The 71,240-nt window shown below is 40.5% G+C and overlaps 5 protein-coding genes across 6 annotated transcripts in view; 3 read left to right on the top strand and 2 right to left on the bottom strand.

Annotated features, from left to right (window-relative positions):
• The first annotated feature begins 3,405 nt into the window (after positions 1–3,405).
• cdc23 (CDC23 (cell division cycle 23, yeast, homolog)) lies at positions 3,406–11,795 on the top strand. Its single transcript, XM_061740832.1, has 16 exons — positions 3,406–3,518; positions 3,856–3,928; positions 5,051–5,188; positions 5,295–5,337; positions 5,431–5,536; positions 5,628–5,760; positions 5,881–6,058; positions 6,221–6,318; positions 7,786–7,867; positions 8,071–8,224; positions 8,318–8,437; positions 8,549–8,624; positions 8,741–8,802; positions 8,934–9,012; positions 10,782–10,901; positions 10,980–11,795. Exons 1-16 carry the CDS (start codon positions 3,406–3,408, stop codon positions 11,130–11,132), a joined length of 1,728 nt encoding a protein of 575 aa, XP_061596816.1. The 3' UTR covers positions 11,133–11,795.
• A 1,240-nt stretch (positions 11,796–13,035) lies between these two features.
• On the bottom strand, positions 13,036–24,243 carry kif20a (kinesin family member 20A). Of its 2 annotated transcripts, none has more exons than XM_061739685.1 (19): positions 24,045–24,243; positions 23,203–23,379; positions 22,215–22,325; positions 21,950–22,069; positions 21,583–21,721; positions 21,312–21,487; positions 19,972–20,071; positions 18,872–19,084; positions 18,675–18,786; positions 18,494–18,568; positions 18,265–18,408; positions 17,989–18,157; positions 17,750–17,902; positions 16,506–16,645; positions 16,129–16,231; positions 15,761–15,950; positions 14,974–15,065; positions 14,733–14,870; positions 13,036–13,974 (listed from the first exon to the last, which is right to left on the bottom strand). In XM_061739685.1, the coding sequence occupies exons 2-19, from the start codon at positions 23,371–23,373 to the stop codon at positions 13,615–13,617; spliced, it is 2,706 nt and encodes a 901-aa protein (XP_061595669.1). In that variant the 5' UTR covers positions 23,374–23,379; positions 24,045–24,243; the 3' UTR covers positions 13,036–13,614. The 2 variants fall into 2 exon arrangements, with proteins under 2 accessions (XP_061595669.1, XP_061595670.1); XM_061739686.1 differs by lacking the exon at positions 13,036–13,974 and adding an exon at positions 13,982–14,128.
• Positions 24,244–25,379: 1,136 nt separating this feature from the next.
• On the bottom strand, positions 25,380–30,365 carry zgc:175280 (cationic amino acid transporter 2 family protein). The gene is made up of 11 exons (XM_061740833.1): positions 29,996–30,365; positions 29,039–29,194; positions 28,747–28,903; positions 28,516–28,649; positions 28,115–28,337; positions 27,900–28,036; positions 27,524–27,626; positions 26,442–26,575; positions 26,199–26,365; positions 25,851–25,959; positions 25,380–25,750 (listed from the first exon to the last, which is right to left on the bottom strand). The coding sequence occupies exons 1-11, from the start codon at positions 30,363–30,365 to the stop codon at positions 25,608–25,610; spliced, it is 1,833 nt and encodes a 610-aa protein (XP_061596817.1). The 3' UTR covers positions 25,380–25,607.
• An 8,607-nt stretch (positions 30,366–38,972) lies between these two features.
• Positions 38,973–46,085, top strand: casr (calcium-sensing receptor). Its single transcript, XM_061740834.1, has 6 exons — positions 38,973–39,166; positions 39,248–39,554; positions 40,370–41,209; positions 41,294–41,524; positions 44,738–44,861; positions 44,950–46,085. Exons 1-6 carry the CDS (start codon positions 38,973–38,975, stop codon positions 46,083–46,085), a joined length of 2,832 nt encoding a protein of 943 aa, XP_061596818.1.
• An 18,245-nt stretch (positions 46,086–64,330) lies between these two features.
• Positions 64,331–71,240, top strand: part of b4galt4 (UDP-Gal:betaGlcNAc beta 1,4- galactosyltransferase, polypeptide 4) — a 15,703-nt gene continuing 8,793 nt past the window's right edge. Inside the window, exons 1-3 of the mRNA XM_061739688.1 lie at positions 64,331–64,537; positions 68,245–68,774; positions 69,660–69,892. Coding sequence (XP_061595672.1) covers positions 68,516–68,774; positions 69,660–69,892 — 492 coding nt within the window. The 5' untranslated portion in view covers positions 64,331–64,537; positions 68,245–68,515. The remainder of the gene's footprint in view (positions 64,538–68,244; positions 68,775–69,659; positions 69,893–71,240) is intronic.

Genomic DNA, 71,240 nt, shown 5'->3' on the forward strand with positions numbered 1-71,240 from the left:
TATTATTATTATTATTATTATTATTATTATTATTATCATTATAAGAAATCAACCAGCCGGTTGTGGGCGTTTCTTCAGCTTTAGCGACTTCCCTAGGCTCTGACTTGACTCTAGACTGTTTCGATCCTATAGACCTCCCTGAGCTGACCTCACTCGTCAATAGAGCTAAGTCAACCACATGTATGTTAGACCCCATCCCGACTCCACTATTCAAAAATGTTTTTTCTCTTATTGGTGCGACAATACTGGACCAGATCAACCTATCCCTAAATTTAGGATATGTACCACAGGTTTTCAAAGTTGCAGTAATTAAACCTTTACTTAAAAAACCCTCTCTTGACCCAGACATATTAGCTAATTATAGACCAATTTCCAAACTTCTATTTGTATCTAAAATTCTGGAAAAGGTAGTTTCAAGCCAGTTATGTGACTATTTGTATAGAAATGATCTGTTTGAAGTCTTTCAGTCAGGGTTCAGAATGCATCATAGCACAGAGACAGCACTGGTTCGAGTCACGAATGACCTTCTTATGGCCTCAGATAAGGGATTAGTGTCCATACTGGTTCTACTGGACCTCAGATAAGGGATTAGTGTCCATACTGGTTCTACTGGACCTCAGATAAGGGATTAGTGTCCATACTGGTTCTACTGGACCTCAGATAAGGGATTAGTGTCCATACTTGTTCTACTGGACCTCAGTGCTGCTTTTAACACTGTAGATCATGGCATTTTACTGCACAGGTTAGAGCATGTTGTTGGGATTAAAGGGACAGCTCTACGTTGGTTTAAATCATATCTATCTGACAGATTTGTTCATGTACATGAGGTTTCTTCAGAACAGTCGAGGGTCTGTTATGGTGTTCCACAGGGTTCAGTGCTAGGGCCAATCTTGTTCAGTTTATACATGCAGCCATTGGGAAGTATAATCCAGAATCACGGCATACACTTTCATTGCTATGCTGATGATACGCAGCTCTATTTGTCTATGAAGCCGGATGAAACAGAACCGTTAGTTAAACTTCAGGCATGTCTTAGGGACATCAAGGACTGGATGTCCGGAAATTTTCTGCTTCTAAATTCAGATAAAACAGTGGTTATTATTCTTGGTCCAGAGCATCTTAGGCAGGGATTAGATGGTGATGCGATGGCTTCCAGTGCAACTGTGAGAAACCTTGGTGTTGTTTTTGATCAGGATTTGTTGTTTAAACCATATGTTAATCAGGTTTGTAAAATAGCATTTTTCCATCTCCGTAATATTGCAAAGATTAGGAAAATCCTCTCGCAGAGTGATGCAGAAAAACTAGTTCATGCGTTTGTATATTCTAGACTAGATTACTGTAATGTGTTATTAGCAGGATGTCCAAGTAATTTGCTGAATAGGCTCCAGCTGATCCAAAATGCAGCAGCGCGAGTGCTGACAGGAATCAGCAGGAGAGACCACGTCTCTCCAGTGTTAGCGTCGCTCCATTGGCTACCCGTAAAATTCAGAATCCAATTTAAAATTTTATTACTTGCGTATAAAACCCAAAACGGCTTAGCTCCGCATTATTTGCAAGACCTGATAGTGCCTTATGTTCCTGGCAGAGCTCTCCATTCTCGGAGTGCAGGTTTACTCGTAGTTCTTAGAGTATCCAAATGTAGATTTGGAGGGTGGGCGTTCTGCTATCAGGCAGCATTACTATGGAACCAACTTCCAATCTGGGTTAAGAAGGCTGACATCACCTCCACCTTTAAAACCAAACTTAAAACCTTTCTGTTTAGTAAAGCCTATAGTTAGTGTTTAGTAAACCTCTAGTTAGTGTTAGTAAATCTCTAGTTAGTGTAAACACTAGTGTGTTAGAGTCAGTAGTCATAGCTGCAGCTATAGAACAAGATTATAATAGTAAGTCTCAAACATAACTTTGTGGTAGATATGCTGCTATAGGCCTATGCTGCAGGGGGGCACCGACATGATCCACTGGCGGTGGCAACGCTTTTTTTTTGTTAGTTTGTCTCGGCGTTGCTGAAAAGTCAGCTGGAGCTGCTATGAAGTGACAGAGCTCCTGGTAGATCTGGTCGTTCCTTATCGCCCGTCTAGATCCCTTTTTAATTCTCTCCTCAGCACCAGGTTTATGAACATCTGCACCTCAGAGTTGGATCATGAAACAGACTTTTGTGCTGCCATTGCTGGTCGAATAAAATGAAGAAGCCACGAGTCGCTCTTTAGCTGATTTCCGCCTCTGGACTCAAACGTCTGACTCCAGTGGGATGACGTCAGATACAGCCGACTCAGCCGCTTAGAACCTCGGCAGAATAGATACAGAAAAAGTATCTACTCGGCACACCTCCACCCGCCTCGACCCCTAGTGGAGAAGCGCAAAACCGGGGCGAGGAGAGTCGGGCTGAGTAGGTACTAGTGTAAAAGCGCCATATGTATGCGTATGCACATACAAACACATACACGTCTATTACAACACAAGTTGTCTCTAGGCACTTTCCAGAGACCCAGAACATGACCCCCGAGCAATTATTACATAAACAATGGCAGGTGAAAACTCCCCTAGTGGGAGAAAAACCTGAAGCCAAACAGTGGCAAGAAAACTCCCCTTTAGGAGGGAAGAAACCTGGACCAGGACCTGGATCATAAGGGGACCCTCCTGCCGGAGGCCAGCTGGGCAGAGCAGGAAAAGAGAAAAGAGACAGAGAGAATGAAGAACAGAGAAAGGAGAGACAAAAACGTAATGGTTAGTTAGTGTACTACAGGGATGACTATATAAGCAGATGTGGACAGCAGATGCTGAGGTGGTCTGAGGGGGGGACGGGGGGGGATCCATACAGACAGGTGGAAGCATACAGCATACATACATACATACATACATGCATACATGAATGCATGCATGCATGCACGCACGCACGCACGCACGCACGCACGCACGCACGCACGCACGCACGCACGCACGCACGCACACACATTTGCATACATTTGCATACATTTGCATACATACATACATACATACATACATAGGCTACATACATACATACATACATACATACATACATACATACATACATACATACATACATACATACATACATACATACATACATACATACATACATACATACATACATACATACATACATACATACATACATACATACATACATACATACATACACACAAAAAGAGCTATAAGGAAATTATTAATGGTTAATGTTTATTCTTACAGTAACAATGGTTGATCTTATCATCACTGGTTATAGTGCCACCCATAGATATGTTTATGGTGCCACCAACATAAGATACTTATATTTTGGAAGGAAACAGGAAACGGAAGCTGCCGCTACCAATAGGCTGCTTTTATTTTGGAAGGAAACAGGAAGCGGAAGCTGCCGCTACCAATAGGCTGCTTGCTTTGTAAAATATGAAAATGGCGGCTCTGTGTAGTGAATTTGGGGACCTAGTACAAATCAAGAAGCAGCTAATATCAGTTATTTCCCTTTGTAAAGAAAGAGGACTTTTAAACAGCTCGAAGTGGTGAGACCAACAGCTATTAATGTGGCTTCAATGTACTCCTTTTTTTTTATTCCTCTGTGTCAGTAGATGAATGGAGGTTCCCTTCGTTAGCAGTCTTAGCGCTGCCGGTTAAAGTCTTGTTTTAACTGAATCTGTTTACTCATTACATTAAATACAATAGAACATGCAGCGTTACTGCCAAGATTTTTTAAACGTTATTCTCATATCATTATGCCATAACATTTTAGATCTGTAAACCTAGTTCTTGCGTTGAGATTCAGTATTTGTACCGTTATCCAGCATCAGCAACTGAATAGTGAATTATTTTTATTTTAATAATATTTCTGTGCCATTGCAGGGCTTCTGAGCTGGCATTTGCTTTGGCTCCTCTTCCCAAAGATGAGCTACCGCCAGCTGTTCCTGTCACAGAGGTTTGTATCGGGAATGTACAGGACTGTCTCAGAAAATTAGAATATTGTGATAAAGTTCTTTATTTACTCTAATGCAAAAATGTCATACATTCTGGATTCATTAAAAATCAACTGAAATATTGCAAGCCTTTGATTATTTTAATATTGCTGATTATGGCTTACAGTTTAAGATTAAGATTCCCAGAATATTCTAATTTTTTAAGATATGATATTTGAGTTTTCTTAAGCTGTAAGCCATGATCAGCAATATTAAAATAATAAAAGGCTTGCAATATTTTAGTTGATTTGTAATTAATCCAGAATGTATGACATTTTTGTTTTTATAATTGCATTACAGAAAATCACAATATTCTAATTTTCTGAGACAGTCCTGTATTTATTTTACTGGCACTTCAGTGCAGTCTGTCAGCAAATTGTGTGTTAGTTCAATTGTAGCTTTTCATTGAAGTTGTGATGTATTCAAATAAGGTGAAATATTGACATTGGTTGAATGTTGATTAATCGAACGGTGGACAAATTTGAGCTCAATGGTCCACTGCTAAATTAATAAGGGGTCAATTTACACAGACCCATTTTTTATTTTTATTTAGCTTCCACATACAGACAAAACTGTGCCTGCCCTGGCTGTGCATCACATTTTTATTTTACCCAAGTCCCCAATAGGCCTCCAATTCCTTTGTGTTTTTAAATAAAGGTACAGGAACACTAAAAAAAAAGTCAATAAATTGCAAATGGATTTACTTTGTAGGACTTCTTTTAAAAAGTAAAGAAGAAAAGAAAACCGTTATGTTATATTTACGTGTGTGTGTGTGTGTGTGTGTGTGTGTGTGTGTGTGTGTGTGTGTGTGTGTGTGTGTGTGTGTGTGTGTGTGTGTGTGTGTGTGTGTGTGTGTGTGTGTGTGTGTGTGTGTGTGTGTGTAAATGTACAAGTATATAAGTGGTTGCATATAGACAATGATGATAGGATTTGCAGAACTGCACCTATACTGCTCCAACTGAATCCTTTTTTTTTATAGACGAAAACATAGTTCCTGCAATGAAATGATTCACAATTTTAAAAATGAAATAATGTTATCAGAAAATGTAGTAATTCTCTATTTTTGTTGTCTGTACCACATATAGGAAGATGCACAAGACCTGGATGCACTTACACTGGCCAAATCCTATTTTGACCTAAAGGAGTACGACCGTGCTGCGTATTTTCTGAAAGGCTGCTGCAGTCAGAAGGCTTATTTCCTCTACATGTATTCTCGCTATCTGGTGAGATTTTGCAGTTATTTGGATTACCCTGACATTTTTTGACCTGCCTGCTTTGTAGGAAAGTATTTTGAATGTTACTCTTGTTTTTTTGTTTTGTTTTTTTTAGTCTGGTGAAAAAAAGAAGGATGATGAGACTGTGGACAGTCTGGGTGAGGACATATTTGTCTGCACCAATGAGAGAATTAAATAATTTTATTTTCCTTTGCCACTGAACCTTTCATTGTTTTTCTGTTCGGCTTCAGGTCCTCTGGAAAAGGGTCAGGTGCGCAATGAAGCTTTGCGAGAACTAAGGGTTGAGCTCAGTAAAAAGCACATAGCAGGAGAGCTGGATGGCTTCACTCTCTATCTGTAAAGGCTTTTCCTTCATAACTTATTTATTCCCAACATTATCTCAACAACATCTGTGTTTTAATTACTGTATGTGTATGTGATTAAACAGGTATGGGGTGGTTCTACGAAAGCTTGATCTGCTGAAGGAGGCAGTGGAAGTGTTTGTTAAGGCGATTCACACACTTCCTCTTCACTGGGGAGCGTGGCTGGAGCTCAGTAACCTGGTCACCAATATTGAAATGGTATCAACATTGGTGTCAACACATAGACACTGGAAGTTAATGGCACAATGTTATCCAAGCAGAGTGAATATTTGCTTAAAAAAGTGATTTCTCCCTTTGTGATCTGATCTACCTGTTCAGCTGAAGTTGCTGTCTCTGCCAGACTGCTGGATAAAAGACTTCTTCATGGCCCACATGTTCACAGAGCTGCAGATGATCAAAGAAGCCTTGCAGAAATACCAGAGCCTCATCGAAGCTGGCTTTTCTAAGAGCACCTACATCATTTCACAGATTGCTGTGGCTTACCACAACATCAGAGGTTTTTTACATTTTAAATGGGAATTATAAATACCAGAGAAGTCACCTGGGAGCACAATGAATCTTACAATGAATCTTAATCTGTTTATTTTTTTATTTTTTATTTTTTTTATTTATTTTTTTTTATTTTTTCTCCCCCTCTTCTCCCTTTCCTCCCCACCAGATATTGACCAAGCATTGGCTTTGTTCAACGAGCTGAGGGAACAGGATCCCTATCGCATTGACAACATGGACACGTTCTCTAACTTGCTATATGTCAAAGTAAGTTCACCCTTTGTCATGTCTTTCTCCACATTAGAAAAATGTTAAGTATCTAAGGTTATAATCAACAAGGGTGAAGTGTTCTACACAAATGGCATTTCTATACTAGTACCTACTCAGCCGGACTCGACTCGCTTTGCCCTCGTTTGATTTTAGACACCAAGATGAGAAGTAGGAGGTTGGAGTGAAGCTGCTGTGATTTATTTGATTGTGTGATCTAAACGAAGAAGACAACAACACTAAAGATGTAGAACCTGGAGGAGATGATATGCCGCTTTTGCACTAGGACTTACTTGGCCCGACTCGGCTCGGCGCGGCTTTACACGGCTCCACTCGTGTGTTTTCGCACTGCAAGGGGAGAAGTGGGGGGGGTTTGGGTGAAGCTGCTGTGTCGTACTCGATTGCGCCACACCTTTGTTTGTGTCGGCGCAGATGAGAAATCAGCTGGAGCCGGGAGCGGCTGAGAGTAAAACAGCCCGTCTACATCGCTTTTTTAATTTTTTCTCGACAGCTACCAGGTTTATGAGCATCTGCACCTCGGAGTTGGATCACCAAACAGACGTTTTGCGCTTTATAATAAAATCGCCGCGAGCCGCGGGTCGCTCTCTCTCTGACTCCCGCTTCCTGATTCAAACGTGTGGCGGCCCCGCCCCCGACCAATCAGTGGCGCGGAGGGTGGTGACGTCAGAAATAGTCCCTTCTCAGCCCGCAAAGAACCTAGCTGAAATGGTTACAGAAAAAAGTACCGACTTGGAGCGGCTCTACACGTCTCAGCCCTAGTGCGAAAGCGCAAAACGGGTAGAACCGAGCTGAGGTGGTACCAGTGCAAAAGCGGCATTAGATGTGCTGCTGAGTCTGTGGCTTGTGTTCGATATCAAGTTAAAAAATGAGAGTGAGAGAAGCTTCAAGCAGCAACGCTTTTTTTTTTTTTTTTTTGTTTGTTAGTTTGTCTTTGCGCTGCTGAAAAGTCAGCTGGAGCCGTGAGCAGCTATGAAGTGACAGAGCTCCTGGTGGATCTGGTCGTTCCTTATCGCCCGTCTAGATCCCTTTTTAATTCTCTCCTCAGCACCAGGTTTATGAACATCTGCACCTCAGAGTCTGATCACCAAACAGACTTTTGCGCCTGTTCATTGCCTGTTAAATAAAATGAAGAAGCCGCAAGTTGCTCTTTCGTTGATTTCCTCCTCCTGACTCAGACGTCTGACTCCAACCCCCCGACCAATCGGTGGCCTGTAGTGTGATGATGTCAGATACAGCCGACTCAGCAGCTTAGAACCTCGGCAGAATAGGTACAGAAAAAGTACCTACTCTGCACGCATCCACCCGCCTTGACCCCTAGTGGAGAAGCACAAAACCGGGGCGTGGCGTCAAGACACGCTGAGTAGGTACTAGTGTAAAAGCGCCAAAAGATACTCAATTTTGATTAGATCACTTTCTGTATTTATTCATTGCTTTGTGCTTTTGCAGAGTATGAAACCAGAATTGAGCTACCTGGCTCACAATCTGGTAGAGATCGACAAATACAGAGTGGAGACGTGCTGTGTTATTGGTAAGCGTCGAGCTAATCAGGCCAAAGCCACTGTTTATAGAAGTACAGGGTTTGTAGTAGATTTTAAGGTTTCCACTTATAGCCACAGTGTTTTTCGGTAAATTCTGTATCTTCTTCACTGAGATCCAGAGCCTTGAGATGTTCAAAACAATACCAAATCTTTTTTGCAACATGTACAACCTAGAAATCCCTCTATTCTGTAGGTAACTACTACAGTTTACGCTCTCAGCATGAGAAGGCAGCTCTTTACTTCCAGCGAGCCCTCAAACTGAACCCTCGATGTCTCGGTGCCTGGACCCTCATGGGCCACGAGTACATGGAAATGAAGAACACTTCAGCTGCCATCCAGGCATACCGGTCAGACCCCATTTCTCAATAAGCTGCTCACAATATGTAGCCTCATGCAGACGGAGTGTCACCTCCTTGTTTTGCTTTCTTTCCCCCCCTCAGGCATGCCATTGAAGTGAACAAACGCGACTATCGGGCTTGGTACGGCCTGGGTCAGACTTATGAGATCCTCAAGATGCCCTTTTACTGTTTATATTATTATCGAAAGGCTCACCAGCTCAGGTTTGGATTTTGGTTTAATGAAAGACAATTTAAATTTTAAATTGTTTTAATAAAGAACATTTTGGAAATCACATGTTCAACAGTCCTTAAATCTTTACTGCCACACCACAGACCGAATGATTCCCGCATGCTGGTGGCGCTGGGTGAAAGCTACGAGAAACTGTCACAGCAGCTCGAAGCCAAAAAGGTTCAACAGTCTTTCACCTCTCACAAAAACGGGATTTGAATACTTAATTCATATTTCCTGCTTGGATTTTCCTGTACATCAAGTTGTAATTTGTATTGTACTGCATTTTTATACAGTGTTACTGGAGAGCGTACTCTGTTGGAGATGTAGAAAAAATGGCTCTGCTCAAATTAGCAAAGTAAGTGTTTAACATCATGTGTTTTGTTAAAAGAATGAAATTAGACCTGTAATAAAGGTAGATTAGAGAATGATTAAAGCTGTGGTTTAAGCATCTGTTTTCTCTAAAAGTGAAATGTTTTCCATCCACAGGCTGCATGAACAACTGAACGAGTCTGATGATGCTGCCCAGTGTTACATGCTTTACATTCAAGACATTTTCTCCTGTGGGGTAAGAGCCTTTGTAAAGGGAACATGCGCTAACTTATAAGAACTTACACCCTTCACATCATTTCAAAATCTGTACAGGAGACATTAGTCATTTCAGTTGAAATAAATAGTTTATTGTTTATTGGATGGATCCCCATTAGCTGCTGCCTTGGCAACCACTAATCTTCCTGGGGTCCATAAAGTACATAAAATATTACGTAAATGATACAATCTAACACATAAATACATACAGTCATACATTCCTAAAATAACTACACTTATAATAAAAACAACAACAATAATACACGTACATGTACACACGCACACACATCAGTTATATATGCATAATATATTAACACTATAATTATACTAATACACTATAATAGCACCAATAATACCATACATTAGTAATATATTTTCAGTCACTGCTATCATTATAATAATTCTACTAATTTCAATATCAATAATACATTCCCAGTCATATGGTCTGCAGCTTTAGCTGAGCCTTAAGTCGTTTTTTAAAAGTGAATTTGTTTTGTGAGCGAGATATGTGAGGAGGTAGAGAGTTCCAGGACATTATTGAACGATGGATAACTGAGTGTTTGAGTAGATTAGTTCTGGGAGTTGGAGGTATCGGGCATCCAGAGCTGCATTTCTGGTGTCAGTTATGTCTGTCTCTAGTATTTAGTAATTGGTTGAAGAAATATTCAGGTATCTCATTGAATATGATGTTTCTAAAAAACATCAGGATGTTGTAGCTTAGTTTAACTTCAACTGTGAATCAGGAATGTCGGTTTGCAGATCCGCTATATTTGTACGTGTTGAGCAGTGAAGTGCCAGTGTAGCCGCTCTGTTTTGAACCAGTTGCAATTTATGTAATTCTTTTTTTGCTGCTGCAGACCATATAATGGAGCAGTATTGCAAATGACAGAAAACCAAGGACTGTATTACCTGACTGATCATAGAGGATGACGAATAAGTAGAGCACAGTTAAAATAAATAGTACTAGTTCAGCCTGAACTCTGGTTCTGTTTTGGAAAGAGAAGTTTTGTTCGGTATGAAGAAGTCAGGCTTGCTTGCATAGATGAAGACATGAATGCACTGTGTTTACATGCACTCAATAACCCTTTTAAAACCTGAATATTAGCAATAACCCGAATTTGCACGGCCATGTAAACACCAATAACCCCTTTTTGAATAACCCGAATTTGCTCATATTCCGGTTTTTAAAAACCCGAATATGACCCCTGGATTACTCCTTTTAAAACCTGAATATTCAGTCATGTAAACGCCAAACGGAATATCCTGATCAAACGGAACAGGAATTTGTTTTCTGCACATGCTCTGTTCACAAGGAATCCTGGTCTTTTGAGTCCAGGAAGTTCTTATAAACACGGAGAAACCAAGACCAGGAGGAGACTAATCACTTCATAAATGTAATGAAGGATATGAACATTTTGGCATTTGTAGACGGTAGAAAGTACCGGGATAGAAGATTTACAAGAAGGAGAGAGAAAAGTTGCGCGAAGCAGCATTTGTTTTCAATTTGGATACAGGAAGAAGAAGCGGAAATGACGGTAATTGCACCATCACGTTCTCCGCACGTCGCTGGTTTGATCGGGATATCCCGAATGATTAATTACCATGTATACAGGGATAACCCTGTTTGCTCACGCATGGAAACGGAATATTCCGAATGTTTCAGTAACCGGAATATTAGCAATAACCCGAATTTTGACTGCATGTAAACGTAGTCATGGTTGACAATCCAGTGCAACTTTGTCCTGTCAGGAGCAACTGGAACACGCTGAGGTGAGCACGGCTCTGCGCTACCTGGGTCAGTATTATTTCAAGAACAAGCTCTATGACGAAGCGTCACTTTGTGCTCAGCGCTGCTGCGACTACAACGATGTAAGTGTTCACGAACAACATTTACCGTTTTAACTTTGCTGATGTAAGTTGTACTGATTGGTGTTCATCCATCCTTAGGCTCGTGAGGAGGGGAAGGCTCTGCTGAGGCAGATCTCACAGGTCAGAGATCAGATCGAGACACCATCAGCAGATCTGTTCGCTCCGCTTTCAAACAACAACACTCCAGCCAGGAGGGTGTCTCCTCTCAATCTGATGTCCTTCACTCCCTGATATTGACAGACTATAAAATGGACACGTTGTGGGTTCTGTGACACAAAACTGCTGGCGGCTCTTGGTAAATGCTGCCAGAAGACATTGCTGCGTGGATTTATATGAAAATAAAGTGCATTTGTTTGTAAAAAAAAAAAAAAAAAAGTGCATCATGCTGAACTTTATTTTTCTAAATCTAGCTTGGATAATTCTCTGTCTGGTTACTTCCTGACGGTGGAAACAGCGTATGACAGCCATTTGAGAGGAGAAAAATGGGGGATAAATTCCAATAAAATGTAATGAGTTTTTAGTCAGAATTTCTCATTCTAATTTGTGACATAGTGACTGTTCAGTGGCATGATGAAATTGGTTTATGGTTGGATTTAAGAAAGAAATAACGCTTATTTTCAGCCCAGAATCAGCATCTGTATTTCAAAGCAACGGTACAGGAATGATTTATTCACATTTCAAACCACTTAACCTTGATGTACGGGACCCTGCTGTAGCAAAGGGATGGGGCGACTTGCTTACCGTACGAAGAATAACATCCTGAGCCCCCCCCTCCCTCAAGTTTGAGTTTATAAAATCAGCATTTTAAACCGTGCATTAGGGTTCCCAATCTTTCCCTGAAATTCTTTTCCAGGACATTTTAATTAAAGCTGCTCCTCTTCCCTGTGGTCTCTGAGCATGTCCCTCTGTTCCAATAAATGACTTTTATTGGAAATGAATGAGGTTAAATCTACATAAAGTCATGAATCTCTTAATTTCTTCTCCCATTTATCTGCACACATACACAGTATTTTAATACAACAGAATTCCTGAAGTTTTTTTTTTTCCACTTTCTATTGCCAGACAATAAAACTAGTGTGAAATACTGGATAAAGCGCAATCCATTGAAGATGACCTGAACTCTGCTGAAATCAGAGTAGCATCCAGCCAATTCAGCAATTATCTCAGAATTCTGAGAAAAAATTTTATACAAATAACCCTCAAACAGTGCTATATGATTTCAAGAACGGGGTTAGATGCCATTGCCATACCCCGTTCTTAGCAGCAGCAACCGAAGGCTACTCTACAGGACTGTCTCAGAAAATTTGAATATTGTGATAAAGTTCTTTATTTTTTGTAATGCAATTTAAAAAAAAAACGTCATACATTCTGGATTCATTACAAATCAACTGAAATATTGCAAGCCTTTTATTATTTTAATATTGCTGATTATGGTTTACAGTTTAAGATTCCCAGAATATTTAATTTTTTTTTAGATAGGATATTTGAGTTTTTTTTTGGCTGTAAGCCATGATCAGCAATATTAAAATAAAAGGCTTGCAATATTTCAGTTGAGTTGTAATGAATCCAGCATGTATGACATTTTTGTTTTTGTAATTGCATTACAGAAAATCACAATATTCTTATTTTCTGAGACAGTCCTGTATGCAGGTCACGTGACAGCTTCTCGCAGGTTGTAAGCAGATTTTTTTTTTTTTTTTTTCATTAAAACCTTTCTCGGAATTCAGAGATAATTATCTTGTTAATTCAGAAAAAGAGAGCAGTTTTTTTTTTCTCAAGTGAATGCAATAAGCTTCCTTATTTAAGCGTTTAGTCCATAACGGCGTCTGAAAAGTCCTTAAATTTAGCTGCAGTCAACTGGCAGCTCCGGGTTGGAGCACCGCTCTGAGCAGAAGAGATCTGATTGGCTGATAAGAGTCACGTGGGGCGCAGCCCTTATTGCTGCCCTGATCACGTGACAACAGATGCGCATACACACCACTTTTAAACCGTTCACATTCAAGGCAGGAGAGGATCATTTTCCAGGACACTTTTTTTCCTTCATTTTCCTGGTTTTCCAGAACACATGGAAACCCTGGTGCACCTCTTTTCCTTCAAATACCGTAGGTCCAATAAGCAAACATACATAACTTACTTGTATGAATAAAGTATTTTTAATACAAGAGTTTAGCTTAAGTGAAGGAACAAACCAAAAATGTGTCAGACACTGGACATGGAAATAGAAAGGACATCTTGTATTATTTACATGTACACATCAGACAAACCAAAAGCATGTTTTCCACTATGAATCCCAACTGTGTGTGATAATACACATATATATATATATATATATATATATATATATATATATATATAAATAATAAACTGAACTTTTTCAGCAAAAAGATTCACTATTGTGTGTGATTTGCTCTCTACTACAGTTTCAGTGATACTGGCGATTTCAGAAATTGTTATATTAAAGCACAAAGCCATCTGAAAGAATAAATGATTGATTCATACACATGCAGCAACAAATGAGCATCTGATTCACACACATGCAGCAACAAATGAGCATCTGTACTACAACTTTTAAAGCATCAACTGTTTTACTGGCATAAAGGCCATTTGGCATGACGGTGAGTTAACCGCAAGAAAAGTAAATATAAAAAGACATAAAAATATAAAGAAGTAGCCATAATTTTTTTCCATAACATTTACTAAAGCTCTGAGGAGCTCAGTACTTCCCCCTGAGCCTGCTGGGGGTGGAGGTGGGGATGGGGCTGCGAGGTGGAGACTGCTGTCGAGAACGCAGGATGCGTGAATAAGGCGTAAGGCTTAAATCTTCAGCGTTGTATTTATGCGTTGGGGTACGTGACGGGAACAAAGACTGGAAAAAGGGCCGTTTTTGAAGAGGCCGGTTTTCAGCATCGCTTGTGTTGGGAATGCAGCCCCTCTTTTTGCAAGAAGCTGGTGTGGTGGAGGCATTAACACTCGTAGGAGGCAGCTGGGAACAAGCTGCCAGGGGCTCTGCTTTCCGGCGCAGTTCTGCTTTGACCAGGATCAAGCTGCTCTGGAGCTCCATCAGGACCTGGTTCTGAGAAGAAGTCAGTTAAAAGGGTTAAACCAGCACACAGAGGGGAGGTGAAGGGTCAGGTAGGGAGTTTAGTGACAAAAAAATAAATAAATAAAAAGTGCACCATGCTCTAAGAGTCTAATGCAGTAAATCACCCAATACAGATGTTAGACACCTGAATTTAGTTATAGTTAATTTAGAAAGAGAACAAAGGGGGAGAGAGAGTAGTTTAAAATGAGAACTCATATATAATATATATATAACTTTTTAGTAAGTACTGATTGAATGATGAATGTGGAGACAAACAATCAGATACTTTCTTCTAATGCATTTTCCTCCAAACACTACAGGACTGTCTCAGAAAATTAGAATATTGTGATAAAGTTCTTTATTTTCTGTAATGCAATTAAAAAAACAAAAATGTCATACATTCTGGATTCATTACAAATCAACTGAAATATTGCAAGCCTTTTATTATTTTAATATTGCTGATCATGGCTTACAGTTTAAGATTAAGATTCCCAGAATATTCAAATTTTTTGAGATAGGATATTTGAGTTTTCTTAACTCCATGAAAACCATGATCAGCAATATTAAAATAATAAAAGGCTTGCAATATTTCAGTTGATTTGTAATGAATCCAGAATGTATGACATTTTTGTAATTGCATTACAGAAAATCACTATTCTAATTTTTCTGAGACAGTCTTGTAAGCACACTGTTGAGTAACAGAAAAGATCAGTTTACAAATGTACGCATCATTGGATATGTGGCTGTACCTGTTTGGCGAGAGTTTCATCTGCAGCCGTTAACACGTGCCGCAGTCTTTCCCCTCCTGTATTGCGACAACAGGCTCGTTCTCCCGACTGCAAATCCACACCCAGTTTCTGCAAGTCCAGACGCAGCTGTCGCAAATTCTATGGGGGGGAAAAAAAAGAAAAAGAAAGTAGTAGGAATTTCAGTATCTCATAAGCAGCAACAGTGAAAAGAACCTTTTGTAATCATGGAGCAGTTACTTACCCGCTGACCTTCTTGCAACTTGCGATCCGCAGCGCTGGTGAGGGCGCCGGCTGAACCCGACACTTCAGACTGCATCTTCAGATTTGTTATTTCTGTGCAGGGAAATGGAGCAAAACTGTCAACGACCATTTATGTCTCCCAGTAGGGCTGGGCGATATATCGAGATTTTAATATATATCGATATATTTTCAAACGCGGTACGAGACAATATCGTTGATATCGATTTAAAAAAAAATATATTGATATAGCTTATTTTGTGACAAATTGACTTGAATCTTTTATTTGAGATTTGCACAAATGTTTTGTTATTTGCACAACTGTCAACCTCAGTGGAAAAGTCTGCCTGTTACTGTCTACATTGTATTAATTGCACAGTGTATTTTAATTTAATTGTTATGCAGGAAAGGGATATTTGTTTTATTTTATTCAAGAAGCATTTTTATTCTATATATGCAGGCAGTTTATTTTTATTTCATTTGTTTTATTCATTTTCATATTGTGCAGACCTCTGTTAATAAAAGGTACCTGTGTGACATTTGGCACGAGGCTTTGTATTAAAATTGACTGTTTTTTTAAGGGTTTGCCTCAGAAAAAATGAAGCTAACAGAGATGCTATGCTATAATGCTTTGAGGGAAACCCCAATTATGGCACAGAAAAAATATCGATATATATCGAGTATCGCCATTCATCTAGAAAATATTGAGATTTGACTTTTGGTCCATATCGACCAGCCCTATTTCCCAGCATTAACTCATAATAAAAGAAATCTTCCCGTCAGCCGTTTACCCTGCGTCTTGGTGAGCAGCTCAGCACGACACTGGTCAAGTTCAGCCTGCAGTCTGACAGCAGTGTGAGATGTGAGGCGCTGAGAGCGGCGAGGGCCTTCCAGCTCTCCCTGCTGGGCCAGAGTAGGAAGTGTTTCACCCTTCTTTTCCTCAAGGGCAGCAGACAAGTCTTCAATCTCCTTATCACGCTCCTATGGTAAAGAACGAGAGGACGAGTGCTTTAAATACATTTGAACATGCATTACAGATCAAACTACACTGATGTTACTCTTAATAATTATAACTCAGCTGTAGACTGTTCAAACATGCAACAAATCATGGACAGGCAACATCTGAAAGTATGAGAAAAGCTTGTCATCAGAGTCAGACCTTCAGCTCCTCGCTGTAGAATTTCTTCAGATGTTTTTGCAAGTTTGTTATCTTGTCCTCGTACCTCTCTTCGATCAGAGCCCTCTCGGCCTCCAATGTCTCGCTATTGGGCAAGAAAATGTCAAAATTAACAGAATTCTTTGTGTTTAACTACATCTTTCTTACATTACTATTACAATAAGGTAAGCAAGCATGATTCTTATTCCTCAGCATTAATAAGAATGTTATGTTGCTCTTACGTGACAACAACCCAACCATTACAGACATCTAAACACTAGTAGACGGGATCACAGATGCCATTTCTAGATAAGCATTTAATCTCTGTAATTTAAAGCAGATTTCATGATTATAAATAAATAAAAAGCATGCAGACACACCTGAAACCTTCTTCCATTCTAGAGATGACCTCCATCATCTCAGAGACCACCTGCTCTCTCACATTCGCCTCAAGAACCTCTTTTTCCTCCCGTTGGCGCCGCACTTCTCTCTTCAGGACATCAATAGCCTGCAGCAAAGCCTTCAGAAAATACAGATGGCTGTTAAAACACTGGACCAGCTTTAGAGATGTGTGAGTTTAGACCATCTTAGCAGGTAGAAATCATAAACGTTCATGTTCATAATATTCCCATGTAGTGCAGTTTCACTGGACAATATTTCAAGAGGTCAATCTATTAAGTGATTTATTTAGAAATATTTCCATTAATGCATATGCAGGCTTTCATTTTATCCTAGTCCCTGAGACTGACATGTTGGGAGTCTGTTACTTACTCTGTCAGTTCATTTACATATTATGGGACAGACAGCATTTCCTGTAATCTTTATTTTTTCACTTTCTAATCCATCTTTTTACTGTGTCACAGTGCCAGGCTGTTAACAAGTGACTCATTTCTGAATATGTATTTGTTAATAATGCACGGTTTTATTTTATTCTATCTTATTGTATTGTTTGAGGCTGCAGTGGCAGGTTGGGTTGGGAAGCTGGCCTGGCTGTCAACAGACATTCATATACTTCAGGATGCACTGTTGCTGTTAAAAGCTTTCTTTATTGTGTGGAAATCCTTTGCACCCCCAACTCACGCATGCTGGATTCATGAGGTAATGTCAGCCCTCAAACTAGAAAAAAAAAAAAAAAAATCTGATAAACAGTCCAGGGTTTGGTTAAAAAGTTCCAGAAAACCTGGCACCCCTTCTTAGACTTTTTTGAGAAGAAATTTGATGCAAACACATTTGATCTGTAGCTCACCACATCTCTGTCCTATCCCCCACCCCACGCTTTGGATCATACACTGCTTATTGATACACGGTTGATATGAGAAATGCAAGAATGTATGTAAGGTGTACAGGATAACTTATTTGTGCATGGTACTCATCCAATCATACTCCTTTAATTTGTCTGCTTTATGCTGCTATTTAGCTTTGTGCCCCCCCCCCCCTTTCTATTGAAAATTTCAATTAAAAATGTTGAAATGTTTATAATACTCAAAGTAAAATCCTTAAAAACAATATTTTGTGACAACTGTTTTATAGATTGGTGTGTTCTTGAATAACTGTGTTCGTGGAAATGGTTTTAAATCTAAAACTGTAATTATTAATTTCTTATACAGGAGATGAGGAACATTACCTCATTATTCAACAAGGTCATATCTCCATCTTCCACATCACTTTCATCCTCTTCCTCCTCTATCAGCATGCTTTCATGACCGTTTGCTGTCGGCTCACGGAGTAGAGACAGGATGTAGGCCACTCTGGTCTTTGTAGATGGGCCGTGAACAAGCTGAAATTGCAAGAATTTAACCCTTACTTCTCATTTTTTAACTTTAATCTAATGTGCAAAATCAGAACGTAACCATGTTTTCCTACCTGGGTAGCAATAGCAGAGAATTTGAGGGCCTGCAGGGTCTCGTCATAGATAGAGGGACATGGATTGATGTTTACCACCATGCAGGAGTTTCCTCGCCCACAGAAGAAACCCTGCAGGACACGGGTCAGTTTACTGTCCCTGAATGGCACCACTTGTTGGAGTCGCGACCTGTGAATGCATTAGAAAAGCCTCATAAATATATAGATTTCTCTCAAATAACTCAGTTTCATGTTTTGGACTATTTGCTAAAACCACATCACATGTTGGAAACGCACTTGTTGTTCTGGTTGTGCCTCAGCGCCGCGATGCAGCGACCGAGAGTTAAAAGGGAAGTGTTGATGTTGGTGGCCTCCTTCATCCTCTCTCCGTTTCGTTGTTCCTTACAGCGCTCAGACCCGGCCAAGTCACACACAGTCAGTCTGAAGAAGACCAAGTAAAGGTTTGAATTTCATAATCAATGTGACAAAAATCTAAATAACTTGTAGCAACAACAGCTTAACTTACTCGCTAATGTGCATGACCTGGCCTGGACAAGCTTCAGGGTGGACATGCAGGACGCGGATAGAGAAGATGCTGTGGCTAAACCCGCAATAGATTTATGATTAGCAATGTATACAAGCCATAAAAAAACAATTCAACGAAGGTAGTAAAAAAAAAAAAGCGCTAAAGTTTGACATCCTCCTACCTTCTGCTGGAGTTTTGGTTAAGATGAGTGCTGGCGAAGCTCTGGTTACGATGCCCCGCCCTCAGAATCCTCCATGCCTCCTCAGCACTGCGGACTTGGATCCACGTGAGATCTGATACAAGAGGAAATGGGGCTAAGTTTTGGGAGGTTTAATCTTATCAAATAATCCATTATATCCATGAATGAACCAGTGTTACCTTTCACATAGGGGTTGCCCTGCCTGTCGTCACTGAGCCGCAGGGTGACTCTTTTCTTGAGCTGGTGGGACGGCGATGCGTCCAGCAGGTCATACAGGAACTCGTTGTAGATCTCGTAGAAGGACACCCAGATGGAAAACTGCACCCCTTCCTCCAGGCCGTCCCCTCCACTGAGTGAGAGGCTGTCTGGCTCCAGAAAAACACTGTCCGGGTCTGCAGAGAGAGATGGACGGAAATGTGTTGAAGGCAGAATTGAGTCCTGCCACAGTAAGTATGAACATGACTGGATGGATAAAACAACTAGGATCTTTTTTTTGGCATATATTTCAACCTTGTTGACAGTATGATATTATAGAGGGAATGTGCATGACGCCACAGATGTGACTTCACAGAGGGTTACGCCCACTGAGTGGCAGAAACACTGAGTGGCAGCGTAAACTTTCAGTTTGAGCAACTGGAAAACATCTAAAATGGGAAAGAGCTGTTGTGGGACTGTACTGTAAGAACTGTAAGAAATCAGAGTTATCGTTTTACAGACTGCTGAAAAATAAGCTTAAGAGAGACAAATGGATCGCTGCAATTCACAGAAACAACTGGATTCCAGACACCGAAACGTGGATTTGGGGTTCCCATTTTGTATCAGGTAATGTTGGATTTTTGGGTATCTAACGTTAAACGGTCCAATCATAAAATTCGGTGTCCTCATCACTTTAATTTCTACAACAAATCCTGCCTTGAAGTCGGACCAAGCATCAAGACTTTTGTATGCCTTCAAGCTTTGCTTCGTGTTTTTCCCCGGCGTAGAAATTAAGTTCATAAAAATATCAGGAAACTGGATTTGTGGCCAAATATTAATGTCCATGGACCACTGCTTCTTGGGGTAACTGTACGGGTCACTGTCAAGTCCAACTGCCTTTAATTTAAGCCAATAATCGGCTGTTATCCCGTCTTCTCCACTAGTTGCAGCTGTTTTTGTCACTCGAGTAAGAGGGCGTGGTCACGTGGGAAAGTGACATCAATGCAGACCCTCTATTATGTTCCCACGAGTGAATAGTCAATTACATCTGTCACCACATGGACAACACTGTGTTCCTCCTCACCTTCAAGCTGGGTAGTAATGCGAGTTGTGGAGGACAGTCCTCCAACACCGCTGTCCCAGAGTGTAGTGTTGCCAACTCGCCGAGAGGTCGAACTCTCATCCTGTAATGCACAAGAGGCATTGTAGGATTAATTTTTTATTTTCAGTGTCCCTGCCCTCCCTACTTTAAAAAAAACAACATAATTAGATGAGCAGGTTCCCAAATGAAGTTTTTTAAAACTGCTATATTCTTCTTCAGTTGCACGGCACCCAGACTCTGGAACTCCCTCCCCCCACACATAAGACAAATAGACTCCATCACCACCTTCAAAACGCAACTCAAGACTCACCTGTTTAAACTTGCCCATTCACTTTGACCGGTCACCACACACTACCTCCCACCATACTGTTCTGTTATCTGTACTGTTGCTCCTCGGTTGTCTATTGTTTGTATTGTGTATGTATTTTCTATTGTATTACTATTGTATTTTCCGGATTTGTTTTGTTTTGTTTTTATTCTGTAAGGTGACCTTGGGTGACGTGAAAGGCGCTGCTAAATAAAATGAATTATTATTATTATTATTAACACTGTAAGCAATATCATCATGTAGGTACTGTAACAGAACAGACTCCTTGAAGGTTAAGATGATGCAACAGAAGTATCAATATATTCCAACGTTATTACAATGACTACTTTTACATGCAGTCAATAACCCTTTTCTAACCGGAATATTAGCAATAACCCGGTTTTGCACAGCCATGTAAACACCAATAACCCCTTTGAATAACCGGAATTTGCTCATATCCCGGTTTTTAAAAACCCGAATATGACCCCTGGGTAACTCCTTTTCTAACATGAATATTTGATCATGTTTAGCCTAACGGAATATCCCCATCAAAAGGAACAGGAATTTATTTTCTGCGCATGTTCTTTTGCAATGAATCTTGGTCTTTTGAGTCCAGGAAGTTCTTATAAACACGGAGAAACACAAGACCAGGAGGAGACTAATCACTTCATAAATGTAATGAAAGATATGAACATTTTGACATTTGTAGACGGTAGAAAGTACCGGGATAGAGAGATTTACAAAAAGGTGAGGGAAAAGTTGCGCGAAGCAGGATCTGTACGAACGCCAGACCAGATCAAGCGCTGGTTTGATCCAGATATCCCAAATGATTACAATCACCATGTATACAGGGATAACCCTGTTTGCTCACGCATGGAAACAGATTATTCCGAATGTTTCAGTAACCGGAATATTGACCTTAACCCCAATTTTGACTGCATGGAAACGTAGTCACTATTTCCTAGACTTGTTATATCTATTCTTTAAGTCCTTCACAGGTTGTTCCTATGTTTACCTCCTTGAGCAGAGAGTTTCTCCGGATTTCCTCCACCCTGACCTCACTGGGGCCAAGTTGTCTCACATCCTGGTACATGGAAGGCTTCAGGTCCATGGCCCCGTAGAGACGGTCCTGCACTTTCCTGAACAGAGACGCTAGAGCGCGAGGCAGGAGGCCCGCCTCTTGACCGCTCCCTGCGGTTCAAAGTTTTGTGAGAAAAGCATCTACAACACAATCATACATTGAATAATGTCCACATTAAAAAACAACAAAAATAAAAAAAACAAACCTTGAATGGTGTAAGTCTTTCCAGAGTTGGTGACACCGTAAGTGTAGACGAGTCTGTTTTCTCCTTTCAGCACATCGCCTACCATATTCTTCATTGTGCTCTCAAAAAAGTGTTGCTGTGTTGTTTCTGGACCAAAGATCTGTGAAATGTCATTGACAGAAATCAGAATTCCCTTCTCACCTTCAAGTCAGCAAAAAGATAAGTAACAAGTCTCCATCTTTCCTCTTGTCCACAACCCAACTTGTTTTCTGTTTGTCATATTTTTCACCTCCACGTGACTAACAGTTGCATCCGTCTTCAAGTTAAAATGCTTTCAGGCAGTCAAATAAAAGCTTAAGGACAGCAGGTAAACCAGTGACCGTCCTACCTTTGAGAAGCTGAACTTGTGAAGGCTCTGGGTTATGCCCCTCTCCGCTGCCCTCATGTTCTGAGAATCCTTTGGAGCTTTGAGCAGCAGGGTCTCCTCATCTTGGACAACCACACAATCCTAAGAAAGGAGAAAGCATCAATTGCAAATGTTATAATATTAGTAAATATAGGAAAAGAAAAACATAACAGACAACGTAAACTTTTACTCAAAGAAAAATACCAACACCCTCAGGAAAGGCTGATTTGATTGTCTATTGTCTCACCTGTGCTTCTCTCTGGTCCTTCTCTGCATCAGTAAGTGGTCTGATGCGCAGAAAAACCTTCACCCTCTCACTAAGGCCTTCATCGCTGCTTCCAGGTTTCACTGCAACTTTCTAAAAAGGCACACATTTTTTTTAAAAAAAAGAAGAAAAACATCGTCTGAAACCATTCAACGTGCCAAAAATGGCAGAAAGTACAGCAGAGCTCTACACAAAAAAATAGATATGTTTACAAGTTTGATGCAGAATATTTTTGCAACGGATAAAATTTTATCAGAATCACGTTTATTTGACCAGGTCAGGTCAGACAAGACATGGAATTTGATTCGGTTGTTTTTGCTCACTCTACATTAAATAGGTAATAGACAAATGACAGCTCTTAGTAACATATACAGAACTGTCTCAGAAAATTAGAATATTGTGATTTTCTGTAATGCAATTACAAAAACGTCATACATTCTGGATTCATTACAAATCAACTGAAATATTGCAAGCCTTTTATTATTTTAATATTGCTGATCATGGCTTACAGCTTAAGAAAACTCAAATATCCTATCTCAAAATATTTTAATATTCTGGGAATCTTAAGCTGTGAACCATAATCAGCAATATTAAAATAATAAAAGGCTTGCAATATTTCAGTTGATTTGTAATGAATCCAGAATGTATGACATTTTTTTTTTTTTTTTTTTTTTTTTTTTTTTTTTAAAATTGCATTACAGAAAATAAAGAACTTTATCGTAATATTTTAATTTTCTGAGACAGTCCTGTATACAATTTTTAAAAAGTGAAAGGTGCAGCAGAATGTGATATGATTATTGGAAGGTGCATTGTTACAGCATATGATTGTCTTATTATAATTGAGAGTTCATCAGAGCAACAGCTTGGGGGAAGAAACTGTGATGAACTCATGATCAGACACTTCAGCGTTTTCAGTTAAAAGCCTTGCTGGTGCATTGCAACACTAAATCCAACCCTCCCATGGACTCACCGATCCTGTACTGGATGGCTGCAGGTCCAGACCGGGGGAGATGACAGAGATCTCAGGCAGACGGGGTCTGGCCGGGACCCCGTGCTCTGCTGCTGTCGACTCCAACACAGCCATTTCCTCCTCCTCCTCGTCAGAGCGGAACCCACATGGGGAGGACAGAGAGAGGGCCATGCTCACCTGCAGTAAATAGGCCAAATCGTTAGGAGTCTGAGCAACATAAATAAAACCTGATATGAACTGAAATCTGGAGTTTCAGGGTCGGTGTGGAATTTAGCGACATCTGGCGGCAACGAGGCGAATGGCACTGAATACCCTCGACTATTAATTCTGTTTTGTGCCCTAATTAAAACAAAATTATGACTACTTCCACGAATAATTATAAGATAACAATAGCTCAAAGTAACTTATTAAAATAGAAATATTTTATAAAATATGTGAGCCATGGCAAATCGTCAATTGTCATGGTTATGACCTTTTAGGAATGTAGCTCGGGCTATGTGTTTTTAGCGTCATAAAAGGTTAGTGGAACAGTCAATAATGGGTTTAAAGTCATTCATAGCTAAAGTGAATTTTACAAAGAACATTTTTCTTTTTTTCTGTTATATTCCCGGTAACCAAAGCAGCTTTACCTCGAGAAGAAAGTAGCACTTATACAGAGCATTAACTTTAAGGTTTGACCGTCCAAAGGGGCTTTTCAAAGTCACTCCTTCCAAACAAATAACAAATGTTACCGATCCTGGCTTTCATGGTTATAAAAACACCCATAATCATTCAAATTAGTCAACATACATTACAGCAGGTTTGTTATCACAATTACATGCGGTTTGCCACAAAAGACCCACCTTCAAGTAAAGACAGTTTTACTTGCTTCCGTCGAAAGTGAGATGAACCACGGGATCCCAGAACATAAATCAGATAAATATCCTCGGTAAACTGCCAAACCTAACCAACCAAAAGTTAAATTACAGTGTTAAATCTGTAGCGACTCTGGCTCTCCGAACATGCTTGTTTCTGGGTGTGGGAGCTGTGTACCTGACTGCATTTGATTTTTGAACAATGCGGTTCCGCTCTTGGTAGAGACGCTGATTGGCTAATGTGCCCCGCTTACTACGCTCTGATTGGCTTAAATGGTCACGTGGCTATCTAAACCACGCCTACTTTAACAGAGACCGCTTTCGTGAATTAAATAACCCTTAAAGTGTCCCATTCTCAACTGACTCTCCAGTAGGTAAAATATGTTTTTCACTGACCCAAAAGAATAATAATAATAATAAAATTGTACGTGCCTTATTTCAAAAAGATATTGTTGCTACCCCTAATATTACTGTTTATTGGAATCGTTTCACAGATCATATTGATTGGAAAAAAACTTGGATGCTTCCTAACAAGTTTTTAATCAAAAATAAGGTTAAAGGAGGTCTCTTACAAAATCATACATAAATATTATCCTGCTAGCCATTACATGTAGAAATTTAAAAAGGACATTAATACGAACTGTTCCTTCTGTAATTTACATCCAGAAACAGTTATTCTGGTTTTGTACGGCTTTGTTATTCTGGCTTTGCTCTCATTCGAAAAACTATGGGCAGATATTAGCAAATGTATTATTGACTCTTTCACTATAGATTTTAATTTACATTGGGGAAATGTTGTTTTTGGTTTCCATTGTTTCCCTAAGAAAGAAGGAAAATACATTTTCAAAGAAAACCCCTTGCTTTTAAATTGAACTTTACTTAAAACTAATCACTAAATCAACAAATGAAAAGGCTATTAAAACCGTAGACTTGTGTAATATGTATAATCTTCTTGAATAACGAACATCACCCCTGGCACATGTTCTGTATTCTATTTGTATACTGTTCCTGTATACTATTCTGTGATAATTCTTTTAAATAAAGTTTAAAAAAATAAATAAATAACCTTAAAGTGGAAGGCCTTTAGGATCTGTTTTTGTCGTGGGTAAATAATAATAATCTAAACAAATAAAATAAAGATTCGTCAACTATCTGAAAACATACGGGCAGCAGGAAGAAGAAAGTGCAGATTTTCTCATATATAGATTGAAAGGCATGTTTATTTCACATGTCGGCTACAGTTAAAAACAAATGTAATAATCGGCACCAGTCACAATCAATATGATATATGCATAAAGCATATGAAACAACTTAACGGTTAATTCAAAGTAACTGGCTGTAATATGAGTGAAGAATGTGAATACAGGGAACCTGAGCCAAATCTTTTCTTTTTAAACAACTGTGGCATGTCTTCTGTCATCAGCAATGAAAATGGAAAAACATTGAATAAGAAGTAAATAATGAAGAGTATGCCCAAAAATGTCATTTAATGGAAAACACAATTAAATGCATTGAATTCATAACACAATTAGTGTCACTTATGTACATGATCTATCCATCAAAATCTTGTCCAGGTCGAATGCTCTGTCCTATAGTGGTAGTGATGCTTTGAAAACGGACTCGGTTTTGTGAATTGTCAAGCCTTTGTTTTTGCACGCTGTGGTGTACACCATAACAAAAGTAGATGACTAAACCTGTTAAAAAAAAGGAAAAAAAGACAACATATACTAATTATTTTCACAATCATGTTATGCATTTAAGAGTATTTGGTTTATCGTGATGTTTTTCTCTTACCTAACCCCATCCACACTGCATAGCGGATCCAGGTGTCTGATCCGAGCTGAACCATAAGATAGACATTCACAAAGGTGCTAAAAGAGGGCAGCAATGGCACCAAAGGCACCTGTAGCATGAAACATGGGGAAAATAATGTCTCTTATTAAGATGTGTACAAAGACTTATGTTTTCTTCCTTAATGGCTTTCAGTTGCGAGTGATTTACTACACTTTTTCATTAAACAGAGTACTCTAAAACTTGGGTAACACTTCCATAACGAATGATTACTTGTGGAAAAATGAACAAATTTTTGCATATAAGAATAAGTGCACTCAAAAAATCAGCATTATTGTAAATGTGGCATACCATGAAAGCAGCTTTGGTCATATTCTGTGGTTGTCTCCGGATGATGATGACAGTAAAAATCCGCATCAGTGCAAGTACAGAGACACAAAATAAACTCCACCACTGAAGAGCTTGCAAGGAGTTTACAGCTTTCGATATGAAGAGGCTTAGGGTGATAGCTAAAAAGACTGGAGGAAAGCTATTAAAATCATCTACAGTATATGCAGTATAATGTTTAACTGTAACACGACGAAGACAACTTACCAATAAAAATGGTTAAATTAGACACATTTTTTGATGTCCGTGTTGTTGCTTGGGAAGGTGGACAAAACATGCCACCCAACGTGAAAGGCTCTGCTTTGCCTAAACTTGAATCCTCACAGAGGTCAGCTTGATATCTATAAAAGTGAGTTGATATAGATAAATGAAGGCAGATGAATACTGGATTCAGATTCATCTGTAACTGGATACATACAGCAGCAACACTCGGTAGAGGTTCATCTGCTTATCCTTCAAATAAATATTCTCATACAGGTATCTTGTGTTTCTTCTTGGTTCATATCCAATGTATCTGTTTTTAACACAATCTAATCTACCGGTATGTGTTTCCAACAGAAACAAGCCAGTGTTATCTTAGTTCATGAAAATTTGTAATCATCAGTATTCGATTCGATCGGTTACAATAAGTGATTATAACATAAACGCATTGTCGATTACTATACATTGTTTGAATTGGTTGATGCTATTTAAAGAAGGTATGATTTTTTTATTGTAAATGCATTACATCTAAATGTTTCGGAATGACTGTAACCTTAATGTGAGTGTCAAAAGGAGCACTGGTCTTATTTGACAGAAATCTAGAATATATTTTGTAGTAGAATATCCTTTTTTTCCTTTTTTTCTTTTCTATGTTTCTTTTCTTTTTCTTATATTACCTCTTTAGGTTTGTTTTTAATTTTTGTCTTGTTTTGTATATTATGTGTCGGACCCCAGGGAGAATAGCTGCAGTTTTTCTGCAGCTAATAGGGATCCAAATAAAACTATAAACTATTCAAACCAACTTGACGTTAGTATCACCATTGAACCCTCTGGAGATGTGGGCTCATCAGTGAAACATCAGACAAGGAGGGTGCCCACCTGAAGACTCCAATGACATACTATATTATCCCACACATTAACCCCATTCTGCTGCCAGTATCATGGGTACCAACATGGGTACCGACATAGGGACTGAAATACTAAAAAATAACTATACTTCACTATACCTTCATAGACCAAAGCTCACAAACATTACAGTTATTACGTTTAGAATAATAAAACACCACAGGCATACTAATGAGTCATACCTTAAAATGAGAATGCATATAGCAACAAGTGTGTAGGCAAAGAGGGTTCCAATAGACATCATATCAACCAGTGCCTTCAGGTCAAACAATAATGCCATAATAGCTGCAAAGATAAAACTTGCATTAACTCACATCCTTTTTTCTTTTTTTTACTTGCATTTCACAGAATTACACTTAAACCAATTACTTGGTCTCTGATACTAAGGCTGAAATAGAAGTAAAATATAATTTCATGCAATAATTTTACTTCAATATTTATATCTATGAAGTGCATGTTGACATATGTCTGTTACTGAGGGAACAATAATGACTGAATAAACATTTGCAAAAAATCACTAAAAGCAGAAATCAGATGATCACAATGTGTGCCTTTTACCTGCTGCAGTCCCTGAAACCAGAGTAGCTATGACAGGACTTTGTCTGTCACTCATTTTACTCAGAGGTCTAAAGAGAAGTCCATCCCTGGCCATGGCAAAGAGAACACGAGGCATCGGGAACATTGATCCTAGTAGGCTGAGTAAAAAAGAAAGAAAAAAAAGCTAATATGGCTCATTAGTAGATATTTTTAGAAAGTTGCTAATCCTATCATACCTTGTTGACAGAGCACAGAGGGATCCAACGGCCACTACATACTTTGCAGGGCCCCAGCCGATATATGTGAATGCCACAGGCAGCGGGCTGTGAATGCTGAGTAAACAGTATGGCATCATAAGAGTCAAGGCAGCAGACACACCAAAATAAGCCAGGAAGCAGATGAGGAGAGACGCTATTATTCCCACTGGGATCGACTTCTGAGGATTCCGAACCTCCTCTCCTAGAGATATAACCATGTTACAGTTTAGATGTCATTATTCAAAAGGAAATACATTTTTTTCATCACTACTAATTATTTGCAGCACGTCCTCTGCAAATGATCACAATTAGAGCTTTGCATTACAGGAGTCACGCTACAAAAAAAGAAAAATCATCTTGCTGACTGTCCATTTGCTCACCTGTTGTAGCGATGCAGTCAAAGCCAACAAATGCATAAAAACATGTGGCTGCTCCTGATAATGTTCCCCCAAAGCCAAAAGGGAAAAATCCCCCACTGCCGTATCTGCTGGTTTCATTCAGGAATGTGTAGTTGCTGAAAAGTGACAGATGGCTTGTCATCTGGTCATTCAGGCGGCTTACAAAATACAGCAGCAACTAGCGCAAACCTACAAACAAATAGAGGTCCATACTCATATCCCTTTAGAAGAGTATCATCATCAATGTACCAGTTGTTGATGTCCCCCTTTATGGCACCAGAAAGGATAACAAACAGCAGCACTAGGATATTAATGGCAGTAAAAATCTTATTTACAACAACTGATTCTTTCACACCAAATGCAAGAATGCCTGAAAAGAAAAAGAAAAAAATGTCCAAGTGAGCAGAAATACATTTATTTGTCAAATACAGATAGATTTTCTAATTTTATGTCCATTTTCACACAAATTGCAGCAAAACAGTTCAGTTTCGATAATGAAACTTACATGCCAAGATCATTATGAGCCCAGCTGCAAAGAAGTCTGGGTAGGGAGCTAGTCCAGGTAAATTCATTGCAGCCTGTTTGTTCAAAAGGTTGGCGATGACGTTTCCAATGAGGTCATCAAAAGTCCCACTCCATGCTCTGGCTACGCTTGATGTCCCTTGAACATTAAAATAAATACAATGCAGTACTAAGATGACACCAGAAGCCAGTGGAGTGACAAGCATATGGTATAAAAGCTGTACAACATTTTTATATTTTCCAACCTGTCTTAATTTAAGCTTGAGGCTAGTTTGAAGCAACATTAGGATAAGATTGATACGTAGATGTACACGACTGTCTCAGAAAATTTGAATATTGTGATAAAGTTCTTTATTTTCTGCAATGCAATTAAAAAAACAATTAAAGCTGCAAGCAGCGATGAACGGGCAATTTTCACCAATAAAGGTCAAGGACTCAAAACCAAATCCAATGTCATCACCCACATGTCTGAATCACAACCTGTTCAAAAGTTATAGCAGAAAATAGGAAAATAAAAAGAACATCTCCTACAGATACAATAGGGCCTCCGACCGCACTGTAAGTGCTCGGGCCCTAAAAATGTAATTCATTCTGGATTCATTACAAATCAACTGAAATATTGCAAGCCTTTTATTATTTTAATATGGCTGATTATGGCTTACAGTTTAAGATTAAGATTCCCAGAATATTCTAATTTTTTGAGATAAGATATTTGAGTTTTCTTAAGCTGTAAGCCATGATCAGCAATATTAAAATAATAAAAGGCTTGCAATATTTCAGTAGATTTGTAATGAATCCAGAATGTATGACATTTTTGGTTTTTTAATTGCATTACAGAAAATAAAGAACTTTATCACAATATTCTAATTTTCTGAGACAGTCCTTTAAAGCACCATCCATTACAATTCTGGAGTTGTCAAGAATGTTTTTTTTTTTATACCTATGACATAAGACAGCAACAGGTTCCAGCCAGTGATAAAAGCCCATATCTCCCCCACAGTCACATAGCTGTAGAGATAGGCAGAGCCCGTTTTGGGAACACGAGCTCCAAATTCAGCATAACACAATCCTGCAAAGATGGAGGCCACAGCAGCAATGAGGAAGGAGATAATGATGCTGGGTCCGGCCACGGTCCTGGCCACCTCTCCTGACAGCACGTAAACACCGGCCCCCAGCGTGCTGCCCACCCCCAGGGCCACCAGGTCCAGGGTGCCCAAGCAGCGGCAAAAGTTGGACACTTCACCTTCAGGCTCCAGTGGTTTCCTACGTGACAGACTCTGAAGGAACAACAGGACCTTCTGACCAGGCATCTGTAAATCCAGACACATTTTTTGTTCATCGTGAGGATAGTTTCAGAAAAGTGCAAAGTTGACGGTTGACATAGTCATTTTATAAATTAAATATTATTTTTTTTCTCTTTTTAATTATTTTTAATTGGCCATTAACAAAAACATACACTAAACAGTCAGCTATTTTACAATTAACTCAGGAGCAAACCATCTGATTCTACTGGGATAACCAAATACAGAGAAATTAACAAAATCAGGTCTCCTTTGTCTTAAACTTCCTGGATGAACAAATACAAACACATCATTGTTTTTCTAATTTCATCCAAAATCCTAAAATAGCTCATTTTAAGTGTTTACTGTAAGGTCCAGCATTTTGATCCCCAGAAAGAAATCAAGTCCTCAAGTATGAATAAATCCCTGGTGTCTGCATCCAGAGACAGTAAAGCAATATCCTCACAAATCTTATGTTAGTTGATCTTGAAACATCTTATTTCAATTCTAACTAATTAGCCAGGATCAGAATGAGTTGAATGCACTGTATGAAACCACCTACACTTACATTAATAGATACTCGCTATGTTAAGTGTTAAGGAAGACGTCCTTACCTTTTCAGAGGAATAGCGCGTGTGACTGTTTTGATCTGTCCCAGTCCTCACCATGTGAAAAGATAAATCCATTCACTGTGAACTCCTCACAACCCAACATTTTTGACATATTATGTTACATTTCAGACTTATGTGCCATTTTTGAAAAAGAGTGGATGAGAATGATTTATCATAGGACATAACTGCCATAGAAAGCACAGAGATACACCTTTTAAAGCAGAAATACATTTGTTAGACGTTAATCTTAGCTGTTTCTGTGCAGATGATGTACAGTGAAGCGATTTGTTGAAAATTTTCCATTGTTGTGAACCTCCACTTGAAATTGTTGGTAATCTCTGATAGATCATTTTGTAACTTGCAACTCACTTTCATTTACAATTCATATTTTTATAATAAGAAATTGGAAAGCCTGAATAAACAATTCACAAAAATCATAAACAGGAATATTGTGTTGGAAGTGACTTGTTCATAATTTTCTTTCTTTTCCTCCAAGTTTGATTTAGAAGTAACCAATTGACCAGTATCAATCAACTTGGTTAATATAATTTGTTGATTAAAAAAACGGAACGCTCTTCAATCCTGATTGAAGAGCGTTGTAGTTTGTTAGTTGATGGATGTAGCTGTCACAGACATCATGAAAAAAGTGAAAATAAATCAATTTTAACATTTGCTGTAAGTGAGCAAACTCAAAAACATTCCTCATATATTCAATAATCAGCTTTCACAATAGCTATACTATATTATTAATAACAACAAAGAAAAAGGACTTCATTCAAATAAGATATCTGTTTTGTTGTTTTTAATCTTGTAAATCATTAAGAATATGTCTACCCAGGAGTTCTTAGTCTACATACAGCAGCTTCCTTTTTTTTTTTTTTTAGCCCAGTCAGTGGTTTTTCTCTGTTATGCATGTAACTCATATACCAGTGAACACACCGTGCAAAACACTGCAGTCTCGTACCTAAGGATACTTTGGTTGACAGGTGCACGGTCAACCAAAATCAATCCTGAAGTATACAATTTTAGATTTATATTGTCCATGTGATCCCCAAAAGCAGATATTTCAATTCAATTCAATTTAAAAATACTTTATTATTCCCGCAGAAAGAAATTAATTGTTGCAGTATTCATGATTTAAGTGGCTTGAAAGACTAATGTTGAGGTTTATTGCTGTGGGCTGGAAGAATCTCCTGTAGCGTCTGTGTTGCAGCAGATCTGAAGCAGGCTCTGACTGAAAATCTGTTACTGAATTTTTATGTAATGAAGAAGATGCTCAGGCTTGTCCATGATCTTCTTCATTGTATAAAGTATCCTTCTTTGCACAAACAGCTCTAAACTCCAGAACAATCCCCAGAACAAAGCCAATCCTCTTTATCAGTTTGTTCATTAGCTCTGGCTCTGATGCTGCTCCCTAGCAGATGACTGCAGATGTGATTCAACTCTCCTAAACAGACTTGTAGAAGATATACAACATCTTGTTGCAAATGCTGAAGGACCTAAACCTCCTTAAGAAGTAAAGTCTGCTCTGTCTTTTCTTTTAAACAGCATCAGTGTTGTATGTCCAGCTCAGTTTGCTGTCCAAGTGAACACCAAAGTATTTATACTCATCCACTTCTTCTCTCATGATGGAAAAACTATCAGACCTGACCATGGCTCTCCTAAAATCCACAATCAACTCCTTTGTCTTGTTCTTATTCAAAATGAGATTATTGTTCCCATACCATGCTCGAAAACAGTCCACCAGTTTTCTGTACTGAGTCTCTTGTCCATCACTGATTCACCCCACAGTTGCAGAGTCATCTGTGTATTTCTGCACCACAATCCATCCTCAGCAAACTGGACACTCTCCACCATTCAGCCATCTGTTTTGCTACAGGTACTACTTTCAAAACTTGCCAGTGCGACCGGTATAAACTAGTGAACTGGACATATCTCCACACCAGATGACTCAATCACTGGTTTCAACTCATCTACAAATCTGTACTTGGCTTAACACTTATCTTGTCTTCTGCACATCTCTCACTCTGTTTTCAATCTACAGTCTAGCAAACTTATCAAACTAGCTGTCCCCAAAGTCTGTACCAGCTTTGGACATAGCACCTTCTGTTTTGTTGCAGCCAACGACCGAAACAATTTACGAAACATTGTAAAAGAAAAAGACATTATATTCGACTTATGCGCTTGTTGAACATCCTTACTTGCTGTGTCTCATAGCTTTATGTTTTATAGTATTGTATTTATGTATGACTGTGTGGTGGCGTTGGCCATCTTTTATGGTGTGTTCTGCTGGAGCAGCAGCATCACAGCAGCAGAGAGGAAGAGACTGGACAAAGTGGTGAGGAGAGCCGGCTCTGTCCTGGGCTGCAGTCCTGTGGAGGTGGGGGAGAGGAGGATGGTGGCTAAGCTGTCATCCATCATGGACAATGTCTCCCACCCCCTTTGTGAGACGGTCAGAGCCCTGGAGATCCATCAGTGACTGGCTTCGTCACCCGCGATGCATCACTGAGAGGCATCGCAGGTCCTTCCTCACAGCTGCCATCAGACTCCACAACCAGGCTGATCACCGTAGTTGACGGACAATGACGTGCAATATCTGTGCAATATCTGTGCAATATCTGTGCAATATCTGTCTACCTCACACACATCCAACCTGCTTTTTTTTGCACTGTTTTTCTTTCTTTCCCGTACTGCACTACTTTTATTTTTCATTCCAATGTACTGTTTATATTTCGTAATTATATCTTTTTTACTTTTTTACCCTTCCCTGCAAGTGTGTGTTAAGTGTACAGCTACTGCACAAAGTGAATTTCCCCATTGAAGGATATAATAAAGGATAATCTTATCTTAACAACAAGTAGAATAGAAAAGTCTTTAATTACAGAATGGTCAACAGGAATATTCTTCAGCTGGAAGCAGGTTACAGGCCTTTGAAGACTTGAGGACCCAACAGAAAACCGTATTGACTGGCAGGCTAGTGAGTGCTCAGGAATAGGCACACTATTTGTTCGATTATGGTCCATTGAGCTGGAATTGTGATCGAGGCAGAAGCAGTATCAGAACTGGGCAGACCATCAGCGGGGCAAACAAAGTCCAGAGGGAGCAGACAGAAGGATTGTGGAGAACTGGCAGAGGGTGGATCAGCAGGGCAGACTACATCCAGAGAGAGCAGACGGAAGACTTGTCTTTGATGGGCAGAAGGGCAGGGCAGAGACAAGAGGACGTGATTAGGGGAAATCCCTAGTCGAAACCAAAACATCAACCTAATACCAAGTGCTGGAAAGTAGTGCGTGTTGCGAAGATAATCTGGCCAGGAGTTCAGACACAGTGCAGCTTAAATGCGGGCTGGCTGATGAGCGGTGATGAGCTGCACCCAGACCAAACAGATGTGGTACATGAAGCAGATATGGAGGTGAGTGAACTCATCATCTCAGCATCTGCCAACAGGGCAGAGTGTGACACTAATGTTGTTGTTTTATTAAAGTTTAATTATAATTCATTATTTTTAAAAAGGGACAATGTACATTGATCAACGATTCCTTGCAGAAAGTAAATGTACCCGAGTTAGCCGAAAGGCTAATTTTCATTGGCAGTCCCTTCGCCAGATGTTAATAGACTTTAAAAAAGAATAAAATAAAATAAAATATACAGCATGCATGACATATCACAACAAAGACATATACAGTGCAAAAATAGAATACAATAAAACAAATGAATAAAAGTACAGTACAATCATCTTAAAACCAGTCAAATTGGCTAGCATACAGTTTTAAATTACATTTATTCACTTCCTGATACAGGTAAAATAATGGCTTGTAAAATAGAGAGCCACTAGCACTACTACAAGTAGTAGTACTACTACTACTACTAGTAGTAGTACTACTAATGCTCACATCTTTGTTAGTCAACAAGCCAGTCCTTTGCATTAACTTTAAAAGAGTGATATGATGGCAGCTGTGTTTATTTTCTAGTCTATTTAAGAAATACATGAACGTGGCTTTTTTAAAAACCTAATACAAATCCAAAATAATATCAATATATTCTGTATTGGATGGTCTCTTTAAAAAGCGGTCAATGTGGCTCTGTGGGAGTCATTGTTATGAACACTGTCTAGTTTAATTTTGTGTAGAGATCAACTAATATTTGATATGGATTTGCATAATCTGTAAAACAATATTTTTTAACAAAAGTAATATTACAAATAATGTGAATGTAAAGAATAAATAACTTGATCCAGTTACTGATCCCTGTTGCACTCCATATGATTTGAAACCTGGCCCTGAATGCTGTTGCTTTTTTTGTATTTTATTAGTACCTTATGGTTTTATTTGTTATATTTTTATTCACCTGTACAGCACTTTGGTTGCCTTATCATAAGTAAGTGCTTTATATAACACGTTTTTGATTTTGTTTGTCTCTTTCCTAAACATTATTTTCAGCCAAGACCACGTTTAACCTTTTGTTTCATACTTATACAATTTTCACAATAGTTGTGACATTAAACGTCTTCTATCAGTCACTGTAAATTATATGAATAGGGCACTTGCTCATTTTCACATACATTTGTAATTTCCTCTGTCAGTACTGAAATATACATAAACTGAGTGGATTAGTGGATAGTTTTTAGGGCCTTCAAGGAAACAAAGCCAGATTTAAATGCACATAAGTCAACATGTTGTAAACTGAAATTGTTATCAGTGAAGATGTCTGCTGAGCAACGAATTAAAGACCGGTTCACCAGAGCATAAGGAGTTAGCCAGTTGCTTGAGGAACATTATGGTGCAATCCACTGCTTCCAGGGGTACCTGGTAAAAATGGATCAATTCCTGGATGTTTAGCAGAAGCATGCACCAAAGATAGCACCATTTTCCAAAATGTATGGGTTCCAAAATGACAGAGGGACAATTTCACATTTTTATACCATCATATTTATTATACCATTTATATTTCACATGTTTTATGGCATAGTTATATTTCACTGTAGCACATTGGAATTACATTTCCAATGCATTTGAAATGTGTTTTACTCACTTTGAGCAAACGTCTGACTAAAAGTCTTGTAATGTAGGTTGTATGTTTTGTTGGAAAAGGGTCCAGAGATTTCCATAACTTGAGAAATCAAAAACAATCAGATCCACAACTTAAATACAAAGCAATGAAAGTATAAATGATTATACAATTATTGTTGCTGGTGTTTTTTTTCTCATGTTGTATCAATTGGACTGTAAGAAGGCCTTTTTTGTGGTAACAGTGTAGAAATACTAATTAAAACAACCTTTCTTCTATTTTCTTAGCCACTTCGCATTATAATTGCTTTTGTTCAGGGGGAGTGAACTGTGAGTAGACTTAATTAGCTGAAGGAAATGGACATTCCCTCTCTCTGTTAATGATTCATCTGCAGAAAGAGGTTCAGAATCTAACAGCATTGTCCTTCTTATTCACTCAGCAGAGGGATTTTTATAAAAGAGTCCTTAAAATCAGTGAAAAGCTGCAAACTAACTGCTTCCTAAGGTGTATTCAGTCTTTGGAGTTCAGGTGGTAAGTTTTATTTCCTTTTGAAAATATTTATATGTTTTTGCCCCTTATTTTTAATTTTATTAGAAATAAGAAACTACATCAAGGGAAGCAATTCCTTTTTAAAGTTGTCTGACATGATTACAGTGCTGTGGTCTGTTGCTCAGCTGATTTTATTTCAAATATATCAATATAAATGTTAGAATTTGTTGATAGTGTATAAGTTGAAAAGTTGATAGAATAAATTTTTCACCACGTTTCAGTACAAAAGGGATTGTGCAAATAAAAGCATCTTTGGTATTATAATGGGACGGCAGTAGCTCAGGTGGCAGAGCGGGTCGTCCAATGATCGGAAGGTCGGCGGTTCGAATCCCGCTCTGTCCCAGTTTGCTGTCGTAGTGTCCTTGGGCAAGACACCTTACCCACCTTGCCCCGTGTGAATGTGTATGAATGTGTATGAATGTTGGTGGTGGTCGGAGGGGCCGTTAGGCGCGATATGGCAGCCACGCTTCCGTCAGTCTGCCCCAGGGCAGCTGTGGCTACAAATGTAGTTTACCACCACCGGAGAGAATGTGTATGAATGAATAATGATTTCTGTAAAGCGCTCTGGGTGCCTAGAAGGGCGCTATATAAATCCAAGTCATTATTATTATTATTATTATAATATACACTTCAAAAGAAGGAAGTGGAAAATAGTGCTTGTGGAAAATGTAGAGTTGTATTGTTTCTTTTTTTTAACCCTTTTCATTTGATACAGCAGATGCTTTTCCCATTGTTTTATTCTGACAAACAGAGGCTGTTTGGGGTGGTAGTTACTTCATTATCACAGCCCTGCCCCAGCATTTTTCCAGCAGTATTAGCAGATGCAGAGGCTAATATGGCTTTTCTCCATGGTGACTGCAGTTCACTGGCCACAGCAGGAAACTGGGAGTCTGCAGGAAGCAGGGTCATTAGAGTGTGACAGCGCTCTCGGCTCATGTAAATCCAGCGTCTATTTCCAGTATTTCTTGAATCATGCTGACATCGTTAGTGAGGTGTGAAACTTTAAAATTATTCCTTATGAAGCTAGGAACAACTTATTACCATCTCAGTTACAGGAAATGTTTTATGACAGAAGGGGAGGTATAATTTAAGGGCTACTCTAAATTTTAGGACTTGCAGAACACAAACAACAATGAAAAGATTTTCTCTATCAGTCAGTGGAGTTAAACTATGGAACAGAATGGATTCAGAATTAAAACAATGCCCAAATATTAACCAGTTTAAAAACAAATATAAAAACATGATTTTCACAAGGTACAAAGAGGAAGGGGTTTAGCGGCTTTTAGGGGCCTGATATAACACTATTGGGTGAATGGGTAGATTTGTTTATATTTTTGTACAGAAATGGGCAGCTATGTATATGTGTATGTATGCATGTGTATATATATGTATGAATGTGTATATGTGTATGTATGAATATGTATATGTGTGTATGTATATATATATATATATATATATATATATATATATATATATATATATATATATATATATATATATATATATATATATATATATATATAGATATATATATATATATATATATATATATATATATATATATATATATATATATATATATATAGATATATATATATAGATAGATAGATAGATATAGAGCAGATGGAGTTAATATAGAGATTGTATGGTGTAAATAAGTATATTTATATGGGCATGTGTGTACAAATATATATAAAATACTCAACTATTTATATGTATGTATAGGTAAGTGTGTGAGTATAATTATAGTATAGTTAGTTATTATAAATACTTATACTTATAAATGATTAGTGAATGGGGGTAGGATTAAATAAGTTTAAACTTTTTCCTACTCCTTTTTGCACATGTAAATTAAGATATTAAGTGTTAAAGTATGAAATTTTTGTTTTGTTTTCTTATCTTCTCTTGTAATTTTTTTTTTTACATGTACAAAATCAATCAAATCAATCGATCAATCAACCAACCAATCAATCAATCAATCAATCAATCAATCAATCAATCAATCAATCAATCAATCAATCAATCAATCAATCAATCAATCAATCAATCAATCAATCAATCAATCAATCAATCAATGAATCAATCAATCAATCAATCAATCAATCAACCAATCAATCAATCAATCAATCAATCAATCAATCAATCAATCAATCCTTTCATAGAAATATTGCCAAACAAGTCAGTGCAACAAAATCCAGACTCTTCAAAAACTATATGTGGTGGAGTGTAGGTGGAGCCTATGCTATACCAGCTATCCCTTTTTATATGACAAAGTGAGCTCAGTAAGTCATGTTTCAAGGTTTTAAATAAAAGATTTGTTCTTGTTTTTCTTGTTTTTACCAACAGGTCGACGTTCTCACCAGTGCAAACATGAGTAACACAAAACAGCACATCAAGCAGAACAAAGACGGAAAGGAATATTAAAAACTTTCTTCACTTTGGATTGTTGCAGAGAGCAATCCTACCAAAGATGAGAAAGATGAGACTGTTCCTTTATTACTTCACACTACTGGGGTCCAGTTATGTGACTTCAACTTATGGACCCCATCACAGGGCACAGATGACTGGGGATATTATACTTGGTGGTCTTTTCCCCATTCATTTTGGTGTTGCATCTAAAGATCAAGATCTGGCAGCCCGACCAGAATCATCACAGTGTGTCAGGTAAGATTCATGGTAATAATGTCTCTTTGTGGATTTAGATGCTTTCTGTTCCCTTATTTTTCACTTTCTTTACATTTCCAGGTTCAACTTTCGTGGTTTTCGTTGGCTCCAGGCCATGATTTTTGCAATTGATGAGATCAACAACAGCAGCACATTGCTGCCCAATATCACTTTGGGTTACAGGATATTTGACACATGCAACACAGTGTCAAAAGCCTTGGAAGCGACTCTTAGTTTTGTGGCTCAAAATAAGATTGACTCCCTGAATTTAGATGAGTTTTGTAACTGCACTGAGCACATTCCATCAACCATTGCAGTCGTAGGCGCTGCTGGATCCGCAGTCTCCACAGCAGTTGCAAACCTTTTGGGTCTATTTTATATCCCTCAGGTGAGTATCTCGGGACAATGGCTGTTTTAGCACTACACCATTATTTCCAATCGAAATTGAAACAATGGCCACATCTACATGATGTTTTTGAATTAATTATTCCAAATTAAATAATTCAGAATTAAACTATTTTCCTTCGAGTTTACACGGACATAGTAATTCCATTTGAGGTTTACATGGAAAACACGTTTGATCGGCTTTATCTTTAGCCGCTTATAACTTAGCCGCTTAGCCGCTACAACTTTGAAAAATTCACAATTTGTGATGTTTCCTGCCATCTGTTCTTTTAATTATTTCCAGGTCCTCCAAGCCATTTATTAAATAAATGTTCTCTGCTCTTGACCACCGTTTACTGCGTGCTGCCATCTTGAAACTTTGTTTCTAAAACAAGCCCAGCACAGAATATAAGCGTCATGGAGACAGACGGGCGAGGGAATGAGCAGCACAGAAAGACCGGAATTAATTTAAAGCGGAATGAATGTATACATGATCACAGAATTATTCTATTCAGATTTAAAATCGGAATAAACCAGCCACTTACTTCAGAATTAAGTTTAATTCGGAATGGCCATTTTCATTCGGAATTAGGTGTTTACATGGTAATTTTTCTCATTTTAAATCGGATTTAATTTTAATTCTGAATTAAAGAGGAATTAAACTTCCCATGTAAACGCACTCAATGTCACAAATGCACTTACAATACTGAGGAATGGAATCTTTTACAGGCAACATAATTACTGAATGATCTTTGATTAAAAGAAAAAGCTTCATTAGGATTACAAATGTTTAACATTAAAAAACGTTTCTTTTTTCAGATCAGCTATGCTTCCTCTAGTCGCCTCCTGAGCAACAAGAATCAGTACAAGTCTTTCATGAGAACCATTCCTACAGACGAATACCAGGCCACAGCCATGGCAGACATCATTGAGTACTTCCAGTGGAACTGGGTCATTGCTGTCGCCTCAGATGACGACTATGGACGCCCGGGAATTGAAAAGTTCGAGAAGGAGATGGAAGAGCGAGACATCTGCATTCACCTGAATGAACTGATTTCTCAGTATTTTGAGGATCATGAAATTAAAGCTCTGGCTGACAGAATCGAGAACTCCACTGCTCAAGTAATTGTTGTGTTTGCCAGTGGCCCAGATATTGAGCCCCTCATTAAAGAGATGGCCTGGAGAAACATCACAGATCGTGTCTGGCTAGCCAGTGAGGCGTGGGCAAGCTCCTCCCTTATTGCTAAACCGGAATACTTAGATGTTGTAGCAGGGACTATTGGCTTTGCTCTTAAGGCAGGACACATACCTAGCTTCAGAGAGTTTCTACAGCAGGTTCACCCAAAGAAAGACAGTCATAATGAATTTGTCAGAGAATTTTGGGAAGAAACCTTCAACTGTTATCTGGAAGACAGTCCACGGCTCCAAGAAAGTGAGAATGGCAGTACCAGTTTCAGACCATTGTGTACTGGTGAGGAAGACATCACAAGTACTGAGACCCCGTACCTGGACTACACACATCTCCGCATCTCCTATAACGCTTATGTTGCAGTTTATTCAATCGCACAAGCTTTGCAGGACATACTCACCTGCACACCTGGACAGGGACTTTTTGCAAACAATTCCTGTGCAGATATCAAGAAAATGGAAGCCTGGCAGGTAAAATTTTGTGGAAAATAATTATATCTAATTAACACCTAATTTATTTGTGCTTAAATCATCCATTTTTGTTACGTTTCATAGGTGCTTAAGCAACTCAGGCATTTGAACTACAGCAACAGTATGGGCGAAAAGATGAGATTTGATGAAAATGCAGACCTGGCAGCGAACTACACCATTATCAACTGGCACAGATCCACTGAGGATTGCTCTGTGGTTTTTAAGGAGGTTGGATACTACAATATGCATGTCAAGAAAGGAGCCAAGCTTTACATTGACAAGATGAAGATTCTCTGGAATGGATATAGTTCAGAGGTCAGTGAAAATGTACCTAAAGCCAAGTTTATATTTTGGCGTACAACCCATATTCAAAAAAAGTTGGGAGGCTATGCAAAATGTAAATAAAAACAGAATGCAATGATTTGCAAATCTCATGAACCTATATTTTATTCCCAATAGTATATAAACAATATACCAGTGTTGAAACTGTGACATTTTGCCATTTCATGGAAGTGATTTGCTCATTTTGAATTTGATTGCAGCGAAAACATCTCAAAAAAGTTTAAAGAGAGAGGCAACTAGAGAAAAAACTGACACAAATCAAAAACACACATTTGACGACTACAGAGCTTAATTAGGTTGACCGGTTGACCTGTTGCTCTCAGCTACTTCCTTTGATCACATTTTGGTTATATCGTCTCATACTTGGCACCATATATTAGAATCAGTTATGTCTATATTCAGGAAATCATTCTATGCTTAGAATGGAGACTGTACAGCTGCAATTCACTCAAATATATGTATACTACTCATACATTTTCTATATTGGGTTCCTGGTGGTGGGGCGTGTGCTAGTGGCCTAGCTCCTGTGTCTTGCTATGCTAATATGCCCTTTTGTTTTTTTTGTTTTTTTTTAATCCCCGATTTTTTTCCCATTTTTCATCACCCAGTGCTCTACCTAAGTGACAGTCCTGGGCATTGTCTCCTCCTTAACCTGAGGAGTGAGCAGGCCGCTTCTTTTCACCAGGCAGGGTGGGGCTCCTCCCCACCCCATCTGGCGCCCCGGTTGGTCAGAGGGGGCATGTGTAGCCCAGGACTGTGTGCATGTTTTTGTGAGGTTAGCTCACATTAGCTACCCAAGGTAGCTATTGGGCTATTGACACCAATTATATTTTGCTTGTCACCTTGTTAGAATTGCCAATTACATAATGCAATCCTACATTTTTATTGGCAGGCGTCGGTCCTCCAGAAGCAGCAGAGAAGTGTGTAAGACTGCAGCTCTGCATCCTGGCCTGGACCCTGGTTTAATAGTATTGACCAAATTACTAGGAATAAGAGCTGCACCATCCCGGGTGGGATGAAAGCCGTCTCTTGTAATCAGACCGGGCTTTCCCCAAAACGTCTTCCAATTGTCAATAAAGGCCACGTCGTTTTCTGAACACCACAGAGACAACCAGCGGCAGATGTAATGTTCCACTCGAGATTTAAACATATCATCGCTGGTCAGATTGGGGAGGGGACCAGAGAAACCTACGGAGTCCGACTATGATAGATTTACCAAATTTACCATTACTCTTTGCCAGCAGCTTCAAATTTGCTTCAATGTTGCCCGCTCTGGCCCCCGGGATGCACCTAACTATGGTCGCTGGAGTCGGCCTCACATGCCTCACTATGGAGTCGCCAATCACCAGGGTCGGTTTCTCAACGGGTGTGTCGCTGAGTGGGGAAAAACGGTTAGACACATGAAGCGGGTGGTGGTGTTCCATTCGCCTTTTAGGACTACGCTGCAAATATGTTCCATTCAGTTCAACATTCTCGGGGTCACGGTGGCGCAGCTGGTAGTGCAGCTGTCTCACAGCAAGAAGGTCCTGGGTTCGATTCCCGCCGGGGACGCTGTGGGCGCTGAAGTGCGTGTTAGTTCCCCCATGACTTCGGCACCCACACCCTGGGTGGGGTTGGTGAAAGGATCTTTCTGTGTGGAGTTTGCATGTTCTTCCCATGTTCCCCGGCCAGAGAAGCCCCCCCCTGTCTGGTGAAAAGAAGTGACCTGCTCCTCAGGTTAAGGAGGAGACCTGAGCTCAGTGCAGGGCCCTCCCGGGGTTGGTAGAGGGGAGCAATGCCCAGGACTGTAGATTAGGTAGAGCACTGGGTGATGAAAATGGGAAAAAAATCGCGGGTAAAAAAAAAAAAAGAGTTCAACGTTCTCACAGAAATTAACGTGATCAATGAACGCGTTCATTTGAACACGTTCATCATGCACAACACTGACTACAACAAGAGGATAGAGTCCCACCTCGCCAGCAACAAAGCACCAAACAGACGTTTGTGCTTCATAATAAAATCGCCGTGACTCCCGCTTCCTGATTCAAACGTTTGACGGCCCCCTCGCGCTGACTCCCGCTTCCTGATTCAAACGTCCCCGACCAATCAGAGGCGCGGAGGGTGGTGACGTCAGAAATAGTCCCGGCTCAGCCCGCAAAGAACCTCTCTTTGGTTACAGAAATGGTTACAGAAATAGTATCGGCTTGGAGCGGCTCTACCCGTCTCAGCCCCTAGTGCAAACGTGCAAGACGGGGCCGCACCGAGCCGAGCCGGGCGGAGGCGGGACTAGTGCAAAAGCGCCATTAGGCAGACAAAGTGAGGACAATCAAAAACAGCATAGAGGATCGTTTGTTCTTAACAGCAAGAACAAACAGACTGAGAAAAAGTTTCTTTCCAAAAGCCATCAACATCCTGAACAAATCCAAGATACAAGATGCACAGTTATAATGAATTTGTAAAGACTTTTTACTTTATATGCTATGCATATCTTCACTTTTTACTTACTTGTTGTTTTTTACTTTAATTGTTTTGCGCTGAGCACAGGAGAAACTCTACAATTTTGTTAAACAATGTATAATGACAATAAAAGGCATTCAATTCAATATTCTATTTTAACAGACAGAGGAAGTTTATCATCTGACGTATGTTGACCTCTTAATGTCTGATATATAATATTTGAGTCAGACATTTCTGAGACCTCTGCACCATCTCCATAATCAAAACAATAAAAAAGTATATAGTTTCATGCAATAAAACAATTCTAAAAGATACAATCTATTCATAGAGATACAAAACGATTAAAAACTAAATAATTTCAATTTAAAATAAGCACTTTTAAAGAATTCAAATTTTCTGTGTGTTATTTCATATGTCAGACATTAGAGGGTTAAGTAAATCTAGTTTTTAGTCACCATTTTGTTTGCTTTCCAGCAACCCCCAAGAAAAGTACCACTATATCAACTTTGGTGTTGAGAGGGTATCATATAATCAGTTTATAGGAATTTCTATAAAGTGTATGAACTAATACAAAATTTAGGTGCCATTGAATAAAAATAAGTAGACAAATCTCTTTTAATGTATAACCCATCAATTATAATAATAAACTATTGGAAAAAGGTCCAGAGTTGTTTAATCAATTCTCCTCTTTCTCCCTTCATTCGCCTCTTCTCATGTGACCTTTTTATATGTGTGTTTTATATTCTGCAGGTTCCATTCTCTAACTGCAGTGAAGACTGTGAACCTGGTACAAGGAAGGGGATCATTGATAGTATGCCCACATGCTGTTTTGAATGCACAGAGTGTTCAGATGGAGAATACAGTAATCATAAAGGTATTGAGATCTTCGCCATCACTATTTCTGCTGATTAAACTATTTTTAACACAGTTTTAACACAGATTCATCTTTTGAACTTACACAGATGCCAGCGTATGCAACAAGTGTCCAAATAACTCCTGGTCGAATGGTAACCACACATTCTGTTTCCTGAAGGAAATAGAGTTTCTCTCCTGGACCGAGCCATTTGGAATAGCGTTAGCCATATGTGCTGTGCTGGGTGTTCTCTTTACAGCCTTTGTGATGGGAGTCTTTGTCAGATTTCGCAACACCCCAATAGTTAAGGCCACAAACCGAGAACTGTCCTACGTGCTTTTGTTCTCACTCATCTGCTGTTTCTCCAGCTCTCTCATTTTTATAGGAGAGCCACGGGACTGGACATGCCGCTTACGTCAACCTGCCTTTGGAATTAGTTTTGTTCTTTGTATCTCTTGCATCCTTGTGAAAACTAACAGAGTACTTTTGGTATTTGAGGCCAAGATCCCTACAAGTCTCCATCGTAAATGGTGGGGATTAAACCTGCAGTTCCTTCTGGTGTTTTTGTGCACATTTGTCCAAGTCATGATATGTGTGGTCTGGCTTTACAATGCCCCTCCCTCTAGCTACAGGAATCACGACATTGATGAGATCATTTTTATCACATGCAATGAGGGCTCTGTGATGGCTCTCGGGTTTCTTATTGGCTATACATGCCTCTTGGCGGCTGTTTGTTTCTTCTTTGCATTTAAATCACGGAAACTTCCCGAAAACTTTACAGAGGCGAAGTTCATCACTTTTAGCATGCTTATATTCTTCATTGTTTGGATCTCTTTTATCCCTGCATACTTTAGCACGTATGGCAAGTTTGTTTCTGCTGTGGAGGTTATTGCTATACTTGCATCAAGCTTTGGCATGCTGGCCTGTATTTTCTTCAACAAAGTCTACATCATCCTCTTCAAACCCTCAAGGAACACCATTGAAGAGGTTCGATGCAGCACTGCAGCCCATGCTTTCAAAGTGGCAGCTAAAGCTACGCTGAAACACAACACATCGTCAAGGAAAACGTCTGGTAGCATTAATGGCTCTTCTGCTTCAACTCCATCCTCATCTATCAGCTTCAAGACCAATGACGACAACTGTGACCCAACTTCAAGAAGGCATGGGCCAAGGGTGAGCTTTGGCAGTGGAACAGTTACTCTGTCATTAAGCTTTGAAGAGTCTAGGAGGAGTTCTCTGATGTAATAGAGAACCTATGAGTCAGTCAAATTTCAGCTTAATCAATTCCACTTAACCACTTCTTCAATTCATCGCTTTAATACCAATGTCTGTGCAAGAAAAGGATGTATAGAGTGCTTGTAGAAGAAAATCAGATTTTACAGTTAATACCATAAGTTCTGCAGTACTGAGTGCCATCTGCTGTGCTGTGGTCTTTTGCTGGAGAAGCAGCGACCGAGACGCCAATAAGATCACAAAACTAATTCAGAGGGCTTAAGCAATCAATTGTCTGAAACCCAAAGATGAGTAAGTGAAAAACAGAACACTGAACAAAGTCATCTCACTAATGGCTCTCCATGCCACCCTTTCCATGAACCACCTCAGGGGCATCAGAGCTCATACTGCATCTCACTCACCCAGGGTCATTATTCTCAATAAGATAACCAATAATTAGATGGTTTTGGACTTTATTTTGAAATGTATTTCCTTTTTATTTTATTGTCAAAAAGAAGTAAGTAGTAACTTCTTGCCAATAATATTAATCCAACTACGGTAATATACAGTACCTGTAATTTGTGACTTTTATATTTTCAAAATAAGCATGTATACATTGTTTGGAAATAATAGTGAATATTTTGTACAAATAAAAACATCACATAAGACTGTTTGGACATTTTAGAATATTTGCTATTCCTTCTTCAGAGGCATATCGACTCATTTCACTCATCAGAGCAAACACTTCTTGAAAATGGGAAAAAAGGTTATTTTTTAAGTGGGGGGTTTTGTGGGGGGCTTTTTGTGGGATTTTTTGTATAATGACGCTGCAAAAAGTACATTATTTTCATGTTAATACACCAGTTAATATGTTAATTCACCAGTTTCAATTTCCCCTATGACTTCAGATTTACTTGACATTCACTGTTGCAGTCCAGAAGGTTTGTTGTCCAATTTGGAAATTCCATGTAAACATACTGGATTTTTAATTTTTTAAACTCAAAGTTTTGTTTAGGTGAAAAAACTTTTAAAAAAAAACTAACCTAACTGAATTCTATAGGCCATTTTGGTGTAGATCTTTCTAAGAGTATTTTCTGCCTACAGCTTGCTTATCACAAGTCTCTGTCATCTGCAAATAGTGCTAACAATCTCACATGTTAATGTCATTCTTGCAGTAAGCCTACACCACATTGTAATTTCTTCCCCCTACAGGGCATGCAGAGAGGAGGGAGGAGAAACTATTTCAATGTTAACTGTGAAAGCTGTTAGCTTTTTACGAAGTCGACAAAAAAAGACTTCAGATGACAGTGGACAGAGATCACATTTTGTTAACTCTTAATGCACAGGACTTGGATATTTTTATTCAACTCCACAACGCCACCTCGGAATCTATGAAACAAAATATTTCACATGAAAAATATAATGCCTGTCGGTTTCAATGATTAGTATAAGGAATATCATTGTTTTCTTCAACAGTCAATAAGGAAATTGAATTATCGCACAAAACTATCACTACTTACTAGGGTCACCTGGTAAAAAAAAGACCCAAACTGTTGTAATCATAAATTATATCAATGCGCATTTTCTCAAGTATCTGTAGATGTTTTAAAGGAAATGCAGCTGTAAATAGCTAAAAGGAACTGATGGCGGCGGTAAAAAAAAAGTAGTTAAAAGAAGCACCACAAGGTTAAGGACCCAAATTGTCCTGCGTGGTCAGTTCTAACCTTCCTGTTTCATGTTCAAACAAAACGCAGGTGCGAAAAATACAAGATGTAATTTGTAACAGAAAAAATAAAGAAGTTGGAAATACAAGACACAAACTTCTTTTTTGGAACCAAAGTAAATTCAACAAAAGACAATAGACTGGAATCAGTATTTACAACAAAAGGAAAGAAATTGTCAAGGTTGACATTCCCCCCAGCCTTCAGTTTCTGTCTTGCCCCGCCTGTGTCCCATCTGCCCTGATTGTGTCTGCACCTGTGTCTCGTCATGTCTCGTTATCCCCTCAGTATATCTTGTCTTGTCATTCCTTGGTTCCCTGTCGGTCCGTACTGTTTCTTCCCTCTGTGTTCCTGTGCCCAGTTTGGATCCCTGTGATGTCTTTAGTTTCTTGTTCCTGCTCAGCAGCGCTTTGTTTTTGCCTTTGTTAAAATAAACCCTTTTTTGTTGCAACTCCTGGCTCATGCTCTCCTGCACTTGGGTCCTCAACAACCACAGCATAACAGAATGGACCGACCACATGGACCCAGCAGGAGAGACTCTGGATCTGTGGGAATTTTTCTACCCCAACAGAGTGGAGTTCTTCCACCGCTTGGTGAAGAGGACAGGGGCCTGTTGCCAGCCCCAGCCTGCTCTCGTCGGGGACCCGGGTTCCCCCTCAGCCAGCGCCGAGGACCCGGGTTCCCCCTCAGCCAGCGCCGAGGACCCGGGTTCCCCCTCAGCCAGCGCCGAGGACCCGGGTTGCCCCCCGAGCCAGCTCCAAGGACCCTGTCTGCCCCTGTTCCAGCTCCCCGCATCCTGTCTGCCCCTGTTCCGGCTCCCTGCATCCTTTCTGCCCCTGTTCCGGCTCCCCGCATCCTGTCTGCCCCTGTTCCGGCTCCCCGCATCCTGTCTGCCCCTGTTCCGGCTCCCCGCATCCTGTCTGCCCCTGTTCCGGCTCCCCGCTCCTGCTCCTGTCCCTGTTCCAGTGGTGGTCCCGGACGCACCTCCCCATGTTCCGGTGGTAGTCCCGGACGCATCAGCCCCTGCTACGGTGATGGTCCCGGACGCATCAGCCCCTGCTCCGGTGATGGACCCCCCCAGCCAGCTCCGAGGACCCGTGTCCCCCCCCAGCCCGCCCTGGATGTGGACTGTGGGGACGTCTGGGATCTGTCCCTTGAGGGGGGGGCCAGCGCCCCGGACCCGGGTGGCCCCGCAGCCGGCGCCCCGGACCTGGGTACCCCCGCAGCCGGCGCCCCAGACCCGGGTACCTCCAGAGCCGCGTCAAGCCCCCGAGCCGCGTCAAGACCCAGGCCTCGGGGACACCCCCCCCAAGCTGTCTCGCCGGTCTGCCCAGTCCCCAGGACGGCCCCCGGAACGTTGGCCATGTGTTGGCTTGGCAGCAGCGCTTTGTTTTTGCCTTTGTTAAAATAAACCCTTTTTTGTTGCAACTCCTGGCTCCTGCTCTCCTGCACTGGGGTCCTCAACAACCACAGCATAACAGAAATGCCAAATAAAATTACAAAGAGCTTTGTTGCACTTATTTGCACACAAAATCAAATGAGTCGTTGCCTCAGCCCATACCATTCATTAGACAGCCCAAGAACAAACATGTGGACAGATATGTCCCAGTCCACAATCAAATGTGTCCTAAGTGATTAGATCTTAATCTGTCTAAGAATGTGTTCAGACCTTAGGTAAACTTTGACCACTTGTGATTAGATATCCCAAGGCACATTTTAATGGTCTGAATGGCTCCAATTGGACATTTTCTGCAAAAGCTCAAGAATATGTTGACATTTGCCCTTTGGAAGTTACACCTTGGCAAATAATGGAATGTGTATCTGTGTCCCAATAGAGGAACTACACTCTTCATAGGCTGCATTCGTCTTTGTGGAATCTCAATTGATCTTGGGCTATCAGTCTCTTGACATAAACCTAATTTATCTACATTCAAAGCCTCATGGTAAGCTATTTGTAACTCTAAGCAGATACTTTTATGGTGTATAACACACAAAATGCTTCAGTATGTGCATGTATGGTTATGGAAATATTTTTTATTCTTCACACCTGAGTATTCTTTATACACGTTTTCATTCATGATAAAGTATTGAACCCAAAACATTCTTTTTATGTATAAAGACATTTCTAGATGAAACAAAGAAATTCCAAACATTTTATATTATGTTGTTTCACATGTATCATAGTAGTAATCTGTATACCTCATAGTGACCATTGTAACATTAACTTGCCCCCCCCCCCCCCCCCCCCCCCCACTTTTCCCTCCTCTCACATTCTTTTTAAGTCGTGAATCACTCCTCAAATGCCCCTATATTGCAACACTTACGGTAAAAAAACATTTAAATCATTCCTTCCTATTAGGTAAAACAAATAAGGCAAACATACAACAGGAAGAATGTTTACATTTTAATCCAATCAAAGAGCACAACATTTTTTGCACTGTTTTTCTTTCCTTTGCACTATTTTTTTATCTTATATTTTTTATCTTTTTATCTCCACCGCAATGTATATATTGTCCATATTTTGTAATTATGTATATCTTTTACTTTTTTACCTTTTTACCCCCTTCCCCGCATGCGTGTGTGTGTGTGTGTGTGTGTATGTTAAGTGTACTTAACTGCTGCTAACACGTGAGTTTCCCATTGAGGGAGTAATAAAGGACTATCTTATCTCTTATCTTAAATCAAATGCATACAGTGTACATCATAACCAATAAAATTGCTTCAATTCTGTGACGTGTGTTGCTGTACTTTGTTTACAGTAAGTCTATTTGAACCGTTAAGCTAGCTTAATAACCTTGACTACCAGTAGGCTATTGCAAATAGACTGCATGCTTCTGCAAACATGTCAAAAGACCCAGTACATAAGAGAGGAAAATACAGTCAAACAAAACTGAACTTCAGCGTAACATCCCTGACGTCCACAACTCCTTCGGAGCCCGGCCCTTCAGCCCCAGAACCAGCGCAGCGGCAGCCAGAAGAACCCACAGTAGCAGCTCTGTGCCCCCTGAGACTGTGGAAACTGCCGGCACTGAACAGAAACAGCCTAGTGCTGGCTCCGACTGCGTGGAAGATTGTTGTCGTGACTTAGAGACGGGTGAAGCTACACAGCTAATTATTGAGAAAAAGGAGACCGCCAGATCATTTGGCCAAAGAGAAAGGTACTTCAATGCAGAATGGTACAAAAATAGACAATGGTTAATTCTGTGCAAAACCAGAAAGCGAGCCTTCTGTGAAATATGCAGATTTGCGGCTGTCAAACAGCTTGTAACCTTCTCCAAATGTGGAGATGATGGCTTTGTTAAGTCCAGAGTTAATAACTGGAAAAAGTGCCCTGAGAAGTCTCTCTTTCACAAAGAGTGTGTCCAAAAATAGTGCGCTTTCTTCAGTCAAACACCCGTCAATATTCAGCTTGTCAAACAAGAGCACATTGAGCAGGAGAAAAGAAGGGATGGAATGATGGAGCAACTGCGCTGTCTACAGTTTCTAACCCGACAGGGGCTGGCGATCAGAGGGCATACTGATAAGGAGAGCAATTTTCGAAAGCTTGTCGAACTTGTAGCTGAGAAAAACCCCACTCTGAAAAGCTTTATGCTCACTGGGAAATATGCATCACACGAGACAGTTAATGAACTTACCGTATACATGAGATGTATCGGGAGTCTCTCACTACTCTCTTAACTGAAGTAAAAAGCAATGCAAAACACTACGCAATTACTGTGGATGAAACTTGCGATTGCACCGGGCATGAACAGTTGTCTATGTCTGTAAGATGGGTATTAGCTGACTATGTTGTCCACGAAGACTTCATAGGAATGTATGACTGTCCTAATACTGATGCAGAATCAATAACCCTTACGATCAAAGACATATTAGTCAGATTATTGGCATTGGTAACATGAGAGGACAAACCTATGGCGCATCTGTTCTACAGGGACAAATGTCCGATGTGGCTAAACACATTAAAGACATGAACCCAAAAGCAGTCTCAATGCATTGCACCAATCACAGTTTAAACCTAATACTCCAAGAAGCTGCTTCAAAGTGCAACCTTGTACGTGGTGCCTTCAGTTTAGTTCATGACATACATGAAATAATCCTTACCTCACCAAAACGGCTGGCCATCTTCAATACCATCAGCGCCACCTCTCCTCTCACACCCAGTGGCCTCAAACCACTCTGCCCCACTCGCTGGACGGCCAGAACCAGTGCAATAAAATCCTTGCTCGATAATTACGAAGCAGTCTACGACACTTTAAATGAAATAATCAGAATGGGGGGAAACACAGAAGCATGCAAAAAAGCACCAGGGCTACAGGCCTTGATGACACAATTCAGTGTTTTCCTTGGCTTGAAAGTGTCTCTCAAAATGTTCTCTTCTGCAGAGGAGGTGGCTCGGGTGCTCCAGTCCGCAGACGTCTCACCAGAGACAGTTCAGTCCCTAGTGCAGATGCCCCAGACACACTACACAAACCTGAGGTCCACTGAGGCATTCCACAGCATTTTTGAAGATGCCCAAAGATCAGGCATTAATGACCTGGTTCAGGCACCGGCTCTGCCCCTAAGATGCCGCGCTACACGCCGTTATGATGATGGGAATGCACCTCATCAGTGGGAAACTCCAGAGGACTACGTACTACAGGAGCCAGTTCTTTGAGGTAGTTGACTTGCTCACCTCTGAGCTGACTCACAGGTTTAACCAACCCACTCTGCATCTGCTGATGAACATGGAACAGGTACTCCTCACAGCAGTAAACAGTCCCCCAGGATTCGGCAGCATCAGCATCCCCCAAAATGTGATGGACATGTACACAGGGCATGTTGACATGGAACGGCTGTCCACCCAGCTGTCAATGTTTCCAGCAGTTTTGCAGGCACACAACAGTTCAGCTGAAAGACCCATCAGTCAGGTGACGAAGGTGGCCACAATTGCGGACATGCTGGCAGCACAGGGACAAGGCACACAGTCCCTCTTCAGTGAAGTCGTCAGGCTTCTTCGGCTGTATTTGACGGTGCCCATGTCAAATGCGACAGCTGAGCGGAGCTTCTCCAGCCTCCGTCGGTTGAAAACTTTCCTTCGCTCAACAATGTCTGAGCGACGCCTAAATCACCTCAATTCAATTCAATTTAATTCAATTTTATTTGTATAGCGTCTAATACAACAGATGTTGTCTCTAGACGCTTTCCAGAGACCCAGAACATGAACATAAACATAGACATAAACCCCCGAGCAATTATTACATAAACAATGGCAGACCTTAAGCCAAACTTTAGGAGGGAAGAAACCTTGAGCAGTACCAGGCTCATAAGGGGGGACCCTCCTGCCGAAGGCCAGACTGGGGGATCGGGGACGTCAGCAGCACACAGCAGGCATGTGGAAGCAGCAGCGAGATGCTTGATAAAGTTTGTTGTTGAATACTTTACGTACCTGAATATTTTTCTTTCTTCACCATCTTCTTCATGAGAGAGGACCAGCTGACGTGCTGTTGCAACTTCAATTCTGAGTAGTGATGTACTGGCCATCGGGCATATGGTCAAAAACCCGTTTTTACCGGCCCTCTCTCTCTGTGTGCTTGCCATTCGGGGTAATGAGCGCATGTGTGTGCTGGCCAATCACAAACCTACCGGGGCCTTTACACTCCTATCCTGTTTCTAGGTAGAGCAGACCCGGTGGGAGAAAGAAATTCGTAAACATAAGAAAAATCATAATTCAGTATAAAGCCATTCGTTTTTACTTTTTTGTTAGTAAAATTCCCTTACTATACTAAGGATTTTTTTTAATAATAAAGCTTATTATTATTATTATTATTATTATTATTATTATTATTATTATTATTATTATTATTATTATTATTATTATTATTATTATTATTATTATTATTATTATTATTATTTTATGCCCATTATTATTATTTAATTCCTTGTCATTTCAGAAAATTGTTTTGCAAATATCTCGTTTAAATAGATTAATTTATTTGCAAAGCAAAATGCCTTAATGCTAATGAGGGTTTTGGTAACTAGCCTACTCTAAATTTTGTGTACTTTATTGTAAAGTGTTACCAGGGTTTATCTGCAACAAGGTTCCCTTTCAGCACCGCGCAGCGTTGCAGCACGGCGCTGTCCGCGGTGCTGAACTGGACGACGGCGGAGAGGCAACTGAAAAGTAATTTCTGTCTCTCTTAAGATCTGTTACACCTCCACCCTGTGGTGCAAACAAGCTATAGTTACTTCACACAAGTTAAGTGAGGTCTATCTACTGCCACACACACACATGCAGGCACGCAGGCACGCACGCACACACTTACACACTTTTTGTCCCCCGCACTTCTGAAATGAATGCCGTGCCCCTGGTCACCCTTCCGTCAAACTGTTTGACAGGTGACCTTTGACCTTAGGGAGGGGGGAGAGGGAAACAATAACACAATTCAATTGATAAACCTTAGATTTAGTGGTCTACAAAGGTAGCTGGCTTAAAAGTTAGTGGGGCTTGTTAAACTGAACTGTACCATATTTGATATTATTGGCATCATATTTGTTTTCCTTACGAGAAATGAGGAAAAATATGAGAAAAATTTCAATTTAGACAACTCATTTTATTTCCAGAACCTCTTTAGTAAGCAACCTCAAATCATCTTGGAAAAGGATCATGATGGTTCTACCTTGTTATCCATTTGAAATTAATGTAGCCTACAGGAAAAAAAAAACTAAAAGGTCCTGAATAATACTCCCAGAGACTACTGTATGGAGATAAGCTGTCATGAAACATGATTAAGACTTTTTCCCCAAAATCTTCTCAACATGTTTTCCTGTTTGTTTGTAATACCTGTGTTATTCATATTAAAGGTAATTTACATCCATCCATCCATCCATCCATTTTCGTCATCCTTCCTTATACGGAACAAGGTCGTGGGGGCAGCAGTCTCAACAGAGATGCCCAGACTTCCTTCACCCCAGACACTTCCTCCAGCTCTTCCGAGGGGAGTCCGAGACGTTCCCAGGCCAGCCGAGAGACATAGTCTCCCGAGTTTTTGTCTCTAGGACTGCCCGAGCTGCAGCTTGCTTGGCCTGTCGGTACCTATCTACTGCGTCAGGAGTCCCACAGGCCAACATAGCCCGGTAGGACTCCTTCTTCAGTCCTACAGCATCCTTTACTTCCGGTGTCCACCACCGGGTTCTACGATTGCCCTTGCATCCACAACTTCGAGCCACCGCGTCGACAATGGAGGCAGAGAACATGGTCCACTCGGACTCAATGTCCCCCGCCTCCCCCGGGATCTGAGAGAAGTTCTCTCGGAGGTGAGAGTTGAAGACGTCCCTGACAGAGGGCTCAGCCAGACGTTCCCAACAGACCCTCACAATCCGTTTGGGTCTGCCCGTGTCAAGGTTGACATTTCCCCCTGCCTTCAGTTTCTGTCTTGCCCCGCCTGTGTCCCATCTGCCCTGATTGTGTCTGCACCTGTGTCTCGTCATGTCTCGTTATCCCCTCAATATATCTTGTCTTGTTATTCCTTTGTGCCCTGTCGGTCCGTACTGTTTCCACCTCCATGTCTCCTCGTAGTTTTTTGATCCCTGTTAGTTTTGTGTTTTTTCATCCTGCTCTGCAGCGCCTTGTTTTTGCCTTTTTTGTGAAATAAATCCTTTTGTTTTGAGAACTCCTGCGTCCAGCCTCCCTCTGTCTCCTGCACTGGGGTCCTCGACAAAACCTAACCATGACAGAACGGACCGACCAGGTGGACCCAGCGGGAGACTACCTCACCCTCTTGGACTTCCTCTGCCGTGAAGCGGCTAAAAACATGCGCTGGGCCGAGGAGGAGTATTGTGACCCCTTTTGGGGAACACGCCTGGCTCTGGGTGGGCCCAGGAGCTTGCAGAGGCAACGGCGACGGCGTCAGCGCCAGCGCCAGCCCCAGCCTGTTCCGGCTCCAGCTCCTGCACCTGTCCCTGTTCCTGTGGTGGTCCCGGACGCACCTCCCCATGTTCCTGTGGTGGTCCCGGACGCGCCTCCCCATGTTCCTGTGGTGGTCCCGGACGCGCCTCCCCATGTTCCTGTGGTGGTCCCGGACGCACCTCCCTATGTTCCTGTGGTGGTCCCGGACGCACCTCCCCATGTTCCTGTGATGGTCCCGGACCCCCCTCAGCCAGCTCCGAGGACTCGTGTCCCCCCCCCAGCCGGCTCCGAGGACCCGTGTCCCCCCCCAGCCGGCTCCGAGGACCCGTGTCCCCCCCCAGCCGGCTCCGAGGACCTGTGTCCCCCCCCAGCCAGCTCGGAGGACCTGTGTCCCCCCCCAGCCCGCCCTGGATGTGGACTTTGGGGACATCTGGAATCTGTCCCTTGAAGGGGGGCCGGCGCCCCTTGAGGGGGGGCCAGCGCCACGGACCCGGGCTCCCCCGCAGCCAGCGCCTCGGACCCGGGTACCCCCGCAGCCGGCGCCTCGGACCCGGGTACCCCCGCAGCCGGCGCCTCGGACCCGGGTACCCCCGCAGCCATGTCAAGTTCCAGAGCCATGTCACGTTCCAGAGCCATGTCACGTTCCAGAGCCATGTCACGTTCCAGAGCCATGTCAAGTTCCAGAGCCATGTCACGTTCCAGAGCCATGTCACGTTCCAGAGCCATGTCACGTTCCAGAGCCATGTCACGTTCCAGAGCCATGTCACGTTCCCGTCACGCCAAGCCCCACGCCAAGCCCCACGCCAAGACCGCCAAGCCCCACGCCAAGACCGCCAAGCCCCACGCCAAGCCCCCCGCCAAGACCCTCGTCAAGACCCAGGCCTAGGCCTCGTGGGCGGCCCCCGGAGCTGTCTCGCCGGTCTGGTCGGCCTCGTGGACGTCCCCCCGAGCGTTCTCGCCGGTCTGCCCGTCTTCGTGGGCGACCCCCGGAGCTGTCTCGCAGGTCTGCACAGTCCCCAGGACGGCCCCCGGAACGTTGGCCGTGTGTTGGCCTGGGCCCTCCTCCAGGCCCCCTCCGCCCGCCCTGGGTGGTAGGCCGAGTGGGACATCTGGGATCTGTCCCTTGAGGGGGGGGTTCTGTCTAGGTTGACATTTCCCCCTGCCTTCAGTTTCTGTCTTGCCCCGCCTGTGTCCCATCTGCCCTGATTGTGTCTGCACCTGTGTCTCGTCATGTCTCGTTATCCCCTCAGTATATCTTGTCTTGTCATTCCTTTGTGCCCTGTCGGTCCGTACTGTTTCCACCTCCATGTCTCCTCGTAGTTTTTTGATCCCTGTTAGTTTTGTGTTTTTTCATCCTGCTCTGCAGCACCTTGTTTTTGCCTTTTTTGTGGAATAAATCCTTTTGTTTTGAGAACTCCTGCCTCCAGCCTCCCTCTGTCTCCTGCACTTGGGTCCTAGAAAACCGTACCATGACAGCCCGGTCTGTCCAACTTCCTCCTCCGCCAGCGCATCCAACTCACCACCAGGGGGTGATCAGTTGACAGCTCAGCCCCTCTCTTCACCCTACTGTCCAAGACCGAAGGTCAGATGAAACGACAACAAAGTCGATCATTGACCTCCGGCCTAGGGTGTCCTGGTGCCACGTGCACTGATGGACACCCTTATGCCTGAACATGGTGTTTGTTATGGACAAACCGTGGCTAGCACAGAAGTCCAACAACAAAGCAACGCTCGGGTTCAGATCGGGGAGACCGTTCCTCCCAATCACGCCTCTCCAGGTATCACTGTCATTGCCCACGTGAGCGTTGAAGTCCCCCAGTAGAAGAATGGAGTCTCCAGTTGGAGCACCATCAAGTACTCCTCCCAGGGACTCCAAGAAGGCCGGGTACTCCGCACTGCTGTTCGGCCCGTAGGCACAAACAACAGTGAGAGACCTTTTCCCGACCCGAAGGTGCAGGGAAGCGACCCTCTCGTTCACCGGGGTGAACTCCAACACATTGCGACTGAGCTGAGGGGCTATAAACAAGCCCACACCAGCTTGCCGCCTCTCACCCTGGGCAACTCCAGAGTAGTGGAGGGTCCAGCCCCTTTCAAGGAGCTGGGTTCCAGAGCCCAATCTATGTGTGGAGGTGAGCCCGACTATCTCTAGCCGGTATCTCTCAACCTCCTGCACAAGCTCCGGCTCCTTCCCCCCCAGTGAGGTGACATACCATGTCCCCACTGTGAGGGTTTTGGTCCAGGGATTGGGTCGTCGAGGCACCCCGCCACGACTGCTACCCAGTCCACATGGCACCGGCTTATCGCGACCTTTCCTGCGGGTGGTGGGCCTACGGGAAGGCTGGTCCACGTGGCCATTTCGGGCTGAGCCGGCCGGGTCCCATGGGCACCCGGCCACCAGGTGCTCGACTTCGAGCTCCAACCCCAGGCCTGGCTCCAGGGAGGGGCCCCGGTGACGCCGATCCGGGCGACGTAACGGTCCCTGATCTTCTCTTTGCCATGATAAGCTGGTGAACCGCTCTTAGGGCCAGTCCCAATACAACCCCTAGTCCTACTTTTCAGCCCTACCCCTAAATTTTGCGCATTCCCATGAGGGTAGTGGTGTCCCAATTCCTCTTTGCATCTAGGGGTAGTGTGTATGAATCTACCCCTTCACAGCTAGGGATTTCAGATGCTCACTCGCTGACCGAGGGCTAAAGAAATTTCCCAGAATGCTTTACGTCATCATTTGCAGACTGAATCAAACAAAAAAACATGGCGGACATTTCTTATTTTTTAGTGAATAAAATCAATATTTTGAGTTAGTTTCTGCATAAAAATGTATTTTGATTACATTTCTAGCGAGAAATATATTATATTTTACTTTCATAATATTCACTCAGTAAATGTACATAATCACTCGTTTGCCCGTTGTTGCAAAGTCTTTTCAGATCTCGCCAGAATAAAGGCTGATTTATGGTTCCGCGTTACATCAATGCAGAGCCTACAGCGTAGGTCATGCGGTGACGCGCGCTGTATGATGCGCGTCGCCGCGTAACCTACGCCGTAGGCTCTGCGTCGATTTAACACGAAACCATAAATCAGCTTCCGAGCCAGCTGCTCTTCTCATCCCCCGAAAACATCAGAGCAAATTTCTTAACAGGATAATTTTGGACGGTTGGATAAACTGAGCCCAGGTTGGGGATCTTAACGGTTACTTTTACGCCTGAAAAAATATTAAAACTTAAAAAAGTGGCATATTAACAGCGCTACAGCGGAAATTAAAACAGCTTCTAGCTTGCTTTTAGCTTTCGGCTTCCTGATATGGTTGACGTATGTGCAAACGTAACTACGCAGTCGCTTACGTACCTGAACGTAAACCACGCAGTGATGTAGCAAGTGGTGTCCCAATCCCTAGAAAAGATTACAAGGGCCCTACCCAAGTGGCTTCATTTTTAGGGCTAGTGGTAGTGGGTGAGGGCTAGTGGTAGTGAGTGAGGGCTAGTGGTAGAAAGGCCCAATCTCAATACTCCCCCTACTTTTCTTCACTCGCCCTTCTTTTCTCCACTCGCACTTCTTTTCTTCCCTAACCCCTAAAAAAGAAGGGGGAGATTTTAGGGCACTTGAGATCTAGGGCACTTGGCCCAGGTGCCTGTCCCATTTCTCCTACTCCCCCTCGTTTTCATCCCTAACCTGATCAGGAAGCAGAGAGCCAAAAGCTGTTTTAATTTCAGCTGTAGCGCTGTTAATATGGCAATTTATTAAGTTTTAATATTTTTTCAGGTATAAAGGTAACCTTAAGATCCACAACCGGGGCTCAGTTTATCCAAATAACGCCTGTTAAGAAATTTGACCCGATGTTTTCGGAGATGAGAAGAGCCGCCGCCCCCGGGGAGCAGCCTCAGCTCACAGCCCGAGAACAGACGTGTCCGCCGGGTCAAGCTGCTGCGTCGCCCCGGGAGAGAACTCTCTCCCGGGACGCAGCTCTGTTGAGAATTATGCTGGCTGAAATAAATCATTTAGGAAGATGTTGGTTTAATAGATGAAATCTAACAGTTGTAGCTACGCCTGTTAAGAAATTTGCTCCGAAATTTAGAGATTTCTGTCTGCCGGCTCCGGAGTTTAGGTCTGCGTTAAATCGACGCAGAGCCTACGGCGTAGGGTGCGGCGTACGGCACGCGTCGCCGCGTACATCGACGCAGACCTTACGGCGTACGTTACGTAGGCTCTGTGTTGGTGTAACGCGGAACCATAAATCCCTTTATTCTGGCGTGATCTTCCGCAACTTTATCTGAAAGTGTGTAAATTACCCAGATAACAGCTGGATTACTTTGTGGTTTCTGAAGACTATTATATCAGAAACATCCAAAACAAATCTGACGAGTCACAGGATTATTTCTCTCTATTTCTCTGAGACGAGTCTGCCTGTTTGCCTTCGGTCGGCGAGTCAAATCGACGCAGAGCCTACAGCAAAAGCATTCTGGGAAATTTTCTTACCCCCTCGCTCGCCAAGTCAGCATCTGAAATCCCTCGTTTTGAAGGGGCTATTCTCAGCCCCTAGCCCTCGTTATGCCCCCTCCCCCTAGGTGAAAAGAGGAATTGGGACACCACTACCTTCACGGGAACGCGCAAAAGTTAGGGTTAGTGAAGAAAACAAGGGCGAGGTCGAGTATTGGGACGCAGCCAAAGTAGGGGATGTATTGGGATTGGCCCTTAGTCTGGCCCGTCACCTAGGACCTGTTTGCCATGGGAGACCCTACCAGGGGCGTAATGCCCCCAGACAACATAGCACAGTATCTCTTAAGCTAACATACAGTAAACAAAACTAGCTTATTTTAGGACAAGAAAAAAACACGTAAGTTATGTACCTGAATCGTAGCTACATAAACATGGAGAACTGTTCAGATGGAATGGTTTTGTGTTTGGGTTTTCAACAGATCGATGGAGGGAGCAGGTGGATGGCAGCACTCAGGAGGAAAGACTTTTAGCCACAGGACTGCTGCAGTCATCTGCAGCTGTCATTTCACACCAGAGGACTTTGACAGGACTGGACAGCCAACTCGTTTAAAGAAGGGAGTGATAACATCAATATTTAATCAAATCAACCTTTATTTGTATAGCGCTTTTCATACAAAATAAAAGATGCAACGCAAAGCGCTTTACATAAAACATAAAACATAAAACACACACACACACACACACACACACACACACACACACACACACACACACACACACACACACACAAACAGTAAACAGGCGGAATATACATATATATATATATATATATATATATATATATATATATATATATATATATATATATACCGTATATATATATATATAGTTCCAATCAACTCGTGATGGGCAGATGAAGCTTCATGAAGTATTGAAGCCTTTTATCCAATTTGTTCACTCCAGCGCAAAGCTTCATGAACTTTTACTGGACGCAAATATATCAGTTGTTATGAATTTGAAGTGTGTGGTATTTTTCAGAAAGCCTGTGAATAAAACTTTCAACAAAATAAAGAAGTGTGCAAAACTATCTCAACCTCTCTCCAAACTATCGCTAAGTGTTTCCAAACTGTCTCCAAACTCATCGCAACTCTCCATCAATCATCCACATTTGGAATGGAACCTGAAGGGTGTAAGGGATTTTCAACCTGCGTGCTCATTGATATGAGAAAGAAGACACTTAGTTATGGCACTTTTACACTAGTACCTACTCAGCCCGTCTCGACTCCCCTCGCCTTGCCCTCGTTTATTTTTGATACTTAGATGAGAAGTTGGCGGGTTGGAGCGAAGCTGCTGTGATGTATTTGATTGTGTGATTTAAACGAAGAAGTCAGCTGGGAGCCACGAGCAGCTATGAAGTGACGGAGCGCCTGGTAGATCTGGTCGTTTGTTATCGCCCGTCTAGATCGTTTTTAATTCTCTCCACATCTGCATCTCAGAGTTGGATCACGAAACAGACTTTTGCGCTGCCATTGCCTGTCGAATAAAATGAACAAGAAGCTGCGAGTCTCTCTTTCGATGATTGTCTGTTTGTTTGTTTTCTCTCTTACAGATTTCAAAGGCTTGTGTGCGTTTTCCTGTGTTTTTCTCATTTACATGTACATGTACATAAGTAACCACTCTTGTGGCACTTTTCCACTAGTCTCGCTTCAGCCCGGCTCGGCTCGACACGGCTCCACACGTGTGTTTTTCCACAGCCAGGGGAGAAGTGGGGGGGGGGTGGGGTGAAGCTGCTGTGACGTACTCAATTGCGCAACACCTTTGTTTGTGTCGGCGCTGATGAGAAATCAGCTGGAGCCGGGAGCGGCTGAGAAGAAAACAGCCCGTCTACATCCCTTTTTTAATTTTCTCGACAGCCACCAGGTTTATGAACATCTCCACCTCAGAGTTGGATCACCAAACAGACGTTTGTGCTGTATAATAAAATCGCCGCGAGCCGCCAGTCGCCCTCGCGCTGACTCCCGCTTCCTGATTCAAACGTTTGACGGCCCCGCCCCCCCGACCAATCGGTGGCGAGGAGGGTGGTGACGTCAGAAATAGTCCCGGCTCAGCCCGCAATAGAACCTCGCTCGAATGGTTACAGAAAAATGTATCGGCTTGGAGCGCCTCTACCCGTCTCAGCCCTAGTGCAAAAGCGCAAAACGGGTAGAACCGAGCTGAGGTGATACTAGTGCAAAAGGGCCACTGACTGACTCCTCTCCTTCGCTGTTCAATAAGGGAACTACTTCAAGTGAGTGTGATACCTCCATAATATACAGGCTTTGCCTGCATAAGAGTGTGAGCAAGGTCACAAGTCACAGATGATGTTTGGGCATTTTTAATCTATCTCCCAGTTCTCTGCAACTCGTTGGAAAGGCTAAAATAAATGTATTCCTAACAGGGGTTTATATCGCTGTCAAAACTCCCGGCAAAATCCGACCCACTTCCTGAATCAGTCACGTGGTACAGCTGGGCAGTGAGGCTTCAGACATCTTTTTTTTTTTTTTTTTTTTTTTTTTAAATCTTAAAATACAATGAAAGATTAAGATCAAAGGCAAAATACAAATACAGATAGATTCCAACACCAAATTGAAAAGGAATAAACAAAAATATATATACAAAGGACGAGATAGTTGAATGTAAATTAAAAAGATAAATTAATAAAAAATAAAAACAGCATAATGTGCAAGAGTAAGTTTCATGTTAACAAATTCAGCGATTTACTGATGCCGATGGTCTTTGGTGCCTTTGTGTTTTTCGATGAGTAGATCGTCCTCATATATTGTTCAAGATCTTTTTTGAGTATAAAGAGTTCAGGCTTTCTGTGGATGAATTTGCATGTGTATGTGAAACTTTGCTAAAAAATAAAGATAGATTTATAAAAAAGAAAGCGTCACTATGTTTGTGATTAAAATTATGAAATTTGTTTGTTAGAAAGAATCTTTGTGGTAACGACCAAACTTTTGTCCACTCAGTATCTGCCACGAAATTGACCCAATAAAATGTGGCTGGTGGGATGGAAGTTAAGCCATCCTGAAACAAGGCTCTTACTTTGGCACTCGGAAGCTTACCAGATGAAAAGCAAACACTACCAAGAGAAGACTGTGACACATCAGGAGGGCTGCATGATAGAGGAGGAGAACTGTAGGAGCAGCTGAATAACATGTACAGACCAGAAGGAAAAGCATCAAATACGACTGAAAATTCTCTGGGTGTTATTGATACATTATATCCAGTACTCGAGTTGAGGGGGGATGAGGGGGGATGAGGGGGGATGGCATCCCCCCCTGAAATAAAAATGGTCCAAATCCTCCCCCCTGTAAAACTGCCATCCCCCCTTTCCATCCCTTATGTCATTTCATCAATAAATGTGGTTTTACTGCTATTTCGACATTTAGAGTCATCACCAGAAAAATAACTTATTTGACCATTTTCACCTGTTTCAAGTAAATTTTCACTTGAAATAAGTAGAAAAAATCTGCCAGTGGGACAAGATTTATCTTCTTATTACAAGCAAAAAAAATCTTGTTCCACTGGCAGATTTTTCTACTTATTTCAAGTGAAAATCTACTTGAAACAGGTGAAAATTGTTGTTTTTTGCAGTGATGAGTCTTGTTTTAAGGCTAATGAGATTTGTTTTACTAAAATGAGACATTTTAACTAGAAATAAGACAAATATTCTTGTTAAGATTTTGAGTTTTTGCAATGATCCATTTTACTTATCCTGTGAAGGACAGAGTCATATTGATAAGTTCAGAAAACTATTTTTTATTGTTGTGTTTTGATGTATTTGATGTAAGCCCAGTGGATATTTAAAGCTTACAGAAAGCTGCATTTAACTGCTGCTATGTCATTCCTGCAGTATTTCTGCAGGTGTTTTGGTCAGTGCTATTATTTGTAATATATTATATTATTTGTAATCAGTACAAATGATCTGTCCCCATACGATAAAATCCAATATCCCCCCTGATTTTTTTTACAACTCGAGTACTGCTTATAATATATCTCATTAGAAAGTCGGAGTAATTATACAACAACCCATCCTTTTTGAACAATTGACTAACTAAAAAAATTCCATTGTCAAACCATTTGGCTTCTGACGTCATCATTTTCAGCTCCTCCCCTAAATGACACGCCCCCTCCGCTACTCGGCACAAGAAGTCCCGATACGGAGCATCACATCACTACAATCAACTCCTATCTCTCCTGCTGTGGACTTGAGTTTATGTTTATGTTTTAAAACATATTTTTCAAAAACATATCTGTTTTTAAAACATCTGGGTTGGCTGCCACAAACCGTTACTGTGTACCGGAAGTTGTTTTTCCACAAGCGGAAGCTGATCGCTGCAGCACCGCTGTGGGACACACCTGCATGGGAGCTGCACGACTTTCGCTCGTTTTGATTAAAGGTAAGACACTACGTACCACGCAGATAATATTTGTAATACCAGCAATGATGATGGCAATTTCTTAGCAATGATATCAGGTTGTGTTTGGCTTCAGCAAGATATGGCTCTAATTGTATAGTGTAACTTTAACATAGTTGTGTGTCGGTTCTACTAACGAGTTCATCATTCACCCTACAGGTAGATCAGTTTATCCGAGCTGGCCGATAATGGAACTATTGTACTGACAGCATCAAAGAAGAAAAAGATGCTGTCAGCGGCAGAAAAGTCACATTTTGTTTCAGTCTGTCTTTGACGGTTGTAAAAACCATAATTGTGACACGCTAGCTCGTCTGTGATCTCAACAGGCTCAGAAAAGATGACAAGTTGAAGTTAGACTTATTATTTATTATTTTTTATTTTGTTTTAAGTAGGGCTGCAACGATTCCTAGAGTAACTCAATTACAAAACATGGTCGAGGAATTTCCTCTGCCTCGAAGCCTCGTTTAATTAAGCAATGAATTTAAAGCTCAAGTTTCGCACGGATTCTTTTAAGTGTGACACAACGTGCTTACACGTCTGTATCCCGGAAGAATAATTAGTTTTTATATGTTTTTAAGGATTGTTTTTGAAAGTAAGAATTTCATTAAAAAAAAAGATCAAATAAAAAACAATTGAGTGCTATTTGAAAACCTATGTCTATGGATGAAATATTTTGCTAAAATAATTATATTATATTTTTATATATATTAATGATAAGTATTATATAAGGCAGCCCTCTTTTTTTTGTCCTGCTACAAAACCCTTATTTTAATAGTGTGGAAGTTTAAGATTGGTGCTCGAGTGTCTTTCTCTGAGGTCAAGGTTTGAAAACATCCCCCAAAAGTTCTGATATGACAATCAAAAAATACATGTTCAATAATAGTTTCAATATCTAGATCACAGAATTTACAGTTATTACAATCTGTATTAAATCTTCGCCTAAGAAAAGCATTGCAAGGGTAGATATTTAAAATCTTAAAATGAGTTTTTTTGAGCTTTTGGAGCAACCGGGACAGAGAGGTACTTGGTTCCGATGTGAAGTCTAAATAAGTTAATGGAAAGTTTGGACAAACAGAAATCACATCTCAACCAAAAAAATCAATACCCCCACACACTTCAAATATTTTAAGAGGAATGTGAAACCAGAAAGCATTTGTATTTCACATTTATTGCTTTAACCTTTTTAGTTTTATCATACCATTCATAGCCTCATAATGAGTTAAATTTAAACCTCCATCTAATGGCTTAACTGAGTCTCCAGACCTGATGTAATGGCATTTGTTCCTGCAAATGAAGGTGAAGTTTGTTTGGTTAATTGATTTAATTAGAATATCAGGGATAGCAATTGAGAAAGCATGATACATTACTCTAGATAAAGATTCAATTTTAGTAATTAAGATACGACCAAATAAAGAAATATCTCTTTGTGACCAGGAATTAAAAATCGATTCAGTCTTCTTTTTACTTGGTATAATATTGAGTTCTACTTTAGATTTATAATCTTGTGAAATGATCACCCCTAAATATTTAACTTCTTTTTTTTTCACTGATATTGTGATGGAATTTAGCCTTGGCCACTTGATTAAACCAAAACTGCTGAAAGTTTTTAGTAAGATAATAGCCTTGGCCCAGCTAAATGTACAGACTGGTAGTCTGCTCAAAAAAGATTAACACTGACCTTAAAGATGTTTTCGTAGACTCGAGTCGTAAGAATGTATCATCCTTTGTGCCTTAAAATCCTTATGCTTCCTCTGTGTCATTGTCATTCTGCATCGAGAAGCCTTTCACATTTCACATTTTTTTTAAGTTAAGGTGAAGTCCGGATGCTTCAGCAAAAATCTCTATTTTTTTGATCAACACGCAACGTGTGTGTGAACAGTTTGGCTGTACAGATACCATGACCGAAAACAGTGACAGTGAGCAAATGCAGCAAAGTGAAAGTATAAGAGGAAGAGACAGACGATGTTGAAGGTGTGGGATCATTTTAAATGAAAAATTAAAATGATCCACATTGTCTAACACTCTTGTTCCAAGTCCCGGTCCACAGCATTTCTGTTTAAACTAATTTCTTCTGAATGTGAAGTGGCACTATTTAAGGGCAGAATATTTTTATTTTATGTTTGATATTTAAAAAAAAAAAATAAGTGGGAAACATTGTATTCACTTATTTGTCTCAGGAAATGTTAAGTTTGAAGTAATTTTATTTAATTTTATTGGAAACTGTTAACAGTTTACTAATTTGCATAATATGTAAGTAAATGTAATTTTTTCTTATAAAAGGAAACAAATTGATTGTTTTTATTAAGTAATCTGTCTTGTTTTCTATTGTATATTTATAATTGGGCTTTAATTAAGCTAAATTAAGTTTTATCCGATTACTCGGTTAATCGATGGAATATTCAATCCAAAATATTGGATAGCTTCAGCCCTAGGTAAGGGAAACATTGAAAAGAGGAAGATAGCTGAAGAGAAGAAAATCAGCTGAAGACAAAAAAGATGAGCTGAAGGGAAGGAGTTGCCTCTGACAAAAAGCAGCTGAAGAGAAGATTGCCTTGAAAGGAAAAGACCTGAATAGAGGAGGATTAGCATTTGTTTCTGTTTGTTTGTTTACAAACAGTAATTGAGAGAGATGCTGAATGGGAGACAATCTGCTGAAGAAACCGCAGAACTCTACTGAAAATGAAAGAAATTGCTGGATTAAGGTAAAAACCAAACAATAATAATAAAGAGAAAAAGAATCACAATAGGTTGACTGGTGTAAAGCATTCAACCAAAGAAAAAAACCCCTCTCAAGGTGCTGGAATCATGTACAGGAACCAATTTAAACCCCCAAAAGTAATACTGATATGAAAGTAATGCTTTTGAGATTCTGGTGTCTTAGGGGTGAGTATTGTGGTGCTGAGCGATTTTGATTGGTCAAGCTTGTTAAAGAACCTTCAAACTTGGATTCATGCAGTTTTGCGAATTGTAGTTATCGAACGAGTTCCACAATGAATGAACGGGAGGGTGCGGATTTTGACAATCAGTAACAGTTTGTTTTTACAGTTGTTATGCTCCAGAATTTACATAAGTGAATCAAAGCCCCAGTAGATATGTTAAGTATTGATGGATTTGAAGTAAATGGTACAAAAAAAGACTGAATATGATCAATTAAAGATGAATTTCTTTTTCCTCTAAGGCACACATTAAAAAATGTAAAGCTTTAGTAGAATAGAGTTTCAAAATGTACAGATTTTATGTAAATACAGGTTAAGTGCAACATCTGGTTGCCCCAATACCGAGAGGCCTGTTCAAGTGTTACACATCACTAATGCTGCTAGTCAGAATGTGGCCTTGGTGAGCTATAAAAGGGTGTTGCCAAAGTACGGTAGTTTGCCAAAACTGTGATTGATCATGCATGGTAGCCAGTACTCTGCTCTCTGCCTTTTTTTTTTTTTTTTTTTTTTTTTGTTACTTGAAAACTTTAAAATATGTCATGTAAATGATATTGATCTTGCTTGAAATAATACAGTATTAAGTAAATGTGCTATCCTAAAGTTTAGGAATTCCATTCTTCAGTTTTCATAGCATTTAAAGAATTTGCCAAGTCTGTAGTTTTTTTTGGTGGAAATATTGTATTATGACACAAATGTGCTCTCTTGATTATAACTATTTTCTTTGTTCCCCCCCCCCTCAACATCTGTTCGCAGTCACAGGGAGCTCCAGTCTTTCACTTCACCTGAAAATGGGGTTTTAGAATTCAGCAATGGATTGTCACCGTTAAGTTCGGCTTACTTCAAAGTGGTCAAATAATTTTTTCTTTTAGGATAAAGCACCATGTTTCACCACCATGGGATGACTGGTCATTAATTCTGCACCTGCCAGTTTTTTTGCAGAAATTCTCTGACCAGAGGAAATACCTGATGCAATAAGTAATAGGATACACATTTGGCTTTTTTTTTTTCGGCCAAGAAGACAGCCATGTGGCTCTGTTCAGCTCTCAGCATTTGTTTGCACAGGGGGAAGTATTTTGTTTTCATCTTTCTGTCAGTGTTGGTGCTGGTTTGGATTGCCACCTTTTCTGGTGAAACTGTGAAAACTATTCTGGGTTCCTCTGGTTTTCCAATGCAAACAAGAAAAGACAATCTGATGGATAAACCTGACAATTGGACGTCAACACTTGATCACCTATACGTTTCAACACATAAAGGCAAATGCCCAGTGGAGTCTCCATTTCTGGGTAAGTATAAACCAAGACTACTGAATAAATATTCTCTGATTTTTAATGGGTTTCATATTCTGACTATTGGCTATTTTCAGAAGTTAATGAAATCCAGTTGCAAGTTTCTAAGTTATATATGTTTACTGTGACTAAATGGAAAAAAATACCCCCAGAAAAACAATTGGCGAGATAAAGGCTAGGGTTAGCAGAGTAACGGTGTGATTCATAGATTGAAGATCTCACTATTCAGTTTATTTGTATATGTCATCTAAGCATAATTACTGATTTTCAAGCCAGTAATTTATACATACATAAATTATGAATTTTAAACTGGCTCATGAATCATAAAATTGTATTGTTTGTAATGTAATTGTTTGAAACATTTCAGAATTATTAAAGCGTCAAGAAAGATTTTCTTTTTATAGGCATACCAAGTAGTGGCATGACCTTATTGCAATCGTCCAGAATGGCCCAAAGGGCAATGTTGCTAGCGTTTTGCTAACAAAACATGGCCGGAAAAACCTGAAAAATGAAGGCGATATGAAGGCTTACAGGGTGACCTCCTGAGCTTAAAATAGTTTTTGTGCTGCTTTAATTTTGAATTAATTCAATATATAGAATTATATAATTAATGTATTTTTTTTGTAATTTATTAAAGAAAATAAAAATATATATATTGAATGTAGCGCAAAGTCCTGAGATGCCTGGGGGTTTTCTGTCCTCTAAATGCTTAACAAAGCAGCAGCATTTGAAAAGAGACTCAAAAAACGAGTTATTCATCAGCAGACCCTTGTTAAAATGTGACATTTTGTCTGTTACTTATTCTCATTATCTGTGCAAATGTTGACACATATGCATAAGCTAAACAGTGTTTGCATAAGACATTTGTAACTGTTTCCACAGAGGGAGTTATGAAACTGTCCTTTGAATCTTCTCTGACAATGAAGAATGTAGAGAGTGAAAACAAAAGAGTGCTTGAGGGCGAGTTTGAGCCGTTGGGCTGCACAGCGAGGCAGAGTGTAGCCATCCTCATCCCGCACCGCAGCCGAGAAAAGCACCTCCTCTACCTCCTGTATCACCTGCACCCGTTTCTACAGAGACAGCAACTACACTACGCCATTTACGTCATCCACCAGGTATCCGTCTACCCCTCAATAGATATTCAGTGTTTTATATCAAGAGAATTTATGCTTAAAAGTCTTATTTCTAGAGTAAATCTGTGGCATGCTTACGTTTTTGTTAAAAAAAAAAAAAAAAACCCCAGTATATTAGTAATTACCAAAATACACCCAATTAAATGAAATATCCCTTGAAGTTGGTGTGGGTTTTTTTTAAGGAAAAAGAGAACACTTCAGCTGTACAGCAAAATATCAGAGGGAGGTGAATGACATTCCCGGTGTTATTCTGCTTCCTCTCACAACTTGGATGGAAACTGGTGACTCCAGTCAATGTTGTCCTCTCCAAGCAGAACACGTTTATGCGTCGTCATACGACAACAAATAATTGATATATTCATCAAGGAAGGGCCAGTATGGCAGGTCAAAAATAGCTGAGCGTTGCCCACAATTCTCAAATGTCAAAGTGGTGGAAATCTTACTACTTGCAGGCAAAACTTTAAAATTAAGTAAAATAGGAATAAGAAAGAGAGTTTGGTGTTTTTGTCTGTGTTGGAGTGATATGCTGCATGGAGCTAAATAAAGGCACAGAATTGCTATTAAGTAATAAAAGTAATTTATTGTGTTGAAACTTTTGCTGGAAACAAACAAATTAGGTAAAAATGTCCGCACTCTAGGCATGGGACGATATGAAAATTTCATATCACGATATTAGTGGACAAAAATATCACGATTACGATATTATCACGATATTAGCGCGTCGCTTATAAAATTCTTAAAATGCAAGGAAAAACACTAACCGTGGATCCACTGGTTCCTTCAGAACATTTATTCTCAAATCATTCTCAACACAGTGACACTTGAGGTAGAGAACAAATAGTGTACTGTAAATGTTATGCATTACAAAGTGTAAACTATAGTACCGGTACTTATTTGAACTTTCTTTTTTTGTAAGAAAATACTTCCCTGAGAGTCGAAAGAAATAAGAGACAAATAGAAATAAAGTGACAAAGTAGAGCCAAATGCACACTGATTGTATTACTCTCTGAAACTTTAACAGTGGCTGGCTGCCTGCTACTTAGTACGGCTCTCTGGAAAAATAATAAAATAAAGCCACTGCTCTGTAGTGTACAAAACAAAAGCTGCATGGCCTACACAAAGATTGAGTGAAAATAAAGTGCCACAGTAGTCAAATGCACACGGATTGTACTACGCTCTGAAAAAATATTAAATAAATAATAATAATAAATAATATTAATAAAATACATGAAAAAAAATAACACTGGCTTCTACCTGGCTGGTAGCCTTGTGTGACCAAAAAAATTTAAAAAAAATTTAAAAAAAATTGGCGATAATTACAGTACCCCAC

This window comes from Cololabis saira, chromosome 14 (assembly GCF_033807715.1).
Source record: "Cololabis saira isolate AMF1-May2022 chromosome 14, fColSai1.1, whole genome shotgun sequence".
NCBI classification, from domain to species: Eukaryota; Metazoa; Chordata; class Actinopteri; order Beloniformes; family Belonidae; genus Cololabis; species Cololabis saira.

Bases quoted from the DNA above. Each gene is read 5' to 3' on its own strand.
- casr (XM_061740834.1), top strand. From the start codon at position 38,973: ATGAGAAAGATGAGACTGTTCCTTTATTACTTCACACTACTGGGGTCC. The intron at 41,525-44,737 runs GTCAGTGAAAAT...TATATTCTGCAG, and splicing joins GGAATGGATATAGTTCAGAG to GTTCCATTCTCTAACTGCAG. The intron at 44,862-44,949 runs GTATTGAGATCT...GAACTTACACAG, and splicing joins AGAATACAGTAATCATAAAG to ATGCCAGCGTATGCAACAAG.
- zgc:175280 (XM_061740833.1), bottom strand. From the start codon at position 30,365: ATGCCTGGTCAGAAGGTCCTGTTGTTCCTTCAGAGTCTGTCACGTAGG. The intron at 29,195-29,995 runs GTATAAAAAAAA...TTAATGTTCAAG, and splicing joins GTTGCTGTCTTATGTCATAG to GGACATCAAGCGTAGCCAGA. The intron at 28,650-28,746 runs GTATGGACCTCT...GTCACTTTTCAG, and splicing joins ACTCTTCTAAAGGGATATGA to CAACTACACATTCCTGAATG.
- cdc23 (XM_061740832.1), top strand. From the start codon at position 3,406: ATGAAAATGGCGGCTCTGTGTAGTGAATTTGGGGACCTAGTACAAATC. The intron at 5,537-5,627 runs GTAAAGGCTTTT...GTGATTAAACAG, and splicing joins GATGGCTTCACTCTCTATCT to GTATGGGGTGGTTCTACGAA. The intron at 7,868-8,070 runs GTAAGCGTCGAG...TCTATTCTGTAG, and splicing joins GGAGACGTGCTGTGTTATTG to GTAACTACTACAGTTTACGC.
- kif20a (XM_061739685.1), bottom strand. From the start codon at position 23,373: ATGGCCCTCTCTCTGTCCTCCCCATGTGGGTTCCGCTCTGACGAGGAG. The intron at 21,722-21,949 runs GTAGGACGGTCA...GACATTTCACAG, and splicing joins ACAAGTTCAGCTTCTCAAAG to ATCTTTGGTCCAGAAACAAC. The intron at 14,871-14,973 runs GTAAGTAACTGC...TCCCCCCCATAG, and splicing joins AGTTGCAAGAAGGTCAGCGG to AATTTGCGACAGCTGCGTCT.